Source organism: Mesoplodon bidens (assembly GCF_964165515.1).
Source record: "Mesoplodon bidens genome assembly, chromosome: 1".
Taxonomy (NCBI): domain Eukaryota; kingdom Metazoa; phylum Chordata; class Mammalia; order Artiodactyla; family Ziphiidae; genus Mesoplodon; species Mesoplodon bidens.
Window position 1 is genome coordinate 188,931,438 of NC_138176.1, and position 68,498 is coordinate 188,999,935.

At 39.0% G+C, this 68,498-nt stretch overlaps 1 protein-coding gene across 2 annotated transcripts; it reads left to right on the forward strand.

The window, feature by feature from the left end:
• Window positions 1-27,516: 27,516 nt before the first annotated feature.
• LOC308615610 (uncharacterized protein) lies at window positions 27,517-59,157 on the forward strand. Of its 2 annotated transcripts, none has more exons than XM_081231207.1 (6): window positions 27,517-27,618; window positions 32,898-32,968; window positions 36,384-36,480; window positions 38,306-38,407; window positions 45,358-45,516; window positions 58,891-59,157. In XM_081231207.1, exons 1-6 carry the CDS (start codon window positions 27,541-27,543, stop codon window positions 59,014-59,016), a joined length of 633 nt encoding a protein of 210 aa, XP_081087333.1. In that variant the 5' UTR covers window positions 27,517-27,540; the 3' UTR covers window positions 59,017-59,157. The 2 variants fall into 2 exon arrangements, with proteins under 2 accessions (XP_081087333.1, XP_081087334.1); XM_081231208.1 differs by lacking the exon at window positions 27,517-27,618 and adding an exon at window positions 29,205-29,248.
• Window positions 59,158-68,498: the final 9,341 nt, after the last annotated feature.

A 68,498-nucleotide genomic window follows, 5' to 3' on the forward strand; every position in this document is an offset into this window, starting at 1 on the left:
TATTATTAAGTTTCTGCTTGTGGGTTTATAGAAATTATCCTTTGGTCCTTATTGCAACTTATTGTTCCTAAAATTATTATTAGTCCTGTACCCACCTCCCCCCAAAAAAACCCTACTCCCTAAGGTTGGGACCTACAACCAAGGATGTTAATAATACTGAGTATTTGCTAGTCGGTTTTCCTACAGAATCTTTAAATCCCCACAACTACACTTGAAGGTAGGTACTATTATTAGCCCCACTCTGAAGAGGTTCAGTCACTTGCCCAGAGTTTCCAGGCTAGGAAGTGGCAAAGTCACTGCTGTCTGACACTATTTAAGAAATTCAGTGTACCGTGGTATAATGGATTTCAGTAAATTAAGGAACTATCCACAGACTAGCCAGGGAGAGTGATTATTGGGCTGAAGGCCATGTGACATTCCTATACTGTCTAGGGACTCCCAGGCCTAGGTGGATGGGACAGCACCTGCTCAAGAGAGACCTGAGTGTGTGCATGTGTTTGTGATGGTGACAGGTGGGGAAGGGAATCAGCCCAGTCAGGAAGGTATTACCCAAGTCTGTCCATAAATGGGCAGCTCAGAAACAAAAGCTGAGCTCAGGTTAATTTTTCCATCAGTAAATCAAAAAACACAAATGTAAATTTTATAACTTTTGGTGTTAGCCAAAAATTTAGGCAAGCTAATCCAAACACTGAGGGCCTGCACATACATAGGGAACCCTAGTTATGTGATGTCTGCACTGCTAGGTCTGGGTTGAGGGAAGAGGGTCAAAAGGCTCCTTAAAAAAGTTTCACCAGTTGCTGACCACCTTCTCAGTGCTGAACCGATCCAGCCTCTTTTCCACCCTCCACACTCTCCCTCAGGAGTCAGAGTTAACAATCCAATCTTTGGAATGTTCCTTATTGTTTTAAATCTACACTGTGTTATATTCAAAGTAAGGGGAAAAGACAAGCTTCCAGTTCTTTGTATAGATTTTTTTAAAAAAGTGAAACTGAACTATTTGGTCCAAGATAAACATACTCACACTCACACTCATTTATTTAAGCCATATGTGAACTTATAAGTGAAATTTTTAACATCAGGTTTCAAACCATTCATTGAATAAGAGCACCCTCATCAGGCCACACCTAATGTACTGAGTTATATTAATGGTGCTAAACTGCCGCTCAGATTCCAAGATGGGAAAGTTGTGCAAGAATAAGCAAAGTTTGCAGAAGCATATGCTAGCCATCCTATAATTGCCCCCCAAAGTCATCTTACCCAAATTATCATTTAACAAAGGCAATTTCTGGGCAATGTTTAATGTGTAGGTGGGGAAAAGAACACTAAAGTCAAAATGTTTTAGTTCAAGCTCTACAATTAACTACATGACCTTGAGAAAGTCAATGAACCTCTCTTGGCCCCCATCTCTAAGGTGGGTATAATCCTTACTAAGTCTGTGCCACTAGGCTCAAATAAGATACATCTCAAAGTACTTGTTAAATATAAAGCAATTATAAATGTCAAGTATTATCAGTATTATCTCTATTGAAATGATATAGCATGAGGCATCACTTCATTTTGGGAAGATCAAGAAGGTAATACTTGACTTAAATAACAAAAGACATGTTATTTCTGTGTGATAGTTATCCACTTTTTCAAAAAGTGAGTGTAATCTTTAATTACAAAAAAAAGAAGAAAAAAAGAAAGAGAAAACAAAGCACTAGCTTTGCACGGGATCTTTACTACACAGAAAGATGTGCACTTCAGACTCACATCTTAGATGATCTACTTTTTAGCTCCTTTTAGAGGTTTTGAATCATTTAAAATAGAGGTCAACATCAACAAATATTCATTAAGTACCAGAGGTAGGGCACTGTGCTAGGAGTTCAGAGCCCAGAGAAAGGCACCAAATTTGTATTTCAATCTCAGATGCTAGGAGGCAGCTCAAGAGGTCATCTAAATGAGCCCAGTAAGTTTCTCCTATAGCTCCTGCATCAGAGAAAGATCTCAGGATAAAAATCTGGCAAGTATAGTTACCTCTAAAAGTGTGGTTCTAGGTAGGACCATCACATCTGTATTGTTTTGAAAGTTTTAAATAATAAATACATTTTGCTTTGTCATGGAAGGAATCAAACAAAAATGATTTGTAGAAGTTAGTAAACTTTTTTAAAGACTGAAGCCAAAAAACATGGTCCTTAGTTTCAAAGGACATTCTAGAGATAATGATGCCAAACCTAAGGCAGGATGCCAGACTCCTTTGCTTGCATCTCACCTATAAGAGTTTTGAAGGCTATTTATCTTGCATAGTGTTTTAAGTGAAACATCTAAATTTTTTTCATCATAAATAGAAATACTATCAAAAGATATAGTTCTTGGTATGCTGTAAATATTGTATACAATTGAATCTAAATATCATAGCAATTTGACACCCACTATCACACATGAATAAACAAGCTCCTCTTTAAAGTTGAAAATGCCACATCATTCATCTTTCTCCTTTAACTCTGACTGAACCAAGGTTCAGTACAAGAAACAGAAACTGCTCAAGGCATTTTAAGCAGAAAGGAATTTAATACAGAGAATTAGGTTCATACAGAATCACCATAACGGGGACTTCCCTGGTGGTCCAGTGGTTAAGACTCCACGCTCCCAATGCAGGGGGCCCAGGTTGGATCCCTGGTCAGGGAACTAGATCCCGCAAGCCGCAACTAAGAGCCGGCACAGCCAAATAAATAAATAAATAAAACTGTAAAAAAAAAAAAAAAAAAAAAAAAAACACCATAACGAGCTCTTAAATAAGCTTCCAAAAGTCCAGCCTAGGCAAATCTACAGAGATAGAAAGTAAATATGTAGTTTCCTAGGAATGGGGTGGGGGGCTGGGAATAGGGAGTGACAACTAATAGGGTAAGTAATTTTATTGGAACACAGCCCTGTCCACTCCTGTACTGTGTATGGTTGCTCTTCCACTACAAGGGGGAGTTGAATACTTGTGACAGAGACCATATGACTATTTACTATCTGGCCCTTTAAGAAAAAGTGGGCCAATCCCTGCTTTTATTCAAAGATGCAATGTTGAACGGTCAGAAATAAACATGTAACTTTTCACCTTCTCTTTCTTGAAATGAAGCTTATAAATAAGCACCCAGGGCACTGAATGAGACCCTGGTGAAAGCAAATCCTCACCAGGCTGTTTATCACTAATAAGAATTGTAAAAATACAGAGTGGTCCACCTTGCAGATTGAAATTTCCCAGCACACATTTTACAAACTTTATTCTAAATCTAAGATAAACAATAGTTTTGTTTTTAATGGTAATATTTATAGTACACCAGAAATTGCAGCCTTTGAAACTATTTAAGTTTATGATGAAAAATTTTAGATGTCACCTTAAAAATGTATGTGGAGTATATGGCAGTTTTGGTTTGTTTTTTGTTTGTTTACTTGTTTTCAAAATTCCTAGGGAGGGCATAGTACAAGCAAAAATGTTTAAAGATCACTGGCTTAAAGATGAAAAGTCATCTTTGATTTTAGCAAGAGCCCTAGATGGATGTATAACATCCCCCTCCCTAATTAGAATTATCAGAATTACCTTAAAAGTTAGCTATCTTGGGACTTCCCTGGCAGTTCTGTAGTTAAGACTCTGAGCTTCCAATGCAGGCGATGCAGTTTCGATCCCTGGTCAGGGAACTAAGATCCCACATGCCACATGGTGCGACTAAGAAAAAAAGTTAGCTATCTTTTTTTTTAACTATTAAGACACATAGTGTCTCTGTTCATTGAGTATATCACATTATAGAGGTTTCCAGAAGAAAAGATCTATATATAAGTTACTCTGAGTATGGATACATAAGCAAAGGGAAAATAACATTGATAGAGCATCCACTGTTTGCCAGATTCTCTACGTAAATTATCTTATTAATTCTACATAATTACACTTCGAGCTATGTATTATTATGTTAATCCCCTTTTTCAGCTAAAAAGCAAAACTGATACCAAGTGAGTTTAGAAAATATACTTTAGACCCATACAGCTAGTATGCAGCAGAGCTAGGATACAAACCCAAGACTGTTTGACATGAAAGCCCATGTACTTTCTACTCCCTGCACCACTTGGTTCAGCTTTCTTACACCTCGGGTCTGTATTTGCATGTGTCTGAGTCTATGATATGCAAACATTCTGGAACCTACAGTGATAATACTAGTTCCTAACAGTCCCTGTCACTTAGTTCCCCTGAAATCATCAGCTGACAGTAGTCAAATTATGTAACAACCAATGGGGCATCAGCACCAGCCACTCTAAACCGATGCCCCCATGAAGATGGGTACAGGGTTACCTGGGTTTACCAACTGAATCTCAACCCTGACTGCACCTAAAACCAAACCATTTTTCAGATAAAGAAGCTAAAGACTAAGAGATTAATGTCCTGCCAAATGTCGTACCATCAGTTACCGGCTGGACCAGAATAGAACACCAGTCTCCAGAATCTCCTGTATTTTAGTGATTGATTGACAAGTGTGTGAATGATGGACATAACTCTGTTTTCTTTCTTTTACAATCTAAAAGAACTCAGGATGGCTTCATGTATACAATCTCCAGTGCCGGAGCATGGGTATTACAGGATGGTTTCAAATAAGCAACTAAAGGTTCAGGATAAATCTGTGAATATCTGTTAAATGATTCCAGTCCTGATACCTGCCCTACTTCTCGTCCTTTTGTAACTTATCATCCGCTGCTTGCATTTTACCAATGGAGAATGGTGCAACTCACAGTGCATGCAAAAAACCTAAGGATTTTGTTAAATTGCAGCCTAATTCAGTAGATCTGGGGTGAGGGCCAAGATTCTGCATTTTTAACAAGCTCCCAAGCGATGCCAGTGTTGCCAGTGTTGCTAAAAGCATGGAAACCATGCTTTAAGGAAGAAGGACTTAGACCACATTGTATGAGGACTGTTACTTTACACAAGGATTTTCTAAATAAAAATAATAATAATAATAAAGATTAAATGATGTTTAGGATTACCCAAATTGACAGTCTCTAAAATCTATATTTCTGAGCACTGAACTCTAACCAGTAAGCAAGTTGCTTCATCTGATGTGTTGGGAAGTGGAATTATCACACCTCCTTGGCAAAAAACAAAACAAAACAAAAAAACTATTATATAAATATACCTATCCTGGATTACATTATCTTTTATACTTTAATAAAAGTAATGATGCTGCCTAGAAGAATACCTACTAAAAGTGTATGCTCCATTCTTCTCATGGCTAGAAATTCATGAGATTCTATTTCTCTTTTACTTGGCTCATCACTCTTCGCACTGTTTTCTAAAAACAACTCTACCACCAAGTGGACAATACAAAAATCGGTTTATACGATACAATATTCAGGCTTTTTCCAAATCCATCCTCCAACTTCACAGGTTAGTGAAGGGTTATTAATTCTGGAATAATAAGTAGAACTCACTACTTTAAGATGGACAATCTCAAAATAAGCCATATTAATGAATCATTTTCCAGTACCATTTAAACGATGACATCTGAACAGAACCGACACTGCTGATCAGAGAATGTGTAACAACAGGTTAAATATTTTCCTCCATGGACACCAATGATTAGAATACATGATTAAAGCAGTTTTCTAACATCTGAACTCATACTAAGTAGTAATTCACAACCACAGATCTTGAACAATGAAAGCAGCATGGTTTTCACTGCTTTTATCTTGCATTTTTATAATTCTATGCCTACTTCAAAAGCAGGGAAACGGAAACAAGCAACATTACAGAGAAGTATAATACAGTGAAGAGCACCAGGGCCCTTCCACTGTGGGGAGTGTGTTGTGCCCCTCCCCTTCACTCTGGCTCAGGCATGTAATTAATTTTGGCCAACAGGATATTAGTAGATGTAACACAAGCAGAGTCTGTGTTACAGAGCTTGCTTGATTGAGTTTATTTGTTCTTGCTCCTCTGCTATCACCATGAGAACATGCCTTCTGTATTTTTTTGTTTATAGAATTTGTATTTAGGATTTTTATTTCTATAAATTTCCCTCTAACGACTGTTTTAGCTCCATCTATTTTGGCATGTTGTGTTTTCATTTTCATTCATGTCAAAGTATGAGGGAATATCTCTGGTGATTTCTTCTTTGACCCATTGGTTATTTTAGGAGTATGTTATTTAATTTTCACATATTTTGAGTTTTGCAAAATTTCTTCTGTAATTGGTTTCTAATTTTATTGCATTGTGATTAGAGAATATATTTTGTAATTATTTCAATACTTTTAAATTTATTGAGGCTTATTTTGCTCACACTACCTATACTGTTCGTTGTTGCTACCACTTGTTATAGTTGTTGCTATTTGTTTAGTGACTTTCCTGAACTAATTCTGTAAAGTCTACATTCTTTGTCATGTTAGTGTCTGTACTTGGTTAACTCATTAGTGAGCTAATGATTAGACAGAAATTTCCTTAAACCCCTGGAACCAATCAGTCTCCCAGATTTTGCTATGAGTGGCTTTGTGTGGATACTGGAGCATGCCTTTAAAACTCAGTTTATAACTCCACCTTAGCCTTCACTTCCTGCTTGCATAGAACCTCGTGGTCAATTAGGAACGAGAGCTTAGGGCCTTCTCGGGTCTTTTCTAAGCATGCTCACAGCTCTTCCATGTACATGGCCTTCTAAATTACCAAGAATATTTCAGAGCTTTTCAAAGCCCCTATGAACAGTGCATTCACCATAATGTTAGTCTACCATTTCCCCCAACTGTTATCCATCTTAGGCACCTGCAAAGTTAAAATCTTTGCCTTTAATTGTTCTTGACAATGGCCCCTGTGGGAGGAGAAGATTTTTAGCATTGAGTGAGCCCTGAGCTAGCCTCGTAAGTGAAGTCTCCCAGGGAACCACCAGACAAACCAGATAATAACAATTCTATAAGAATGAGGCTTTGAATAAATCCCATATACATTTTTCCCTCTCTGGTGGCTGTCAAGCTGCCCAGAAATGTGGGCTGTTAGTTTTTAAGGCTATTATGTAGCTGGAAAGTGGGTGAGGGGTGGACTATGGCAAGTTAAAATGCCACAGAGCTCACTGTTCATTCCAAGATTCAGCCATTTTTCTTGGATAAACAATTCCTGGGTTACTACAAGCCTTTGGTTAATTTCTAGAGTTCTAAAAAAGTTGATTCTGAATATTTTTGACCGTTTTTTCATTGCTCTTAAGGAGGGGAAAATCTTTGGAGGTCCTTTTTTCTGCCATTTTTGCTGACATTCTCCCATAACCATTTTTAAGCCAAAAATGATCCAAACCACAGACAAATACAAAAGCACTAGTAGCCAGACCCCAGCATCAAGGGAATGAAGAGTTAGGAGTTGTGAAGTAATGAAGAGTCTATGTCTTCTGTGAAATTGTCCCATAAGGCCCATGAAGAATACCTACTAATTTCCAACATCTCTTCATCCCCCTTTAATTAAACCTGCTCTTCTTTACACCAGCACTAAGATAAATGAGAGTAAGCTAATTCAATCTTATTAATTCCCTGTTTTGTTTAATCACTAAAGATTGTTTTCTACTCTTTCTATTTCAAATACACTTTGACTCAGTTACAATATTTCTGCAGAGGAATGTGCTCTACATTCCAAACAATCACTTTATAAACTTTTTTAAACCCAACAGATTTGTTAACAAAAAATTAGCTATCTGCAATTAATGGCTGAAACCAATATTGTAAAAACTAAGTGGTGTAGGCTGGTAGATAACTGGAGCCCTCTGAAGGAAGTAACACTTAAGCTGGATTTTGAAGGATGGAAAAGGAATTAGGAGAATGTGGGGAAAGATTATATGTCCAAGAGCTTCCAGCCCAGGATCAGCATAATATGATGTCAGATCAGTGAGCAGACTATAGTGGTAAATAATGTGGGAAGGAGAAGAAGGTTTAAACTTAGGGAGATACTGGGGTTTAAGAAGACAACAGAAAACCTTAAACAACAAGCAGAGAATTTTGGACTCCACTTGTAGGACAACAGTTCACAACCATTTTCTCTCTTCCAATGCACTTGAGAGAGGCAATTGCTCCCAGTGCCAGCAATGGCACACAAGTCAAGAGATCCTCAAATATGGGGATGAGGTAGTGAGGATGATATCAGAATATCTGAGGAGGAAGGGTGGTAAGGGACATGAGAAATTTCAAAAAACCCACTTAAAATTCTGATATTCCTTCCTTCAGCACTCCACTCATCCGTGCACACCTCCCTCGATAGGAATGGGGGGCTTCCCTGGTGGCGCAGTGGTTGAGAGTCCACCTGCCAATGCAGGAGACACGGGTTCGTGCCCCGGTCCGGGAAGATCCCACATGCCACGGAGCGGCTGGGCCCGTGAGCCATGGCCACTGAGCCTGCGCGTCCAGAGCCTGTGCTCTGAAACGAGAGAGGCCACAACAGTGAGAGGCCCTCGTACCACAAGAAAAAAAAAAAAAAAAAGGAATGGGAAGCCACAAGAGTCTTTTGAAGAAAACACTGTGCTTTTTAAAGTGCTTCATGGCTACTTGTTAAAGTATTTCATGGAATAACTGCCTAATTTCCTAAACACTAGACAAGTCTATCTCTGCACTTTCCAAGGGTAATTCATAGAATAATCATCCCATAGATATCGTTTGTTAAAAAGGTTCAGTCCACATAAGTTTGGGAAATCTCACATCACGTCCCTTTCTGTCAGAGATTCACAAACCATATTAATTAGCCTACCAAAGGATCTAAGGACTCCCACAGTAGAGGAACCGGTTCAGTTTTTTTAACCCAGAGTTTCCACACACTTATTTGATCACAGATTTTATTCCCACATAACACCTATGAATATCCTAGCATTCCACAGAAAAAGTTGAGAAACGCTGGCCTATGTTAGTTTGTATGTGGTTGGAGCATGTCACAGGTGGCTCTGTACCTGCCACAGACCTTCTTATGCGAGACAATAAAGCATTTTGTCCCCACTCCCCATAACCTTTCCTGTCTGCTCTCATTTGCCTCTTCAGTTCCTCATGCAGAGAAGAACCCAACTCCAGCCCTCATTTCTACCCTGTAAGTACCTCCAAATGGCTTTATTCAGTGGGGATGGTGAAGTGAGGCTTCTGAGTTCGTCAGTGTTTTTCTGGGACCCTCACCAATGTCCATCCCCCGAATCTGAGCTAAGTAACCGACCTGACTAAAAGAGAAACCAGCGTGGAGAACCTGACGGCACTTGTGGGTCTGCCTGTGTAATTAACTAGAAGAAACGGAAGGGTTGTGATAAGCTGCTGAGCAAGGGCCAAAGAAAAGAGGAGAACAGACCTGTCTGGCCCTGAATGAGTTACAAAAGCAGATGAGAATGAAAACGAGGAACGGCCTTCTTCCTAGCTCTCATTTCCTTCTGCAAATGCCCTGAGCGGCCTTTTTTAAATTCTTCCCCAGCACAGCTAGAGTCAGCTTTCTCCTTCAAAGCTGTGCTCTGTGCGCCCTCTGCTGGCCCTGACCATCAGTTAGATTTAAAACCAACTGGCCCATAAAAGTTATATTTGGGTGGCCTACAGAGATCTTTGCCATCTGCATATCCTCTCTTAAACTTGGATACACTTCCTAGCAAAGATGAGAGTTCAACTTCTTTTGTATCAGCAACAACAAAAAGTTGGGGGGGATGATAAAAAGGGAACTATAAAATAAATTATTATACTTCATCCTATGAAATGCAGCCCACCTATATTGTGTCCACAATTGTGCGAGGCACTGAAGATTTAAAAATTAATAATACTCGGCCTCTACCCTCAGGAAACTTACAAGTTAGAGTGAGGAGACCAACATACAGCACATTTCTCAAAAGGAAGAATTTTAGAAAATTTCTGTAACATGTGCCTTGAATGATGATTCCAGTATGTTCACTGAATCTATAAAGAATCAATTCGGGGGACTTCCGGGTAAGATGGCGGAAGAGTAAGACGCGGAGATTACCTTCCTCCCCACGGATACACCAGAAATACAGCTACACGTGGAACAACTCCTACAGAACACCTACTGAATGCTGGCAGAAGACCCCAGACCTCCCAAAAGGCAAGAAACTCCCCACATACCTGGGTAGGGCAAAGCGGAGAGATTCCCGCACAGAAGATCGGTGCCGAGCGGCACTCACCCGCCCGAGAGGCTTGTCTGCTCGCCCGCCAGGGCGGGCGGCGCTGGAAGCTGAGGCTCGGGCTTCGGTCAGAGCGCAGGGAAAGGACTGGGGCTGGCGGCGAGAACTCAGCCTGAAGGGGGCTAATGTGCCACAGCTAGCCGGCAGGGAGTTCGGGGAAACTCTGGAGCTGCCGAAGAGGCAAGAGACTTTTTCTTCCCTCTTGGTTTCCTGGTGCGCGACGAGAGGGGATTAAGAGCACTGCTTAAAGGGGCTCCACAGACGGGCGCGAGTCACGACTGGAAGCGCGGAGCTCAGTGACGGGCGTGGGACGCTGGGGCTGCTGCTGCCGCCGCCAAGAAGCCTGTGTGCGAGCGCAGGTCACTGTCCACACCGCCCTTCCGGGAGCCTGTGCAGCCGTCCCGGGATCCAGGGGCAGCTTCCCTGGGAGAACGCACGGCGCGCCTCGGGCTGGTGCAACGTCACGCCGAACTCTGCCGCTGCAGGCTCGCCCCGCACTCCGTGCCCCTCCCTCCCGCCCGGCCTGAGTGAGCCAGAGTCCCCGAAGAGGCTGCTCCTTTAACCCTGTCCTGTCTGAGCGAAGAACAGACGCCCTCCGGCGACCTACACGCAGAGGCGGGGCCAAATCCAAAGCTGAGACCCAGGAGCTGCGATAAAAAAGAAGAGAAAGGGAAACCTCTCCCAGCAGCCTCAGAAGCAGCGGATTAAAGCTCCACAGTCAACTTGATGTACCCTGCATCTGTGGAATACATGAATAGACAACAAATCATCCCAAATTGAGGAGCCAGGAGTCAGTGCTGTGCCTCTGAGGTGGGAGAGCCAACTTCAGGACACTGGTCCACAAGAGACCTCCCAGCTCCACATAATATCAAACGGCGAAAATCTTCCAGAGATCTCCATCTCAACACCAGCACCCAGCTTCACTCAACGACCAGCAAGCTACAGTGCTGGACACCCTATGCCAAACAACTAGCAAGACAGGAACACAATGCCACCCATTAGCAGAGAGGTGGCCTAAAATCATAAAAAGTCCGCAGACACCCCAAAACACACCACCAGACGTGGACCTGCCCACCAGAAAGACAAGATCCAGCCTCATTCACCAGAACACAGGCACTAGTACCTTCCACCAGGAAGCCTACACAACCCACTAAACCAACCTTAGCCACTGGGGACAGACACCAAAAACAACGGGAACTACGAACCTGCAGCCTGCAAAAAGGAGACCCCAAACACAGTAACATAAGCAAAATGAGAAGACAGAAAAACACACAGCAGGAGAAGGAACAAGATAAAAACCCACCAGACCTAACAAATGAAGACGTAATAGGCAGTCTACCTGAAAAAGAATTCAGAATAATGATGGTAAAGATGATCCAAGATTCTATTTCCCAGATCCAAAATCTTGGAAATAGAGTAGACAAAATGCAAGAAACAGTTAACAAGGACCTAGAAGAACTAAAGATGAATCAAGCATCGATTAAAAACACAATACATGAAATAAAAAATACTCTAGATGGGATCAATAGCAGAATAACTGAGGCAGAAGAACGGATAAGTGAGGTGGAAGATAAAATAGTGGAAATAACTGCTGCAGAGCAAAATAAAGAAAAAAGAATGAAAAGAACAGAGGACAGTCTCAGAGACCTCTGGGACAACATTAAACGCACCAACATTCGAATTATAGGGGTTCCAGAAGAAGAAGAGAAAAAGAAAGGGACTGAGAAAATATTTGAAGAGATTATAGTTGAAAACTTCCCTAATATGGGAAAGGAAATAGTTAATCAAGTCCAGGAAGCACAGAGAGTCCCATACAGAATAAATCCAAGGAGAAATACGCCAAGACACATATTAATCAAACTGTCAAAAATTAAACACAAAGAAATCATATTAAAAGCAGCAAGGCAAAAACAACAAATAACACACAAGGGAATCCCCATCAGGATAACAGCTGATCTCTCAGCAGAAACTCTACAAGCCAGAAGGGAGTGGCAGGACATAATTAAAGTGATGAAGGAGAAAAACCTGCAACCAAGATTACTCTACCCAGCAAGGATCTCATTCAGATTTGATGGAGAAATTAAAACGTTTACAGACAAGCAAAAGCTGAGAGAGTTCAGCACCACCAAACCAGCTTTACAACAAATGCTAAAGGAACTTCTCTAGGCAAGAAACACAACAGAAGTAAAAGACCTACAATAACGAACCCAAAACAATTAAGAAAATGGGAATAGGAACATACATATCGATAATTACCTTAAATGTAAATGGACTAAATGCTCCCACCAAAAGACACAGAGTGGCTGAATGGATACAAAAACAAGACCCATATATATGCTGTCTACAAGAGACCCACTTCAGACCTAGAGACACATACAGAGTGAAAGTAAGGGGATGGAAAAAGATATTCCATGCAAATGGAAACCAAAAGAAAGCTGGAGTAGCAATTCTCATATCAGACAAAATAGACTTTAAAATAAAGACTACTAGAAGAGACAAAGAAGGACACTACATAATGATCAAGGGATCAATCCAAGAAGAAGATATAACAATTGTAAATATTTATGCACCCAACATAGGAGCACCTCAATACATAAGGCAAATACTAACAGCCATAAAAGGAGAAATCGACTGTAACACAATCATAGTAGGGGACTTTAACACCCCACTTTCACCAATGGACAGATCTTCCAAAATGAAAATAAATAAGGAAACACAAGCTTTAAATGATACATTAAACAAGATGGACTTAATTGATATTTATAGGACATTCCATCCAAAAACAACAGAATACACGTTTTTCTCAAGTGCTCATGGAACATTCTCCAGGATAGATCATATCTTGGGTCACAAATCAAGCCTTGGTAAATTTAAGAAAATTGAAATTGTATCAAGTGTCTTTTCTGACCACAATGCTATGAGACTAGATATCAATTACAGGAAAAGAGCTGTAAAAAATACAAACACATGGAGGCTAAACAATACATTACTTAATAACGAAGTGATCACTGAAGAAATCAAAGAGGAAATTAAAAAATACCTAGAAACAAATGACAATGGAGACACGACGACCCAAAACCTATGGGATGCAGCAAAAGCAGTTCTAAGAGGGAAGTTTATAGCAATACAATCCCACCTTAAGAAACAGGAAACATCTCGAATAAACAACCTAACCTTGCACCTAAAGCAATTAGAGAAAGAAGAACAAAAACATCCCAAAGTTAGCAGAAGGAAAGAAATCATAAAAATCAGATCAGAAATAAATGAAAAAGAAATGAAGGAAACGATAGCAAAGATCAATAAAACTAAAAGCTGGTTCTTTGAGAAGATAAACAAAATTGATAAACCATTAGCCAGACTCATCAAGAAAAGAAGGGAGAGGACTCAAATCAATAGAATTAGAAATGAAAAAGGAGAAGTAACAACTGACACTGCAGAAATACAAAAGATCATGAGAGATTACTACAAGCAACTCTATGCCCATAAAATGGACAACCTGGAAGAGATGGACAAATTCTTAGAAATGCACAACCTGCCAAGACTGACTCAGGAAGAAATAGAAAATATGAATAGACCAATCACAAGCACTGAAATTGAAACTGTGATTAAAAATCTTCCATCAAACAAAAGCCCAGGACCAGATGGCTTCACAGGCGAATTCTATCAAACATTTAGAGAAGAGCTAACACCCATCCTTCTCAAACTCTTCCAAACAATATCAGAGGAAGGAACACTCCCAAACTCATTCTACGAGGCCACCATCACCTTGATACCAAAACCAGGCAAGGATGTCACAAAGAAAGAAAACTACAGGCCAATATCACTGATGAACATAGATGCAAAAATCCTCAACAAAATACTAGCAAACAGAATCCAACAGCACATTAAAAGGATCATACACCATGATCAAGTGGGGTTTATTCCAGGAATGCAAGGATTCTTCAATATACGCAAATCAATCAATGTGATACACCATATTAACAAGTTGAAGGAGAAAAACCATATGATCATCTCAATAGATGCAGAGAAAGCTTTCGACAAAATTCAACACCCATTTATGATAAAAACCCTGCAGAAAGTAGGCATAGAGGGAACTTTCCTCAACATCATAAAGGCCATATATGACAAACCCACAGCCAACATTGTCCTCAATGGTGAAAAACTGAAACCATTTCCACTAAGATCAGGAACAAGACAAGGCTGCCCACTCTCACCACTCTTATTCAACATAGTTTTGGAAGTTTTAGCCACAGCAATCAGAGAAGAAAAGGAAATAAAAGGAATCCAAATTGGAAAAGAAGAAGTAAAGCTGTCACTGTTTGCAGATGACATGATACTATACATAGAGAATCCTAAAGATGCTACCGAAAAACTACTAGAACTAATCAATGAATTTGGTAAAGTAGCAGGATACAAAATTAATGTACAGAAATCTCTGGCATTCCTGTACACTAATGATGAAAAATCTGAAAATGAAATCAAGAAAACACTCCCATTTACCATTGCAACAAAAAGAATAAAATATCTAGGAATAAACCTACCTAAGGAGACAAAAGACCTGTATGCAGAAAATTATAAGACACTGACGAAAGAAATTAAAGATGATACAAATAGATGGAGAGATATACCATGCTCCTGGATTGGAAGAATCAATATTGTGAAAATGACTCTACTACCCAAAGCAATCTACAGATTCAATGCAATCCCTATCAAACTACCACTGGCATTTTTCACAGAACTAGAACAAAAAATTTCAAAATTTGTTTGGAAAAACAAAAGACCCCGAATAGCCAAAGCAATCTTGAGAACGAAAAACGGAGCTGGAGGAATCAGGCTCCCTGACTTCAGACTATACTACAAAGCTACAGTAATTAAGACAGTCTGGTACTGGCATAAAAACAGAAAGATAGATCAGTGGATCAGGATAGAAAGCCCAGAGATAAACCCACGCACATATGGCCAACTTATCTTTGATAAAGGAGGCAGGAATGTACAGTGGAGAAAGGACAGCCTCTTCAATAAGTGGTGCTGGGAAAACTGGACAGGGACATGTAAAAGTTTGAGATTAGATCATTCCCTAACACCATACACAAAAATAAGCTCAAAATGGATTAAAGACTTAAATGTAAGGCCAGAAACTATCAAACTCTTAGAGGAAAACATAGGTAGAACACTGTATGACATAAATCACAGCAAGATCCTTTTGGACCCACCTCCTAGAGAAATGGAAATAAAAACAAAGATAAACAAATGGGACCTAATGAAACTTCACAGCTTTTGCACAGCAAAGGAAACCATAAACAAGACCAAAAGACAACCCTCAGAATGGGAGAAAATATTTTCAAATGAAGCAACTGACAAAGGATTAATCTCCAAAATTTATAAACAGCTCATGCAGCTCAATAGCAAAAAAACAAACAACCCAATCCAAAAATGGGCAGAAGACTTAAATAGGCATTTCTCCAAAGAAGATATACAGACTGCCAACAAACACATGAAAGAATGCTCAACATCATTAATCATTAGAGAAATGCAAATCAAAACTACAATGAGATATCATCTCACACCAGTCAGAATGGCCATCATCAAGAAATCTAGAAACAATAAATGCTGGAGAGGGTGTGGAAAAAAGGGAACACTCTTACACTGCTGGTGGGAATGTGAATTGGTACAGCCACTATGGAGAACAGTATGGAGGTTCCTTAAAAAACTACAAATAGAACTACCATATGACCCAGCAATCCCACTACTAGGCATATACCCTGAGAAAACCATAATTCCAAAAGAGACATGTACCAAAATGTTCATTGCAGCTCTATTCACAATAGCCCGGAGCTGGAAACAACCTAAGTGTCCATCATCGGACGAATGGATAAAGAAGATGTGGCACATATATACAATGGAATATTACTCAGCCATAAAAAGAAACGAAACTGAGCTATTTGTAATGAGGTGGATAGACCTAGAGTCTGTCATACAGAGTGAAGTAAGTCAGAAAGAGAAAGACAAATACCGTATGCTAACACATATATACGGAATTTAAAAAAAAAAAAAGTCATGAAGGACCTAGGGGCAAAACGGGAATAAAGACACAGACCTACTTGAGAATGGACTTGAGGATATGGGGAAGGGGAAGGGGAAGCTGTGACAAAGTGAAAGAGAGGCATGGACATATATACACTACCAAACGTAAGGTAGATAGATAGTGGGAAGCAGCCACAGAGCACAGGGAGATCAGCTCGGTGCTTTGTGACCGCCTGGAGGGGTGGGATGGGGAGGGTGGGAGGGAGGGAGATGCATGAGGGAAGGGATGTGGGAACAGATGTATATGTATGACTGATTCACTGTGTTATAAAGCAGAAACTAATTAAAAAAATTAAAAAAAAAAAAAAAAAAAAAAAAGAATCAGTTCGGGAGAGGAGGAACCAAGATGGCAGAGTAGAAGGACGTGCTCTCACTCCCTCTTGTGAGAGCACCAGAATCACAACTAACTGCTGGACAATCATCAACAGGAAGACACTGGAACTCACCAAAAAAGATACCCCACATCCAAAGACAAAGGAGAAGCCACAATGAGACGGTAGGAGGGGCACAATCACAGTAAAATCAAATCCCATAACTGGTGGGTGGGTGACTCACAGACTGGAGAACACTTATACCACAGAAGTCCACCCACTGGAGTGAAGGTTCTGAGAGCCACATCAGGCTTCCGAACCTGGGGGTCCGGCAATGGGAAGAGGAATTCCTAGAGAATCAGACTTTGAAGCCTAGTGGGAATTGATTGCAGGACTTCGACAGGACTGGGGAAGCAGAGACTCCACTCTTGGAGAGCACACACAAAGTAGTGTGTGCATCGGGACCCAGGGGAAGGAGCAGTGACCCCAGGGGAGACTGAACCAGACCAACCTGCTAGTGTTGGAAGGTCTCCTGCAGAGGTGGGGGGTGGCTCTGTTTCACTGTAGGGACAAGGACACTGGCAGCAGAAGTTCTGGGAAGTACTCCTTGGCATGAGCCCTCCCAAAGTCCATCATTAGCCCCACCAAAGAGCCCAGGTAGGCTCCAGTGTTGGGTCGCCTCAGGCCAAACAACCAACAGGGAGGGAACCCAGCCCCACCCATCAACAGTCAAGTGGATTAAAGTTCTACTGAGCTCTGCCCACCAGAGCAACACCCAACTCTACCCACCACCAGTCCCTCCCATCAAGACTCTTAAATAGCCTCATCCACCAGAGGGAAGACAGCAGAAGCAAGAAGAACTACAGTCCTGCAGCCTGTAGAATAAAAACCACATTCACAGAAAGATAGATAAGATGAAAAGGCAGAGGGCTATGTACCAGATGAAGGAACAAGATAAAACCCCAGAAAAACAACTAAATGAAGTGGAGATAGGCAACCTTCCAGAAAAGGAATTCAGAATAATGATAGTGAAGATGATCCAGGACCTCAGAAAAAGAATGGAGGCGGGCTTCCCTGGTGGCGCAGTGGTTGTGAGTCCGCCTGCCGATGCAGGGGACACAGGTTCGTGCCCCGGTCCGGGAAGATCCCACATGCCGCGGAGTGGATAGGCCTGTGACCCATGGCCGCTGAGCCTGCGCGTCCGGAGCCTGTGCTCCGCAACGGGAGAGGCCGCAACGGTGGGAGGCCCGCGTACCGCAAAAAAAAAAAAAAAAAAAAAAAAAAAAAGAATGGAGGCAAAGATCGAGAAGATGCAAGAAATGTTTAACAAAGACCTAGAAGAATTAAAGAACAAACAAACAGAGATGAACAATACAATAACTGAAATGAAAACTACACTAGAAGGAATCAATAGCAGCATAACTGAGGCAGAAGAATGGATATGTGACCTGGAAGACAGAATGGTGGAATTCACGGCTGAGGAGCAGACTAAAGAAAAAAAAATGAAAAGAAATGAAGACAGCCTAAGAGACCTCTGGGACAACATTAAATGCAACAACATTCGCATTATAGGGGTCCCAGAAGGAGAAGAGAGAGAGAAAGGACCAGAGAAAATACTTAAAGAGATTATAGTCGAAAACTTCCCTAACATGGGAAAGAAAATAGCCACCCAAGTCCAGGAAGCACAGCGAGTCCCATACAGGATAAACCCAAGGAGAAACACACCGAGACACATAATAATCATACTGGCAAAAATTAAAGACAAAGAAAAATTATTGAAAGCAGCAAGGGAAAAACGACAAATAACATACAAGGGAACTCCCATAAGGTTAACAGCTGATTTCTCAGCAGAAAATCTACAGGCCAGAAGGGAGTGGCATGATATACTTAAAGTGATGAAAGGGAAGACCCTGCAACCAAGATTACTCTACCTGGCAAGGATCTCATTCAGATTCGATGGAGAAATCAAAAGCTTTACAGACAAGCAAAAGCTAAGAGAATTCAGCACCACCAAACCAGTTCCACAACAAATGCTAAAGGAACTTCTCTAAGTGGGAAACATAAGAGAAGAAAAGGACCTACAAAGAGTTAGGTTGATCTGTTTAGGATTACACAGTTTGTGTTAGAACCAGAAGTGTAGTTTACTGATTTAAATTTAAATGCTTTTTCTATTCAGTCCTTCTGTTTTGCCAAAACTGGCACATTCTTCACTATGTCAATATAGCTTATCTTCCCATTTAAAAACCAGCATATATATCTATATATAAATATAGATATATGGATATAGATATCATTCCTTGTCCAAATATATATTTAAAACCTTTTCATCTTAAAAGAATGAAACACCTACAAAATTGTGGTTTCATTACAGATGCATGAAATGCAGGATATTAAAATTCTTTTAGGGCCTCCCTGGTGGCGCAGTGGTTGAGAGTCCATCTGCCGCTGCAAGGGACACAGGTTCGTGCCCCGGTCCAGGAGGATCCCACAAGCCGTGGAGCAGCTGGGCCCGTGAGCCATGGCCGCTGAGCCTGTGCATCTGGAGCCTGTGCTCCGCAGGGGGAGAGGCCACAGTAGTGAGAGGCCCGCGTACCGCAAAAAAAAAAAAAAAAAAATTCTTTTAATGTAGGATAATTTTTAACCACACTCATTTTTTCTCTTCTTTCTCTATAATTGTTTATTTCCCTTACTATGTATATTTAAGCATTGTTTTTGAATAACCCTAAGAGATTTTGGGAAACTAAGGCTGTAACTTTCAATTTTATCAGTTTGAGCCCTTCCAATCCCAAAGGTCATTTTAAGCCTATTTACTGTTTAATATAAAATTACTTGGCTTTCTCAATGCAAAGTGACTTTTGGGTTTAATTATAATATATAAGCAATTTAGGCCATTTCATCGTGGAAATATATCTTAAGAACAAAAAGCCACGATGAGGCTTCCCTGGTGGCGCAGTTGTTGAGAGTCTGCCTGCCGATGCAGGGGACACGGGTTCATGCCCTAGTCCGGGAAGATCCCACATGCCACGGAGCGGCTAGGCCCGTGAGCCATGGCCGCTGAGCCTGTGCATCTGGAGCCTGTGCTCCACAATGGGAGAGGCCACAACAGTGAGAGGCCTGTGTACCACGAAAAAAAAAAAGCCACGATGTATTCGTGGAGTAAGAGTCTAGAGTTACAGCCTTGTTGTTGCAGTCTGCAATCACTATGTTTAGAATAAACTCTGTGTGAAAAAAAAAAAATCTTTAAGTCACAGGTCCTGAGTTGGGGGGGTGTATAGTGGTGGTAGGATGAAATGGAAATAGTCCATATGGTTTCTGCTCTCATAGAACTCTCTAAGTGATTTCACAGTTGGTCTAGTGCTCTTTAGTATCTTTCCTTAATAAGTAAATGCCTATAAATAAAATGGATAATTGTATTAAAAAAAAAGATATACAATGGAGAAAAGACAGTCTCTTCAGTAAGTGGTGCTGGGGAAACTGGACAGCTACGTGTAAAAGACTGAAATTAGAACACTCCCTAACACCATACACAAAAATAAACTCAAAATGGATTCGAGACCTAAATTTAAGACCGGACACTATAAAACTCTTAGAGGAAAACATAGGAAGAACCCTCTTTGACATAAATCACAGAAAGACCTTTTTTGATCCATCTCCTAGAGTAATGGAAATAAAAACAGACATAACAATATGAGACCTAATGAAACTTCAAAGCTTTTGCACAGCAAAAGAACCCATAAACAAGACAAAAAGACAACTCTCAGAATGGGAGAAAATATTTGCAAATGAATCAATGGACAAAGGATTAATCTCCAAAATATATAAACAGCTCATGCAGCTCAATATTAAAGAAACAAAAAACCCAATCCAAAAATGGGCAGAAGACCTAAACAGACATTTCTCCAAAGAAGACATACAGATGGCCAAAAGGCACATGAATAGCTGCTCAACATCACTAATTATTAGAGAAATTGAAATCAAAACTACAATGAGGTATCACCTCACACCAGTTAGAATGGGCATCATCAGAAAATCTACAAACAACAAATGCTGAAGAGGGTGTGGAGAAAAGGGAACACTCTTGCACTGTTGGTGGGAATGTAAATTGATACAGCCACTATGGAGAACAATATGGAGGTTCCTTAAAAAACTAAAAATAGATTTACCATATGATCCAGCAATACCACTACTGGGCATATACCCAGAGAAAACCATAATTCAAAAAGACACATGCACCCCAATGTTCCTTGCAGCACTATTTACAATGGCCAGGTAATGGAAGCAACCTAAATGCCCATCAACAGATGAATGGATAAAGAAGATGTGGTACATATATACAATGGAATATTACTCAGCCATAAAAAGGAACGAAACTGAGTCATTTGTTGAGACATGGATGGATCTAGAGACTGTCATACAGAGTAAAGTAAGTCAGAAAGAGAAAAACAAACACCGTATATTAATGCATGTATGTGGAACCTAGAAAAATGGTACAGATGAGCCAGTTTGCAGGGCAGAAGTTGAGACACAGATGTAGAGAACAAACGTATGGACACCAAGGGGGGAAAACTGCGGTGGGGTGGGAATGGTGGTGTGATGAATTGGGCGATTGGGATTGACATGTATATACACTGATGTGTATAAAATTGATGACTAATAAGAACCTGCAGTATAGAAAAACAAACAAACAAACAAACAAAACAACAAATATTAAACTTTCTTTGGGTTATTTGTGTGGAAATATGTTAATATAAATGTTTCAGACATTACATGAAATTTATAAAAATCTTATACGTTCTGGTATACTGTTATAGGTCATAATTCTAGTTGTTATTTTAAAATGTATATCTCAGAAATAACTAAATTTCCTTGTCAATTGCATTATTATGACCTTTCATCAAATCTTTAACCGTGGTCATTTTTAAGTCTTTTGTCATTTATAGACAGTTCTGGGTGTACTCTGAAGCTTCTGCAAATATGTTCCTATAAAAGGGTTTCATCTTCAAGGAATTGATGGAAAAGACTCGACAAGTACAGGTTTCTGGTAACTGACTATACTGCTGAACTGAATGAATAAGCATGTTCAGAACTCTAATGGAAAACTGATGAACACATAAAAGTGCTAACAAAAGATCAAGACAAAAAAAATTAATTACATGGGACTGAGTGAACTGATGAGGATGATTATAATTTTTGTGACTTTCTGTTTGAACAACAACAACAAAAAAAATCCCCTCCAAAAAAATTTTTTTAATAAATAAATAAATAAGAATCAATTCAATATACCAGACCCTGCCTTCTTAAATGTAACTCTTATTGGATAGATTTGGTTACATGACAATATGGACTCATAATGATCATAACAACCATCCATCATGGAACACCTGCTGGCGGCCAGTCACGAAATGCTTTATATGTTAGCTCATTTTGTGAATTAGGTTCAGAGATGAGCCTAAGGAAGAAACTGAGGTTCAGAGATGCCAAGATTACACAACCAGAACGTGGCAAAGTCAGCATTCAAGTCCAGGTCTGCTTGACTCCAAGGTCCCTTCAATCTCTCCCCACTGTCTCGATCATGATCCAGTTTTCACAAATAACACTGCTACCTGAGGTTCCCCTCCACTTGGTCATTGAGTATAATGGAAAAGCCTAATATGACGGTCAACAATAGTATCCTGCATCATGTTCATATTGAGCAAAGCATTATGGAGGGCCCTGGCCTTAAGGAGTCTACAATATAATGGAGCAGGAGCTACATGCAAATAAATTAAATGCAGCCAACAGATTTTCCACACGGCAGAAACAGCTAGTTTGAAAATATAATGGAAAACAAGTTCCATCAACAAGAGCACCCAAAGTACCCCAGAATAAACATTTAAAAATTTGTCAAGCCTTTATGAAGAAACTTACAGAGCTTTTATAGGAAGATATAATATAGAACAAATAGAAAGTCAACCGATGTTCCTGGCTGAAAAGACTCAATATTGCAAATATATTAATTCTCTCCAATTTGTTAAATTTAAAAAATAAATTTGCTTTATTGAATCCATTATTGAATCACTGTGATATCAGCACAGAAATAGACCTATACATCAACTCTAAAATCTAATTAACAATGTACATGTGGGAGTTTAGTCTGTGGTAAAAGTGGCATTTCAACCTAATGGACCCTGGTGGTCCAGTGGTAAAGACTCCAAGTTCCCAAAGCAGGGGACCCAGGTTAGATCCCTCGTCAGCGAACTAGATCTTGCATGCATGCCACAACTAAAGATCTCACGTGCTGCAGCTAAGACCTGGTGCCTCCAAATAAATTTTAAAAAGACAAAACAAACAAACAAAAAAAACTAGTGGGGAAAGTAGTCAGTAAGTGGTACAAAACAGCTGGCTGTACATTTGGGAAAACAAATTCCTACCTTTCAAGAGACAAAAAAACGAATTCCAGGTGGATTAAAGATTTAAACAATAAAACAAGCAAAAGAAACAGAAAAAAAATAAGGCAATATTTTTATATGGAGATAGAAAAGGAAGCCTTGCACCACATGCCACTAAGGTCCAAGATCATAATAAAAAAATACTGACATGTTTGACGAGGTAAGAAACAAAAATGTCTGGAAAAGAATAGACACCAAAAAGAAAAAGAAAATGGTAAGCTTCAGAAGAAAATATTTGAGATATATATAATAGTCAAAGAACAATGTATTAGTTCTGTTGATACAGCTCACTATTATTTACTTGTCTTCTCCAATGTGCTCTGAGCTATGTAGATCAGGATCTTGCCTTACTCATCATTATATAGTCCCTGGCACATAATAGTTGCTCAAAAAATGTTTCATTAGAGCATTTGTGTAAAGATATTTATCATCAGGCTTCTTAAGGGAAAGAAGGGGGGTGTGTTTTGAAGGGGAGGAAGAAAAAAAAAAAAAAGAACAATGTATTATTAATTTGAAAAACAAAACAGGGCTTCCCTGCTGGCGCACTGGTTAAGAATCCACCTGCCAATGCAGGGGACATGGGTTCAAGCCCTGGTCCGAGAAGATCCCACATGCCACAGAGCAACTAAGCCCATGCGCCACAACTACGGAGCCTGCGCTCTAGAGCCTGCGAGCCACAACTACTGCGCCCACAAGCCACAACTACTGAAGCCCGTGCGCCTAGAGCCCGTGCTCTGCAACAAGAGAAGCCACCGCAATGAGAAGCCCACGCACTGCAGTGAAGAGTAGCCCCTACTCACCGCAACTAGAGAAAGCCCACGAGCAGCAACAAAGACCCAATGCAGCCAAAAATAAATAAATTAAATAAATAAATAAACCGAAACAAAACAGGGACTTCCCTGGCAGTCCAGTGGTTAAAGACTCCTTGCTTCCACTGCAGGGGGCACAGGTTTGATCCCTGGCCGGGAACTAAGATCCTGCATACAGTGACTCACGGTCAAAAAAATAAATAAACAGAGTTCAGAAAATATGTTATTCATTAATGTTAAATATAAAAGGCATAAAAAAGAAAAGACAAATATAAATTAGATTACTGCAGTGGTTATTTTCATGGGATGGTAAGGAGACTTTTACTGCTGTATTGTCTGAATTTCAACAGTGATCACTGTTCACTACAAGTGAACACTACAAGAAAAAAAACTATAAAAATATTTCCATTTTTGAAAAACAACAATAAGTAAAAGAATAGTCCTTTACAGGAGAACTTAATACTCTACAAGAAGCAACGTGAATTAGTGAGTGCTTAAAAGTCCCCAGCTTGTGGAATATTCAGAAACTCTCCAGTGACCTAAGAAATTGGATGATTCAAAATTAGTGACTTTTCCTTCTGAGATACTAGTCTCTAAAAAGCAATGACAGTAGATTTGCTGGCCCATGAAAGTAGTCATGAGGTCTAAAAGCTTGTTTTAAAAGAAATGGACAAAAGTGAAATGTCTCCCTTCTCCTTCCCAGGGGTCCATCTTCTCTTTCTGCTCCACCTTCAAGATTTTGCCAAACTATCAAGGGAAAGACAGAAATACCTGTGCTGTTTTGTATTACCTGCTGTGGGTTTTATTCTCAATTATTCCTTTTGCATAAAAATAGAAAACAGGGCTTCCCTGGTGACGCAGTGGTTGAGAGTCCGCCTGCCGATGCAGGGGACACGGGTTCGTGCCCTGGTCCGGGAAGATCCCACGTGCTGCGGAGCGACTGGGCCTGTGAGCCATGGCCACTAAGCCTGCGCATCCGGAGCCTGTGCTCCGCCGCAACAAGAGAGGCCACAGCAGTGAGAGGCCCGCGTACTACAAAAAAAAAAAAAAAAAGAAAACAAAGGAAATGGAGGAGGAGGTGGAGGAGGAACAGAGGATGTAGGGCAGGGAGAGAAGGGAAAGATTCTCAGCTCTAAACCTTTGAAAATAGATTTTGGAAACTCCCTGAAGAGAGAGTCCATGGAAAGAAAAGGTTTGCGACAGCAGAAGCCAACAGTAATGCTACAAATTGCGAAGAATGCCTGAAGGGTGGGCAGCTCCCCACCCGGGCCTGCTGGAGTCTCCCCAGGCTGGAGGAGGGCAGAGGGTCCATAGGAAGCCATGCAGCCACAGAGCCCCGGCTGGGAGATGAGGGGTGATGGAGTGTGGGATGAGAAGACTCTCAGCCAACTGGGGATCCAAGGGCTTGCTTCCCAGATGAGGTAAAGTCTGAGAGCTGCTCCCCCGTGACAACAGACTGACAGCATGACAGGAGGGGTGGCAGCATGCTGTGTTGGCCAGAGTCCTGAGACAGCCTCTTGAACCTCCCAAAGCCTCAGAATGCCATGAGGGAGCGTCAGAAAGTTTCCTTTGCCCCTAAGAGGGCCACAAAAGTGGTTGAGAGAGAGCCAGAGTGCATGAGGGAACCTGCAGGTTCCAAGGAGAGCATGTGAACTGATGACCACAGACAGAAAACAAACATTAACAGCAGATGCCACCTTAGAGAGACGAAGATCATGACTCAGGAGATCTCCCCTCCACCAAGTTCCTCACACACGTAGATGGCCCCCCCATGTAGAAAGAAGGGAAGGGGGAAATTCTGAGTTTACTGAGGACACCTCGCACTGACTAGATTAAGCTCAGGTATCGGGTAACATGAGGCTCACGAGAAAGGTCGAGTTGTGTTATAAATTATGTTTTACGTTGCTGTAGGCCGGAATTTGTGGGCTGTGCAAAGTTGACCCACCACACTAGCTTCACAGGATTGTTTTAATATGACAAGGTGAGCCCAAGAGGGGGACAGTCCCATATACACCTCTCCAATTATCTGATGCTTGCCGTTGTTACTACAGCTCATGACTTCATTGCCCAGTGGCTTTCAGCTCCACTATTTACTAAACAGAAGGAGCAACACAATGTGGCCAAGTTTATTAAGCTTATTTTTACAGCAAGCAAGAATATACCAGGGCATTACTCAGAATTAACATATTTCATTTTCCCACATATAAGTAATGTGACCAGTGCTTGTAATTCAGTCAACCCACCTGTAACACAAGATATTATCTCTAAGTTGATAAGACACATTGGTTCAAGATTTCCTTTATATAAAATGATTCAACAAGGCATTTTTCTCAGGTGCTACAGTCCAGACCAGTTTTGCTGCTTGCTTGTCAAATACAATTTGATTGTACTGGGTTAAAATAAACTCAGTCAACTATCTGTCTTCACCTCCTGTCAGGCACCCCAGAAGGACATCGACTGTTTTTCCTTTAAAGTTACACCACTGGAAGCAAGAAAGTAATTGTCATTAATGTATTTATCATACTAAAGATTGCAACTACATATCTATGGTATGCTAAGTATTTTGCATAATTACTTAATTTAAACTTGAGAACTATCCCTATTTTATAAATTAGCAAACCGAGTCTCAGAGAGTTAAGTTACGATAAAGGCACAGAGTAAATGGCAATTTTTGGATCCAAGTGTGTCTGACTTCTTCCAACTCTACCACAATGTCTTGCTAATGAAAATATCTAAGCTTATGCCCAGGGAGATCAGCTTGGTGCTTTGTGACCACCTAGAGGGGTGGGATAGGGAGGGTGGGAGGGAGAGGCAAGAAGGAGGAGATATGGGGATATATGTATATGTATAGCTGATTCACTTTGTTGTACAGCAGAAACTAACACACCATTGTAAAGCAATTATACTCCAATAAAGATGTTAAAAAAAAAAGAAAAGAAAATATCTAAGCTTATCTGAAGCACTTTTAAAAATTCTTGTCAAGAAACTCGAGGTCTAGGATAACAAGTCATTCTACCACTCCTACCCTTCTCATCTCCTACCCACTCCACGACACACCCTTCCTCTATCACACACTCACATCCATTCCCTGAACCCGCCTGCCTTCTTCCAAGCCTTCACAGAGCTGTTCCCTCTGCTTAGACTGTCCTACCTTTCCTCCCCAATTAAGAGAATTCCAACCCACCCTCTCCGTCAGACAGTGACTTTGAAAGCTTTGCTCCCTCTCCCAGGGAGAATTAGCAGCCTCCACTCCAGCTTGTGCGATTAGTTTATCTTTCAATCATAGTGCACACCTGTCACTTGAGATTGGCACTTGTCTACATGTGTCTCTGTGACCACTACTAGAACATGAACTCCTAAAAGTCATGGTCTGGAACCTATCTTTTTGCATACCTGAGTCCAAGCACTTAGGGAGCGCACAGTGGGAGTTCAGCAAGTACTTGCTGAATTCATGAATGAATCTCATTTTAAATCAAGGTCTATTATTTTACATGTCCTAGATTGAGAATGAATCCTACGTAGGTAAACACTGTGAAGTAACTGGCTCCTAAATGATTTTAAGGATGACGACGAAGAAAGGCTTCACTTAACCAAAGCCAGTTTTTCCAGAGACTTTGCCCGGTCTCATCACAGTTTCAGCCCAGGCAAGGAAGGGCCCCGCCTCCCTGCCTGCCAATCAATCGCTCCTCGCGCCTGCGCAGACACCGCCCCTCCCGGAGCCACGCCCCAGTCAGCAGTCCGAGACTGTTGCGGGCGGTTAGGCCCGGCGGAATCGCCCACTATGACGATTGCCTACAGCTGCATTGCAAATGGCCGAGCGGTCCTAGCGGAGCTGGCCCTAACTGGCGGCTCTTATCAGGTACTCCTGGGTCGTCATCTCGGCCTTCGCAGGTTCCACTTTTCGAGGGTGGCGCCCACTGGACCCGCCCCTCAGGACGGAGCGCCGAGGGGCTGCCCGGAGCGGGCTGTTGAGGCGTGAGGAGGCCCCGCTCCCGCGTACGGCCTAGCCTGCGAGATGGTGAATCCCTGGCGTGAGCCACTCGCGCTCCCGGCCGGCCGAGCCGCAAGTGCGTCGCCCAGGGGTTAGGGTTGGTGCTGCACGCGACATACTTGTGATTTGCAGTCACGTTTAATTCCGGAGACCCTTAAAGATTTTCTCTCCCCCGCGGAGAAATGGCCTGGAGTTCAACACACATTTATCGAACGTGTTTTAGTTGCAAAATCCCGGGGTAAAGGTGTAGGAGATGCAACAAGGAAGAAAAGACGGCGCCTGGAGTTGTCCCTTGATGAGCACATTGCCCTTTTATACCCAAGGGCTGCATTCGTTCTCCTCCAATGTAAAAAGTATTTCAATGGCGAGAGATGGAGATTGTTCCTGTAGCACTCAAGATGGGTGACTGCTTACCAACCACAGAGGAGGTGCTTGGCTTAAAAGTATTACAGGAGTGAGCACTAGCCTGCCACAGGAAAGGGGATGGGAACTCCATGCAGAGGGAACAGAATGGCGTGTTTGGGGGATCCGCAAGAACCTCAGTGTGGCTAGAGCACAGGATCGCAGTATATAGGAGCTAAAGCGGAGGTCAGAAAAGTGGACAGAGAATAGTTGATGGAAGGTCCTATATTCAGCTTGTTCTCTTATCCGAGGGAAACCAGGGAGCGGTTAAAGATTTATAAATGGAGGAATAGCAAGATCTGATCCATTTACTGGAAATTTTGGTCTGGTTACAATACAGAAGGGGGATTGGAGGGAAGAGAACCAGTTTGGATGGTGGTGTTATAGTTTATCTAGGAGATCTAAAGTCCTGAGCTAAGGCAATGACAGTGAAGAAGGAGAGGAGTGGGCAGATCCTAAAGAGACTTTGCAAACTAACCCTCAGGAGTTAATGACTGGCTGGATATGTAGGATAGGGGACAGGGCCATGCCTAGGATGATTCTCAGTTTTCTTTTTTTTTTATATATATAATCTTTTGTCCCCAGCTTTATTGAGATATAATTGGCATATAACATTTTGTAAGTTTAAGGTGTACAATGTGAAGATTTGTCAAATTTTTTTCTTAGGTGGCATTAAACAAGATAGAAACTACAGATGGAGGGGCAGGATTCTGGGGGAAGAAGTCAGAGGAAATGCAAGGGCGGAAAGTACAATTTGGGACAGGTTGAATTTTGTTGCCGGTTGGAAATAGCCAATCTATTTGTGTGTTTATTCCTCCATCTTATTCCCAAAATATTTAAGTCATTATAAGTTCCAATAGGTAGCAGTCAGAGGGTCAGGGCTAACAGTTAAAGATGGTATAAGTGGGTAAGATTGCCCAAGTGAGAAGAAAGGAGTACCAAAAGGCAGAACACTGTTAAGAATAGAGAGGCTGGTCACCAAATGAGAGCAGTGGTATTCTGAAAGCTGAGAGAAGAAAATTACAAGAATGTCTCATGACCCAAAGAAGTTGACCAAGATCCAAGAGGTGTTCATTGGACTGACAATTAGGAAATGGTAAGTGATCCTACTGATAGTGGTAGAGGTAGAGGCAGAAGAAGCCAGGTTGCTTTAGGCCAAGTGAATGGGAGACCAGGAAGTAGAGAGAGTGAAGTTAGACTGTTCTTTCAAGAATTTAGAAAGGGACTGAGAGAGGGTGAAAGCTAGAAGAAGTATGGTCCAGGAAAGGGCCTCATTTTTTAATACAGGGAAAACCTTCACCTGAATATAGGCTAATGGAGAGGAGAAGAGGTTGAAGATATAAAGGGCAGTGATTATTGGTTAGAGCAAGACCTGAAGGAGCACAAAGGGATGGATCCAATGTGGCAGTAGAGATGTGAGCCTTGGTTTAGAGGAATGCTGTCTTTCTCTTGGGGGAAGGAGGGGGTGTGGATATAGACATGGAATTTAGTCTCCTTCTGAGGCTCTTCTCTGTTCCAGTTCCTTGAATGCCATGTTCTTCAGGGTTCTAACTTTAGTCCTCTTTTAACTTGACACATTCGTTCACAGAAATGAACACCTTTATTTTGATCACTGCCAAATCTGCTTGCAAGGTAATCTCTTTCCATGAGTAGATTGCCTAATAGAAGAAGTTCAAGCATATCATGTCCAGCACTAAATTAATTCTTTCCTAGTGGATTCCTCCTCGTGTATTTCTAATCTTGCCACATAGCTCTACTAAGCCATTCAAGCTGGAAACTGGGAGTCATCTTTCATTTTTCCTTCTGCACCCTCAAATGTGTTCTTTGCCACCAAGTTTTATCAGTTCCATCTCCTGAGTATATCTTGAATCCATCTCCTTGTTTCTGAACCACATCTTCATCAAGGCCCTTATTACTTCTCACCAGCGTTATTGAAGATGCCTCCTAACTCATCTCCCAGACCTCAGCCTTGTCCCTCTCAAAACCAGCCTCCACACTGCTGCTCAGAGACTTGTTCCTAAAAGCAAATATGATCATCCTGTCACTCCCCTGCTTAAATTTTGCGATACGCAGGCCTCTCACTGTTGTGGCCTCTACCGTTGTGGAGCACAGGCTCGGGAAGCGTAGGCTCAGCAGCCATGGCTCACGGGCCCAGCCACTCCGCGGCATGTGGGATCTTCCCAGACCAGGGCTCGAACCTGTGTCCCCTGCATTGGCAGGCGGACTCTCAACCACTGCACCACCAGGGAAGCCCTGATTACTTGCACTGTAAAGTTCATAGTCCTTAGCCTGACATTCACAGCCGTCCCTGGTAGGGCTTTTCCATGATTACCTCCTTCTCTTTCCCAGCTGTCCCTGTGCTCCAGCCATCCTGAACTTCATGCTGCTCTCCAGTCTCACCAAGGTCTCCCTTCCAATCTCCTATTCCCTCTCCCCGGAACCCACTTGTCTCCATTTTTTAGCAGTGTCACCTCTTCTGTGCTCTGAGATGTTTCTCAATTCCTCCTTGAAGCCTTCTCTATGCCCAGGCTAATTTACATCCCTTTACCAAACTACTTGCCAGGTTGAACTGGAATCTTCTTTTACTTATCTGTCTCTGCCATCGGACTCCTTCAGGACAGGGACTGTTTTCATCTCTGTCCTTACAGTGGACAATGCCTGGACATAGTATGTTCTCAATAACTACATCATTAATTATGAAGGGAGAGAGTCAGAAAGTTGAAGGAGTTTATAAGCCCATTGGCCTCTCTTTATGAAGCATGCAGGGAGGTAAGAAAGTGGAAGATGGTGGAGCAGTATGCAGTTGGGTGACAGGATTAAAGGTCTGGAATGACTGCTGTGTGGAAGGCTGACCAGGGAGAAGGAGCTTTAAGGCACAGTTCTATCCTATCTTCCTTCAGTGCTAAATATTAATGTCACAAATATTTTATACTCATTAGAAAATATTAGTACCTACCAAAGCTTAATCATGAAATCAGATGGAACTGGACAGGACTGTAGAGATCATCTTACCCAATCCTTTCATTCTTCACACAAGGAAACAGACCCAGACAAGTCATTTTCTTAGGTTGTGCAGCACTTCAACTCCAGAAATGGCACTACAGTCCAGTGTGTCGATTATTTTACTGCCTCATGTTGCTATTTGCTTTGTTTCACATTTTTCTATGATTTCATAGTTTATATACTCTAAAAGAGACACTTTGGGAAGGCTAGGGGAATATGTTCCAGTGATGAGAATAGAGTAACTGAAAGATTATGTATTCTCTTAATTCCCTTAATGTTTCTTAGGAAATCCTTTCCTAGAGAATATTGCCTGGATTTTTCTGGTAATAGCAAGAATTTCAAGTTTTACTCTCTACCGTTAATAACAAGCTTTTCTCTCCCAAAAAATTTTTATTTCAAGTGTCATTTTTTGAAAATGAAAAGTTAATCAGGAGTGTGGCTATTTAAGTCTTCTTAGGTAACTTTCAGTTTCCTTTCACACTTCTAAAGTCAATTAATGGGATTCCATATAATTAACTGTATTTAAGGTATTCTGGATAATCATAATACCTTGCAAATTTTCTCCCAAAGAATGAGCCTTATAAGAAACAAGTAGGGGGGCTTCCCTGGTGGCGCAGTGGTTGAGAGTCCACCTGCCGATGCAGGGGACACGGGTTCGTGCCCAGGTCCGGGAAGATCCCACATGCTGCAGAGCGGCTGGGCCTGTGAGCCATGGCCACTGAGCCTGCGCGTCCGGAGCCTGTTCTCCGCAACAGGAGAGACCACAACAGTGAGAGGCCCGCTTACCGCAAAAAAAAAAAAAAAAAAAAACAAGTAGGGACTTCCCTGGTGGTGCAGTGGTTAAGACTCCTCCTGCCAATGCAGGGGACACGGGTTCAATCCCTGGTCCGGGAAGATCCCACATGCCACGGAGCAACTAAGCCCATGCACCACAACTGCTGAGGCTGTGCTCTAGAGCCTGCAAGCCACAACTACTGAGCCCGTGTGCCTGGAGCCCGCGCACTGCAACTACTGAAGCCTGTGCGCTGCAGGGCCCGCGTGCTGCAACTACTAAGCCTGCATGCTGCAACTACTGAAGCCTGCACGCCTAGAGCCCATGCTCTGCAACAAGAGAAGCCACCGCAACAAGAAGCCCATGCACCACAACGAAGAGTAACCTCCCACTCGCCTCAACTAGAGAAAGCCCATGCGCAGCAACGAAGACCCAACGCAGCCAAACAAACAAAAAAGAAAAGTAGAAGGGATCTTAGCAATTATTTGTTTAATAGAAAGATGTAAGTGAATAATAATGAGTAAAATTTTTATCTTAATCTAAAAAAAAGATAGAAGACTGCATAGGTTATTCAGAGACTAAAAGCTGAATACTTTTAATCCATTAACATTTTATGTATAGCTTCTTCAAAGTCACTGAAAAGATATTTGATTAGATAGTCAAATATCTTCCCAGTCATATTAATAATGTGCTGTGAAAAGGACTAATTAGTGCAACTTTTATTTGCACACTTATATGTATATACACAAAGTATATGTATATTTATGTAATTTTAATATTTTCCTTCATATTCATATGAACATTTCATGATAACTTGCCTCTTACCATGCATTATGAATAACCACCCATTAGTTCTCCTAGTAAACAGTTGTTCCTTAATAAACTAAACAAAACATTGGTAAATTAAGCAGATGAGTAATGAAAGACACTACAATCTTCTACAAAGTAAATGCTGACAATTTATTTTTAGGAAGCAGCGGCAACAGTGCTTAAACTAGTGCTTCTTAGAGCTGAACCAAAGACCATAATTCAAATGGGAAGGTAAGGAATATTCTAATAAAAGTCTATTTTTTAATCATTACCAGCTGATAATTACAGTGATAATGACATGGGGGAAAATGTTTCTTATACAGACTCTTGACTGAACCCTCAGAAAGGAGAACTTCTATATGTAAAATTATAAAATCATGAATGAGAATGATGAACATTAAATTCAAGATAGTGGTTACCTCTGCAAAAGAGAAAGGAGGAGAAATTGAGGAAGGGTATACAGGGGACATTAATTGTATCTGTAACATTTTGACTGAATGGTAGGTCTACAAGTGTTCTTGTTGTCTTATTCTCCATTCCTTTTTAGTTATCCCCAAAATATTTCATTAATAAAAAAGGAAACTTCCACTTGAAAATATCTTTAATAACATCACTCTACTTGGGACATCACATGGTATGGCTTAAACCATGTAATGTCCCAAGTAAACATTTGCTAGTAAAACAGGTGGGGAATAAGAGATCTATTATTTTTAGACTCATCATTGTTGTTTTAAGAGGAGGTTTGTTTTAACCTTTATATTGTAAAATAAAACAAAATACAAAAGCCACATCAAGCAAATGTATAGTTTCATGAAGTTTCTCAAAGGACCTCCCCCAACCAACTGCAACTACCATCTAAGCCAAAAAATAGAACGCTGCCATGTATCCCCAAAACTCCCTACCACGTATCCTGCCCCATTCACAGTTTCCTCCCTCCCCACCAAATCAACCACCATTCCAAATTCTGTAGCAGTCACTTATCCTGTTTCATCATTGCCTCAGCACCTAAATGAGCATCCTCAGGCACAAGAGCCCAATCCTGCCCATTTTTTAATTTGGTGCCTTTTAAGTCTCTTTAATCCATATATTCCCCCTCCACCATTTTTCTTTCCTTACAATTTATTGTTGAAGAACCTATAGAGTTTCCCTCAGTCTGGTTTTGCTGATAGCATATTCAAAATGCAGTTCACCATGGTCCAAGTGGCTGGATCCAGTGGCCTAATCCCTTTGGCAAGACTGCAGGTGTTTTTTCATCAGATGGTATATAATACCTGCTTATATCTCCTTTTGGCATGCTAGTAGCCATTGATATTCATTGCCTACACCCTAGAGCCATTAATTTATTGGGGGTTGCCTAATGGTGATATTCTAGTTTTGTTTTCATTTGTTGGCTGGAATGATTTCACAAACAGATTCTTTCCTCCTCTACTCTTGGCTTACCTATATTGAACATTCTAATTTGGATCTTTTGAAGACCTCTTCCCTGAACTTCAGACTTGTATATCCGACTGCTCATTCCACATATCTGTTGGATGTCTGATGGGCATCTCAGACTTCTGTCCAAAGCCACGCCTCCTCCTGCAGTCTTCCACATACTACCTTTCCAGTTCCTCAGGCCTAAAACCTTCAGGATCCTTGACTTTGGTCTCTTTTACTTCCAAACCCAGCCCATCAGCAAATCCTGTTGTCTTTACCTTCCAAACATATTCAGAATCTGACCACCTCCGCCACCATCCCTTGCTTGGGTGACTTGATATAAAGTTAAGTTCTTTTTTTTTATTATTTTGGTTTTGATTTTTAAGGATTGCACTCTTTAAAGTTTGATTTAATAACATTTTACAATTATGTAAAACATTTATATGGCTCCAAAGTCAAATCTACAAAATGAGTTTCCTTCACAAAGCCTAATTTTCATTGCTTTCTTCACACTACTCTCTCTCCCTCTATGTAGGTGACAATTTCAAATAAGTTCTTACCTTTTCTTTTTTTTCTATAAGAGACACATACGTATATTTGTACTTCCCTTATGTTAGGAAATGAGACTGATACATAAATTGCAGTACATCATACACACTTTTCTCCATCTTGCACTTGTCAGTTAACAATATATCCTAGTCGTCAGGTATTCAAGATTTTTAATATTTAAGGATGTTTTCTGAGTGTTACCAATAACACACTAAGCATAAATTTAAAATCACATCCAGTATCAATTTAGATCACATAACTTTTGGAGAGATGACAGAATTAGCAACTCTTTTCCTGTGAAGACTCCTCCCTATTTAAAAATAAAAATATTTTCCTAGTGGATATTATGCATGTCAATTAATATCATCATTAAAAATATTTGTAGAGGGCTTCCCTGGTGGCGCAGTGGTTGAGAGTCCGCCTGCCAATGCAGGGGGCAGGGGTTCATGCCCCGGTCCGGGAGGATCCCGCGTGCCGCGGAGCGGCTGGGCCCGTGGGCCATGGCCGCTGGGCCTGCGCCTCTGGAGCCTGTGCTCCTCAGCGGGAGAGGCCACAGCGGTGAGAGGCCCACGTACCTCAAAAAAAAAAAAAAAAATTGTAGCATATTGTATTCATAATATGATATATTCATGACATATCTTAAATTTTCTGCCCCTGGGATTATCTTTTCTACCTATTTTTGAGATTCCTCATTCTCATATCTATCCAGTTTAGCATTTGAACAGGTCTGTTGCCTGTTGACCATTTGGATATAGGGTGCTCAAAAATGACTAGATTAAAGCCTAGGCACCAAGCAACTATTTTGGTTGCCATATTCCTAAATTTTCTGGATTGTTGGGTAGTAAAGATGGAGGCACTTTCCAAGAGTCTTCTAGCCTCCTAATAAGTGAGTCTGAGAAGGCACAAAAGTTCTAGAAGTTGGAGTGGTCAGGAAAAGCTACACTTCAGATTACTATAGGGGAGTTTAATTCCCCCTCCCGGACTCATCCTGTTCTCTAGAATATTTGGTCTTGGGAATTCACAGATTTCAAATTCTAATCTATCATAATAGAAAGCCAAGAAGTGCCAAAATTAAATGTCTACCTAAAAATATAAGGATAGTAAAAATCAGTGAACATAGCATTTTCTCTTTGATCAGAATCTAGATTCAGTCTTGGAATGAGAGTAACTTCCATCAAAGGCATGTGAAATATATATGATTAGATTATTAGAATTTTCTCTATTGTAATTTATTTTTATTGATGCAATTTTAAATACATATTCACATTTTAGAGAGTTTTTATTTAACATAGTTTAATTTTTCAAAGGTATGAAAGATTTCTAATCTGATTATAAAAAGTTATCTACATAATTTTGTTTTTTGGGGTTGTTTTTTTTTTGCGGTACGCGGGCCTCTCACTGCTGTGGCCTCTCCTGTAGCAGAGCACAGGCTCCGGACGCGCCGGCTCAGCGGCTGTGGCTCATGGGCCTAGGTGCTCCACGGCATGTGGGATCTTCCCGGACCGGGGCACGAACCCGTGTCCCCTGCATCGGCAGGCGGACTCTCATCCACTGTGCCACCAGGGAAGCCCTCTACATAGTTTTTATACTATTAATGAGAGCTTGAAAACGAAATTAAATCCCCTTATCAGTACTTAATTTCTTTAATATTATCATGTAACTGAATGTATTCTTTTCAAAGCTTTGTCTACCATACTCTCTTTATTGACGGAATCACTTACCTATGTGCCTCAGACAATGCCTTAGATACTGTAACACCATCTGCATTTCTTAAAAATGTAAGTAATTTCTTTTACCGCTTTGACTTTTTCAGTTATTGAAATTATGAGGTCTGTTTTATAGTTTATTGGTAATAATGTCCCTAACCAAAAGCAGATCTGTCTATATAGCAGAGCCATTAGTGACCTTCAGAGATTTCTTACCTTCGTCCCTCATCTGTCTTCTGCTTCTACAGTTCCCCTAACTCTAAAGCAAGATCTACAAAGATGATTAACCCAGATCATCTTTGGAATCTCTCATATTTATTTTGTTCTTTAAAAATAAGAAAAATTAAGCTTTACTAATATTTAATATACCTTCTCAATAGCATATGTATTTAATTTTCAAGTAATTATAGATAAGACACTTCTGGCAGAAAATATGAATCAATTATGAGTTAAATGAAAAAAAAATTTTTAATCAAGATATACTACTTTTAGAGAACGTTTTACCTGAAAGTTGCCAACAAATATGAAATATGATAAATAGAGTACTTATGCGTATGTAGTTATATAGATACATGAGATTTTATAAATTTCTTAAAGGCTAATTAACCTTCTCAATAGATATCATCTACTGCTGACTATCACCCAGTGTCTAACTTCCAACTAGAATAAGACTGTGAAAGGCAGTCTCAGAGACAGACTGGGGCTAAACCATTTATTCTGGTAATTTTATGATCCAAATAGTATGTTTTTTCCTTATTTTAAAAAGTAAATGGGGCTTCCCTGGTGGAGCAGTGGTTGAGAGTCCGCCTGCCGATGCAGGGGACACGCGTTTGTGCCCTGGTCCGGGAAGATCCCACATGCCGGGGAGCGGCTGGGCCCGTGAGCCATGGCCGCTGAGCCTGCGCATCCGGAGCCTGTGCTCTGCAACGGGAGAGGCCACAATAGTGAGAGGCCCACGTATCGCAAAAAAAAAAAAAAAAAAAGTAAATAATACTAATCTTCAATTTTATTCACAAATATATAATTTAGGAAAAATATTTTAACAAAAAATATTAATGGAAAAATCGGTCAGCTGTACTATAGTTATTAATAGTTATTCTCCAGTCACATTATGCATATATTTCATTTGTTTAGTGTACCAACTTGTTTTAACACAACTCAAACTGTAACCACATATAGAATCAAGGATTATAAGGCCTAATATTGTAATTCACTCTACATTTATGCCTAGACAATTGTTAGCATCTACATGATAAACACAGTTAGCCATTTAACTGACTATACTCTAATTTTTTTTTCCCTCTCTGCCATTATGGAAAAACATGCAACTTTTCCAACTTTCCAAAACCAGATGACACAAAATTACTAACTGCATGATTTTTACCACTGCTTTTCGGGTGATACAACATTAAGTACAAACAGTTGTCAGAATTCCTTCTTAAAGCTTTGAAAAATCATATAACAACCCTATAGGGTTTGGAAGATAGTCTTATGACATTTAGTTGGGATTGTTTTGTTATCATTGAATGGATTTTGAGGGTAAGAGCAGGAGGGGAAAATGAAAAGCACTTACTTAGAGAATATCAGTGACTCCTATCCTTCCTTGTCTGCCAGAGGTGAACATCTGCGAGTCCCCTCAAGTCTTCAGAAATACCAATACCAAAGAATCAAGGTAGCACCTGCAATCTCACGATACGAGATATGAGATATGAGCACACTTTTCATTAAATACTGCGTCTTTAAAATAGAAAAGATACCCTGCCACCAAAAATCTAGAACCGTTCTGGTTTCTTTTATTGCAAGTTTCTGCCAGACTTTGCTTCAAATAAACACTTGCTATGTAATTCTCCAGTTGAAATTATCTATATAATTTAAATATTTCCATTAATTTCCCCAGGTTAGTGAGACTTTTCTGAGAGATCCTTTGATGTCACAAGAACATTTTTCTCCGTCAAATGCAGTTGCTACAGATTTTCAACAAGTATTAGGAAAGTATATGGTATGTAACCTCCAAGTGTGATCCTAAACATTGTCAGTATTACATCTGACAAATCAGTTAGGAATTATGAGTTAAGAGCTGTTAAGGTGAATGAGAACTAAGAACTTCTATCTCTATATAATGATAAGGAATGATATCCATGAAATATTGATAAGTGAATAAAGCAAGACAGAGAAAATATATATGGTATACTGTTATTTACTTACCATCCTTATATGCAACCATTTAAGAAATAGGGAATAAATACAAATATGTTTGCTTATACCAAAAACAAAGGGGGGATGGGGGGACAAAGGAAGGATAAACCAAAAACATTTCAGTGGTTGCCTGTGTATGGATGGGGACAGGAATAGAAACTAGACCTCTCTGAATGAAACTTGTCTTGCAAATTCGACTTGGAACCATGTAAATATTTTACACAATTTTAAAAATTATAATAATCATAATCATTGTGTAAATATTTTACACAAATATTAAATTAAATATTTTAAAAGTAGTCCCTCAGCAGAAATTAACATTGTAAATCAACTATACTTCAATAAATTTTTTTAAAAAGAGTAGTGCCTATTAAGTGAAATAAGACAGTCACAAGAGGACAAATACTGTGTGATTCCACTTATATGAGGTACATAGAGTGGTCAGATTTATAGAGACAGAAAGTAGAAAGGTGGTTGCCAGAGCCTGGGAGGAAGGGAGAAGGAGAAGTTATTGTTTAATGGGTACAGAGTTTCAGTTTGGGAAAATAAAAAGGTTCTGGAGATAGATGGTGGTGATATATTTAATGTGAACATATTTAATGCCACTGAACTATACAGCTAAAAATGGTTAAAATTGTACATTTTATGATATGTATGTTTTACCATAATAAAGTTTTTTTTCTTTTATTGAAGTACAGTTGCTGTACAATATAAGTTACAGGTGTACAATGTAGTGATTCACAATTTTTAAAGGTTATACTCCATTTATAGTTATTATAAAATATTGGCTATATTCCCTATGTTTTACAATATATCCTTGTAGCTTATTTTTTTCCTAATTGTTTGTACCTCTTAATCCCCTACACCTACCTCAACCCCCTCCCCTTTCCTGACCCCACTGGTAACCACTAGTTTGTTCTCTATATCTGTCAGTCTGCTTCTTTTTTGTTATATGCCTTAGTTTGTTGTATTTATTAAATTCCACATATAAGTGGTATCATACAGGATTTGTCTTTCTCTGTCTGACTTATTTCACTTAGCATAATGCCCTCCAAGTTCATCCATGCTGCTGCAAATGGCAATATTTCATTGTTTTTTACAGCTGGGTAGTATTCCATTGTATATATGTATACCACATCTTTTTGTTTTGTTTTTTTGTTTTTACCACATCTTTTTTTTTTTTTTTTTTTTTGCAGTACTCGGGCCTCTCACTGTTGTGGCCTCTCCCGTTGCGGAGCACAGGCTCCAGATGCACAGGCTCAGCGGCCATGGCTCATGGGCCCAGCCACTCCGCGGCATGTGGGATCTTCCCGGACCGGGGCACGAACCCGTGTCCCCTGCATCGGCAGGCGGACTCTCAACCACTGTGCCACCAGGGAAGCCCTACCACATCTTCTTAATCCATTCATCTGTTGATGGACACTTAGGTGGCTTCCATATCTTGGCTATAGTAAATAATGCTGCTATGAACATTGGGGTGCATGTATCTTTTCAAATTAGTGTTTTGGGGTTTTTTTCGGATATATATACCGGGGAGTAGAATTGCTGGGTCATATGGTAGTTCTGTTTTTAGTTTTTTGAGAAAGCTCTGTACTGTTTTCCACAGTGGTTTTACCAATTTACATTCCCATCATCAGTGTATAAGGGACAAACCAAATATTTGATGATACTAAGGAATTCTTTTAGATGTGATCATGATGTGGTTTTGTTTTTTAAGAAAAACAAGGCCATATCTTTTAGAGATACAGACTGAAGCATTTATAGATTAAAATAATAGACTGTCTAGGATTTGCTTTAAAATAATACATTTGGGGAAGGAGTAATCAGTAGTAGTACAGATGAAATAAGATTGGCCATGTGCTGATAACTGCTGAAAGTAGGTGATGGGTACACTAAACAATTCACTCTGCTTCTGTATATGTTTGAACCTTTCCATAATAAAATATTTTAAGTACACCTGCATTAGTTTTCTATTTATGATAACGAATTTGTACGGTGGGCTTCCCTGGTGGTGCAGTGTTTGAGAATCTTCCTGCCAATGCAGGGGACACGGGTTCAAGCCCTGGTCTGGGAAGATCCCACATGCCGCGGAGCAACTAGGCCCGTGAGCCACAACTACTGAGCCTGCGCAACTAGAGAAAGCCCTTGCACAGAAACGAAGACCTAACACAGCCATAGATAAATAAATAAATAAATAAATAAATAAATTGTATGGTATCAAATTACCACAAATCATCAGCCTAAAACAACACACATTTATTATCTCACAGTTTTTATGAGTTAGGAATCAAGGCATGGTTTAACTGGGTTTTCTGCTTAGGGTCTCACAAGGCTGCAGTGAGTGTCAGCCAGACTATGTTCTTATCTGGAAGCTCTGAGGAAGAATCTGCTTCCAGACTCATTCAGATTGTTGCAGAATTTATTTCCTAAGAGCTGTGCAAGGGATGCAGCTTTTTGCTGGCTGTTGGCTGGAGGACACCCTCGGTCCTAAAGACTGATAGCAGTTCTTTGCCATGAGGGCGTCCTCAGCACAGTTGCTTGCTTCTTCAAGGCCAGCAGAGGAATCTCTCACTCCAGTCTGCTAAATGTTATATAATATGATGTAATCACAGGAGTGACATCCATCACCTTTGCTTCCATTCGTTAGGGGCAGATCACACTGAAGGGGAGGGAATTTTATAAAGATGTGACTCAGTGGGGGTCCCCACAGGGTGAGTCCACCACAATGCCTGAAGAAATAACTAAGGATAGATATATTAAATTTGTATATTCTCTTATGGAGAATTCTGCAATATTCAACACAGCTAAAATATATAATTAACATAGCTCCCTGAAAACCCTGAGAAAATATGCACATTTTAAGCAGTTAACACATCTGACATCAAAGAAATTTGTTTAACATGTATAAACTAACCTGGTGAGCTTCAAATCTGTAGAAAATTTTATAACAGGTGTTGACTTTTTTATACTATAATTAGCAAAATGCACACAGCAAAAAAAAAGTAGTTTTGAGAGAGTTTTAAGTATATTTATATATATAAATGTACCAAATGCCATTGAATGGACTATGAATACATTATCTTAACAAAACTTACATGAGTCTCTTAATCTTAAAAGATGAAGCATTTTTTAAAAGGAGAGAAAAAGAAAAGGAATAAAAAAAACCAAAGATTCACCATTTATCTTAACTTGATTATGTATTTTTTAATTAATTTTTATTGGGGTGTAGTTGCTTTACAGTGTTGTGCTAGTTTCTGCTGTACAGCAAAGTGAATCAGTTATACATATACATATATCCACTTTTTTTTTGGATTTCCTTCCCATTTAGGTCACCACGGAGCACTGACTAGAGTTCCCTGTGCTATATCTTAACTTGATTATGTCTTAATAAAACAATTTTAACCCATGAGCCATAGAGGCATCCACTAAACATTTCTTAACACAAGCCACCAAAACCTTATTTCCAAATAAGGTCACATTCACAAGTATCCAGAATTAGGACTTAAAAGAATGTTTTTGGGGGGACACAGTTCAACTAGGAATTCCCTCTTTTCTGCATTCCAACTAGTGAGCTCCTCACAGAACATCAATTGTAAGTTGCATGGTCCAGTGACCAAGATCAGAGTCTGTTTAAGGTGGATTTGATCACTTGCCAAAGAGCAGGGGATTTTAATATCATTTTTATATTTAAAAATAATGCTCATTAATAAAGTGAAATAATACAAAAGTATATAAAGTGAAATATAAATATCTCCTACAATCTCAATCAAACCCCCCTGAGGTGAAGGTGAACACTCTTAACAGTTTGGTGTGTAAGCTTCCAGAATTTATATATATATATATATATATATATATATATATATATATATATATATATATATAAATTCACAAAACTGGGATCATTAGTACAATAGGTAAAGGCTTAATCTCTAGAGCTTCTTTGTCTGAATCCTTGTTTTGCCTCTAGCTGTGTAACATTGGGCAATATATTAACTTTCTCAATCTGAGTTTTCTTATTTAGAAAATAAAAGATGAAAAGAGTAGTACTTTATATAATGGTTTCGGAATTAAATGAACTAATACGTGTGAAGTGCTTAAAACAGTGGCTGCCACATACTAAGTGCTTGATAAGTTATTATTTAATACTCTTCTGCAGCTGCAGCTTAATTTTTAAATATAACACTATATCTTAGAGATCATTTTTTATTGAAGTAGTTGATTTACAATGCCATGTTAGTTTCAGGTGTACAGCACAGTGATTCAGTTATATATATAATTCTCTTTCAGATTCTTTTCCCTTACAGGTTATTACAAAGTATTGAGTACTTTGAGTATCATTGAATATAGTTGACTGTAGTTCCCTGTGCTATACAGTAGGTCTTTGTTGATTATCTATTTTATAAGTAGTAGTGTATATATGTTAATCCCAAACTCTTAATTTATCCCTCCCCACACTGTCCCCCCCTTGGTAACCATAAGTTTGTTTTCTATGTCTGTGAGTCTCTTTCTGTTTTGCAAATGAGTTTATTTGTGTCTTTTTTTTTCAGATTGCACATATAAGCAATATCATATGATATTTGTCTTTGTCTGGCTTCACTTAGTATGATAATCTCTAGATCTATCCATGTTGCTGCAAATGGCATTATTTCATTCTTTTTATGGCTGAGTAATATTCCTTTGTATATATATACCACATCTTCTTTATCCATTCCTCTGTTGATGGACTTTTAGGTTGCTTCCATGTCTTGGCTATTGTAAATAGTGCTGCAGTAAACATTGGGGTGCATGTATCTTTTCAAATTACAGTTTTCTCCAGATGTAGAGGTCATTTTTAATATGGATAGAGTGGAAGACAAAAATAGCAACAAAGAACAAGAGCAATGAATAGAAAATGGTGACAAATATGGTAGATATTAATCCAGCTATATCAATAATCACTTTAAAAGTTAATGGCCTAGGACTTCCCTGGTGGTGCACTGGTTAAGAATCTGCCTGCCAATGCAGGGGACATGGGTTCAAGCCCTGGTCCAGGAGGATCCCACATGCCATGGAGCAATTAAGGCCATGTGCCACAACTACTGAGCCTGTGCTCTAGAGCCCACGAGCCACAACTACTGAGCCCACACACTGCAGCTACTGAAGTCCGCGCACCTAGAGCCCCTGCTCCACAACAAAGAGAAGCCACCACAATGAGAAGCCCATGCACCGCAACAAAGAGTAGCCCCTGCTTGCCGCAACTAGAGGAAGCCCGCACGCAGCAATGAAGACCCAACTCAGCCAAAAATAAATAAATTAATTAATTAATTAAAATTAAATTAAAAAGTTAATGGTCTAAATACACCAATTAAAAGAGACTGTCAAACTGGATCAAGAAGCTGTCATGAGAATGAGAAGACAAGCTGCAGACTGGGAGAAAATACTTGCAAAAGGAAAATCTGATAAAGGACTGTAACCCAAAATATACAAAGTACTCTTAAAACTGAACGATCAGAAAACAACCCAATTTTTAAAATGGGCCAAATATTTGAATAGATACGTCACCAAAGAAGATATACAGATGGCAAATTAGCATATGAAAAGGCTCAACATCATATGTCATTAGGGAATTGAAAATTATAGCAACAATGAAATACCCCTAACACACCTATTAGAATGGCCAAAGTTCAAAACACTGACAACACCAAATGCTGGCAAGGATGTGGAGCAATAGGAACTCTGATTCACTGCTGATGGGAATGCAAAATTGTATACTCACTTTGGAAGACAATTTGGCAGTTACTTACAAAACTAACATACTCTTACCATATGATCCAGCAATAGTGCTCCTCGGTATTTACCCAAAGGAGTTGAAAATTATATCCACACAAAAACCTGTATATGGATATTATAGCAGCTTTATCCATAATTGCAAAGACATGGCAGCAATCAAGATGTCTTTCCATAGGTGAATGGATAAATAAACTACAGTACATCCAAACAATGGACTATTATTCAGCACTAAGAAGAAATGAGCTATTAAACCATGAACAGACATGGAGGAAACTTAAATGCATATTGCTAAGTGAAAGAAGCCAATCTGAAAACACTGCATACTGTATGACTAACTATACGGTATTCTGGAAAAGACAAAACTATGGAGACAGTAAAAAGACCAGTTTTTGCGAGGGCTTAGGGAAAAAGGAAGTATGAATAGGTGGAGCACAGAGGATTATAAGGGCAGTGAAACTGTTCTGTATGATACTGTAAAGACGAAAACATGTCATTAGACATTTGTCAAAATCCACTGAATGTACAATATTAACAGTGAACCCTAATGGAAACTATGGACTTTGGATGATGATGCATCAACATAGGGTCATCCATTGTGACAAATGGACCACTCAAGCACAGGATGTTGATAGTGAGGGTGGCCGTGCATGTATGGGGGGTAAGGAGCATGCAGGAACTCTGTAATTTCCACTCAATTTTACCATGAACCTAAAACTGCTCTTTTAAAAAGTCTATTCAAATAAATACACAATTTAAATTCTTTAAAAATCCACTGCTGATTGAATACATTGATATATTCCCTCTCCTGCCACCCCCCATTTTTTCTTCACGATTAAGGTAGGACAATTTGAGGCTTAGTTGATTCCTTATGCTGAAATACAAGTGAGATGTGCCTTTGACACCTTTGTTCTAATTTGTACAATATATTACAATAGATTTCATTTACAGAAAATAAAATGTATATTATATTTCACTTCTATATAGATGAAATACAATAAAAATCAAGAGGACAGCTCGATATCCACACTGAAGAGTCAAGTAACTGATGTAAAAAATGTGATGACCCAAAATATTGATAAAATTTTGGAAAGAGAAGAAAGATTGAATATCTTCACTGATAGGACAGATGATCTGCAAACAACTGTGAGTGTTACACGGCTGTCTTAATACTCAAACAGTGCTCTAAGTCATAGGATCATTGCCCTTGAGACAAACTGCCAAAAGCAAAAACATACTGGGACACTTGGTGAGATAATCTTATGTCACCAAACTATGGCTTTATCAAAAATTATTGAAGTGCAACTAAAATATTAAAAGAATAATTATAAAACAATCCAGAGCTTCCCTGGTGCCGCAGTGGTTGAGAGTCCACCTGCCGATGCAGGGGATACGGGTTCGTGCCCCGGTCCGGGAGGATCCCACATGCCGCGGAGCGGCTGGGCCCGTGAGCCATGGCCGCTGAGCCTGCGCGTCCAGAGCCTGTGCTCCGCAACGGGAGAGGCCACAACAGTGAGAAGCCCGCGTACCGCATGCATGCATGCATGCATGCATAAATAAATAAATAAAATAAAACAATCCAAACTTTAAAGCCCATTAAAGTAGAAAGTGGTTATTTGTGTAACAGAAGGGTTTCTTACATTAAGAAACACACAGGTTAGTCAACAAATAAATTGCAAGGGAAAAAGGAGAGGGAAACTTACCAATAAAAGGACTTAGAAGGTATATCAATTGCAATGTGTGGTCCTTATTTGGATTTTGATTCAAACAAACTATAAAAATGAAAATTTACAACTTCATGAGACAAATAGATATTTGAACTCTAGCTGGATATTAGATGAGGTTAAGGAATATAATTAATTTTCAGCTGTGATAATGGCATTGTGGTTATGTTTTTAAAAGAGTCATTACTTATTAGAGATACATACTAAAATATTTACGAATGAAATTTTGTAACATCTGAGATTTGCTTCAAAATAGTTTGAGTGGGGGAGTAGAATGGTGTATAAATTAAACAAAATTGGCCATAAATGGACAATGGTTAAATCTGGATGCTGAGTATACAGGGGTTCATTATACCATCCTGTCAACTTTTGTATGTGTCTGAAATTCTCTATTAGAAAATAGTTTTAAAACAATCACCAAGTGTTCAATAGTTCCTTTTGAGCATTTTTTTTTTTTTTTTGGCCACATCTCACGACTTGTGGGATCTTAGTTCCCCAACCAGGGATCGAACCTGTGCCTCCTGCAGTGGAAGCTCGGAGTCCTAACCACTGGACTGCCAGGGAATTCCCCTGCTTTGAGCATTTTAAATTTTATTTTTACAGATCTTTTCTAGAAACACAGCCACCATATAAAGCAAAGAATACACACTACTTTTTACTCATCAAGTTCTATTGATTCAACCTCCTAAATCTTTTTTGTTCTAAGCTTCATTTTTTTCACCTTTCAAAACAATTTACCAAGGTATTATTCACATATATTCACCCAGTTTAATTGTGGAGTTTGACAAATTGTGGTAGCTATGTACAATTGTGTGACCACAATCAAGTTGTGGACTAGCTCTTCCATCCTAAAATCTGCCCTCCTTTGTAGTTGACTCTTCCCCAACCCTGACCCCAACCAACCACTAATCTGCTTTCTGTCACTATAGTGTTGTCTTTTCTACAACGTCATATGAATAGAATCATACAATACAGTCTTTTGTGTTTGACTTCTTTTACTTAATATAATGTATTTTATATTCATGTTGTTGTGTTAATATGTTATTCCTTATCATTGCTAAATAGTATTCTACAGATAGCTAAATCTCTTTTTTTTTTTTTAATTTTTTTTTATTTAATTAATTAATTAATTAATTAATTTTTTTGCGGTACGTGGGCCTCTCACTGTTGGCCTCTCCCGTTGCGGAGCACAGGCTCCGGACGCGCAGGCTCAGTGGCCATGGCTCACGGGCCCAGCCGCTCCGCGGCACGTGGGATCCTCCCGGACCGGGGCACGAACCCGTGTCTCCTGCATCGGCAGGCAGACTCTCAACCACTGCGCCACCAGGGAAGCCCTAAATCTCTTTTAAACACACCTTCTGCCCACCCCAATGCCACTCACTGTCTCACTCCAAGATCAATTATCTCTTGTCTGACTATGGTAATTCCCAGATTTAATTGTTCTCCTTATTTTTGGTTCTACTCTGCTCCAGTCATCCTCCACACCGATACTAGAGTATTCTTTTAAAATACAAGTATGAACGTTATCTATAGCCCTTTTAAAACCCTCTAGTGGTGCCCCTTTGTCCAAGCAGGGTAGAGTCCAACCTCCCTAACTTAATGAGCTTTCTTCTGACTATATTGCCAGTCATATCACCCAGAGGTCATGTCTTGTAGTTTATAAATCTCAAAAAATATCAGACTATTTGTAGTTCTCCAAAATACCTGTTGCATTATTTCACACCTTTATGCATACTGTTCCCTCTTTTTCCTTCCCCTGGAAAACTTCTACTCATCCATCAAAACCCAACTCAAGAATCATCTCCTCATCCATTGTCCAGGCTGAGTTTATGCCTCTCTCATCTATGCCATCCCTGCACCTTGTATTTATTGATCAATTAAACAAATATCTTTTGAAGATCTACTGTCTACCAGGCTCTATAATAGGCACTAAGAATAATAAGGATGAATATGATAGCCACAACCCCAGCAAACAAGCACTGAATGTTAGTTAAATTAAACACTACTTACTTAAACAAAGCAATCCTCTACATTGTTTCTATAGCAGGAAAAAGATGTCACATCAGTTTATATAATCTACAAAGAAGAACTAATAAAGTAAATCATTGTATAGCACTGCAGTTGTTGTCTTTATGAGAGTTATAACACAAGAGTTCAGATAAAACTGTCCAAGCCATTTAGATTCATTCATTGTTCATTAATAAACATGCTTTTGTTGATCTTTTGTTGCGATCTTTTGTTGCAGCGTGCAGGCTCTTTGTTGTGGTGCACAGGCCTTTCTCTAGTTGTGGCGTGCGGGCTCCAGAGCGAGCAGGCTCGGTAACTGTGGCGCGGGCTTAGTTGCCCTGCAGCATGTGGGATCTTAGTTCCCAGACCAGGGATTGAACCAGCGTCCTGTGCATTACAAGACGGATTCTTAACCACTGGACCACCAGGGAAGTCCCTATGAAAAAAGTTTTGAGAATAATATATCTAATACCCTTGTAATCATCAGCCAGCTTTATCTGGACTTAATATTTTGCCACATTTGGTTTGGGCCTTTGTTTCTTAAAGAAATAAAATTATACATATAATTAAAGTCCCCTGTGTACCTTTCCCAAACCCATTCCACTCCCTCACCAGAACCGCTATCGTGAATTTGATTTGAATCATTTGTATGCATGTTTTGATTCCTCTGCTATATATGTATCTGTAGTATTGGTTTGCATTTTTAAACTTTGTATTTATGACATTATAATGAACCTATCCTTCTGCAACCTGAGTTTTTAGTTCAACATTATGTTTTTGAAATGTATTCATTTTGATACACTTAGCTCTAATTTATCAATTTAGCTTCTGACAGCATATCATTACTATTTTAAGAAATACAGAAATACTTATCCTTTCCCCTTTTAATAAATATTAATGTAGATTCCAACTTCTTTATTGTGAACAACACTGCACTGAACACCCTTGTACATGTCTTTTAGTACACATTTACAAAATGTTTCTAAGACAATGGTCTATAGAGTTTTTTGATCATGCATACTTATTCAAAAAATATTCTTGAGAATGCATTTAAATATATATAAATTATATATATTCCTCTATAGTAATGTTATATATTAAAACATACTAATAGAAATTAAAAGAATGAGACAAAAATGAAATCAAATATTAAATATTTTTTCTTAAGAAAATTAAAACTATGTCTCTCTAAGAAAAATTTTAATAATGTATTTTAATGATAGTGTGATTAAAAGTCAGATTTGATTACAAATGACTATTTTTTAAGTCTCTAAATATGGCAGGTAGAGTGTTCAAACTAGAAGCAGAGATATATCCTTTGTCATTTTCTTGTTGTTTATCTTTGCCTTGTTAGTATAATTAAGCCACATGTCTACTTTAGCTTAGTTAAAACTAAATAATATTACCCATGTATTACCCATAATTCACTTACCCATATAAATTGTAGGTATTGCAATACACTACAAGAGAGTGGACAAAGGGGTCTGCAGTGGCCAACTCTGCATCACTGTGGAATTTCCCCTCTACCCTCAAAATATCTTAACTTTCATGATTTACCATTTTACATCATACCTAGGGAAGATGTCAGTGCCTATCCATGTTAAATTTTAAATATTTTCATTTTTTTACACAACAGTGTAAATCAACTACACTTCATGTAGGCAAATGTATCAGTCTTGCCCTTTATGCTTTCTGTGTCTTAAGAACGCCTTCCTTTCCCCAGGTTATAAAGATACTCTTATATTGTCTCCTAAAAGTTTTTATTTCTGCTTCTTCAACATGAATCTTTAAAACATCTGGAATTTTATTTTTGCATAAAATATGAGGTAGGAATCAAATTTTATTAGTTTCTGTATAAATAACCAGTTGCCCAAGCGACCATTTATTAAATAGCTCAGGCTTTCCCATTTGGTTTGTAATGCCAACCTTGCCACATATAATGTTTTCATATGTAAACAATTTTCGTTCTTTTAATTTGTATGTATTATATTCTTCTGATCTATTTCTATTCCCTTGGGCCAGTACTACACCATTTTAGTTACTGTGGTTTTATGAGAAGTCTTAATATCTTATAGGGCAAGTTCGTCTACTTTCTCTTTTTTGGAAATTATGTTGGCAAGGCTTACTTCTCTTTTGGGGAATTTTAGATTCTACATCTCAAGTTACACTCTCACACACACAAAAATTGTTGGGATATTAGTTGGAATTACATTAATATGGGGAGAACTGACACCTTTAAAATACTGTTTTCCCTTCTCTGAACATGCTATGTCTCTTCATTTTTCTAAGTCTCTTTCAAAATCTTTCAGTAGAGTTTTATAATTTTTCCCCTAAGGGTCTTGTACAACTTTTCTGAGATTTATTTCTTGGTATCTGTTTTTGTTTCTATTGTATATGATATTTTTTAAACTACATTTTCAAAAAATTTTTGGTTAATAAGAACGCAGTCAATTTTTGCATAATGATTTTGTATCCCAACTCTTGCTGAACTCTTTTATGGTAATATTGTTTGTCTGTGGATTTATTTGCATTTTCTACATAGAAATTCCATCATATATGAAAAATGACTGGATTTTTTTTATCCTTTCCAATATGTATTTTCTTTGCTTTCTTGCTCATGCCTCCCTCTCAAGTTAAAGGCAACTACCTTGAGGCCATTAGGCTTGGTTGGATAGGAAGCTTATACACTTAATCTGATCTCTAATGCAGGGCACAATCTTTTTGTAATTAAGGTAAAATTCACATAACAAAAAAATAACATTTTAAAGTATACAATTCAGTGGCAATTGGTACATTCACGATGTTGTGTACCCACCACCTCCATCTAGTTCCAAAACATTTTATCACCCCCAAAATAAACTTCATGCCCATTAAGCAATTACTCCCCAGCCCCTAACAACCAATAATCTACTTTCTGTCTCTATGGATTTACCAATTCTGAGTATTTCATATAAATGGAATTATACAATCTGTTGTCTTTTGTGTCTAGCTTCTTTCACTTAGCATGATGTTTTCGAGGGTCATCTATGTTGTAGCATGTATCAGTACTTCATTCCTTTTTGGCTGAATAATATTCCATTGTATGGATTGACCACAACTTGTTTATCCATTCTTCAACTGATGGACATTTGTGTTGTTTCTGCCTTTTGGCTACTGTGAATAATGCTGCTATGAACATTTGTGTACAAGTTTTTGTTTGAATAGTTGTTTTCAATTCTCTTATGTATGTACATAGGAATGGAATTGCTGGATTATATGGTAATTCTATTTTAACTTTTTGAGGAATTTCCAAACTATTTTCCACAGCGGTTGAACCATTTTACCTTCCCACCAGTAATGTAAGAGGGTTCCAATTTCTCCACATCCTCTTCAACACTTGTTATTTTTCCTTTTTTTTTTTTTATTATAGCCATCCTACCGGGTGTGAAGTGGTATCTTACTTTGATTTGAATTTCAAGTCATTTGCCCATTTTTAATAGGTTTCAGGGGGGTTTGTAATTGAGGAAAGGTAGAATCTTAATGGGCATCTGTCATTAAAAGGTCTTTTCAATCTAATGTCTTATTATTTGGGCCCAAGAACCATCAGCTTATCCAATCTTCCAATGTTCCACATTTCTGCAGTCTCTCTATTCCTTTTCATTTCTTCTTGCAAACCAGCCAGTTGTTGCCTTGCTAAATGTAGCCAGTAAAAAGAACTCACGCTACTACCTTTCTATTTTCCAACCTTTTCTTCTAAAAGGACAGACTCAGTAGTATTTTGTCTGCCTTCCAAATTATCACAGGCAATAGTTTTAGCAAATATTTTACCCTGCAGAGCATTGGTCTTTATCTTTCCAGACTCTAATATCAGTTTCTTCTGTGCCTACCACCTGATGGCTAAGCCAGTGCTAGAGTTTTAGAGTTCTGTATTGATAGTAACAACATCTCATCCTACTACAATTTCACTATTAGAGAAACATTAGCTATACCAACATACCTCAAGTTTTCAGTGTTTTAACTCAACAGAGGTTAATTTCTCGGTTGTATAACAGTATAAGTCAGGCTTTCAGTGAGCAGACTTCCACAGGGTAATCCAGAAACCCAAGTTTTTTACATTTTGTGACTGTCATTGCCTTTGGCCCCTCAGAATCTTTCAATTTCAGGTGGTAGCTAGTTAAACAGGGAGTGGAAGAAGCACATTTGCTTTGAGCCAGTTCAACCCAAAATTGACACCCATCATTTCTACTCACAATCTATTGGTAGGAATTAGTCTTATAATTATAGCTTTGCATAGGTACATGGGGTAGAGAGAGGACACAGCAAGGGGTGGGGTGAAGGGCCTGAGAAATGTGGTCTGTAATTGGACAGTCTCTTGCCAGCAACAACTCTACATTATGGAAGGGGAACTCAAAGTCTTCAGTGGATAGCTGGCTGTCTTTATCACATCTGGAAGTTTATCACTAAAGGAAATTCTAAAGGAACTATATAGATAGTGGTAAAGGTGTAGGTAACACTAAATGAATATTGACTGCAATATAGGTGATGAGAAGTGATTGGATTCTGGATATATTTTGAAGGTGGTGCGAATTAGAGTTGCTGACAGATTGGCCATGAGGTGAGAGAGAGTCAAGGAAGACTCCAAAGCTTTGAGCCTAGTTAACAGGAAGGATGGAAATTGAGTAGTTTCATTGCTTTCCTCACGTGAGCCCAAGGGTTAGCCCGCTGTGAGCACTAAACCCTAAGCCCTGCCTGCATGGCAGAGGCCAACATCATCACCTTCCCAAATCCAGAGGAGCTGCACCATCAGTGCAACTTCTCACTGCTTTCCTAGGTTCCTGCACTTGGCCTTACTCTTACTTTCTTCCAATATCAGTAATGCATTTAAGTTTGCTTCTTGGGCTTCCCTGGTGGCACAGTGGTTGAGAGTCCGCCTGCCGATGCAGGGGACACGGGTTCGTGCCCCGGTCCGGGAAGATCCCACATGCTGCGGAGCGGCTGGGCCCGTGAGCCATGGCCGCTGAGCCTGCGCGTCCGGAGCCTGTGCTCTGCAACGGGAGAGGCCGCAACAGAGAGGCCCGCATACCGCAAAAAAAAAAAAAAAAAGTTTGCTTCTTATATTTTATCTAGCGTTTCTGAGTAGTAATAGTGGCAGGGTTATAGGGTTACATAATCCACTATATCACTGGATCTATTACTTTTTTTATTAGATTATGTTTCTTTCTTATCAGAAAAGAGGCAACACCTAAATCCCACAAAGTTATAGCAAAAAAATTAAGAGACTTTTTTTTCACTTTATTGCCTTTCCTTCCAAACAAATCCCACTTTTATGTATACATCGTATTTTCATGATTACATGGGAAAAAATGACTTCCTCTTTGAAGCCAGTTGAGTAGAAGCAGCTCAATAAAAGATTAAATTTGGGACTTTCCTGGCGGTTCAGTGGTTAAGACTCTCCACTTCCACTGCAGGGGCTGCCGGTTTGATTCCTGGTCAGGAAACTAAGATCCCACATGCCATGCGCAGTGCAGCCAATATATATATATATATATATATATATATATATATATATATATATATATATAGGAAAAAAAAATAAAGATGAAATTTGACTGAAATATTTTACAATTGTTCTCAGATTATTTTCACACAGATATCACATAATCATTCTCACTAAACCCTCTATTTTTGCCTAGCTAAATTAATTTTCTCTCTCTTGATCTTTTTGTAAAAGACCTAGCTATTCTTAAAAAGCAGATTTGGCTTTTTAACAAAAAGTAGGCCAATAAGCTTTCTGTCAGTCTGCCTACAGATAAATATGGGTCATGGATTTTAACTTGCAGATTAAACATATACATTTATTTTGGTATCCTCTCAAAATGCCAATAAAATGATAGGTAAAACAACAATTAGAGATTTTAATGTATAAACCACTAGGATTTTTTAGAAAAAGAACAAGAGAAAAGAAATTTCAAAATTTTGGAAGCTAGGAAAATGGGTTCTGAGTACTTAATAGCCTCATTAGAGCAGTAAAAGCTCGAAAAACAAGCTTATAGCAGAAGATATTAAGATGCCAAATGATCCAGGCCACAGAACCTTGGGAAGGATCAGAAATTGGACACACATCGTACTTCTAAAAGGAGATACACGGTACTTCTAAAAGCTGTATCGGTGTAGAAAGAAGAGATTGGGTATAAAGTCTTTAAAAGGAACATTTTACCTGTAGAGCCCCTTCCCGACTTTTTACAGCCACAGTTTCCTCTCCTTACCCCTGACAAAGGATAATAAATTGTATTATCTAAAGACAACAGACCGAAGAGATTCTAAACTCATTTACCAGGTGCAGTTAAGGACAGAGTGATCATCATATTAAAATTAGGTGGACTAAGTAAAAATCTGCATCCTGAATACGGTGACCATTCCCCAACCTCTCTCCCAGTCAGCTTCACCCAGGCAGGAGATTAGAGGATTCCTCTCTAAGAAAACTCACGAGGCCGAAGAAAAAAGACCTACAGATACTGACCTACAGATATTGAGGCATTCCCCCAGTGAAGCAGTCAGGTTCATACCAGGTTATCCTATAGTGAAGCCCACCAAATGATAGCCCTCACTCACTCATATGGAGTTTCCAATCATCATTTTAGATCCTGAGATATTTGAGAAAAATCTCTATAATAAAAAAAATCAAAGTAAACAGAAAAAAGGAACTCAGACAAAACAGATAATGCAGAAGCAAAAGCTACATTTAAAAAAAAAATCTCTCTGGGAGGAAGGATAATTTAAAAGTCTGGGATTAACATAAACACACTACTATGTATAAAATAGATAACCAATAAGGACCTACTGTATAGCACAGGGAATTTTGTAATAACCTATAAGGGAAAAGAATCTGAAAAGGAATATATATATATATATATATACACACACACACACACACACACACACACACACACACACACATATACATATGTATGTATATCTGAATCACTGTGTTGTACACCTGAAACCAACACAATACTGTAAATTATACTTCACTTAAAAAAAGCAAACAGGGCTTCCCTGGTGATGCAGTGGTTAAGAACCTGCCTGCCAATGCAGGGGACACGGGTTTGAGCCTCATTAGAGCAGTAAAAGCTGCTGGTCCGGGAAGATCCCACATGCCGTGGAGCAACTAAGCCCATGCACAACTACTGAGCCTGAGCTCTAGAGCCTGCAAGCCACAACTACTGAGCCAGTGTGCCTAGAGCCGTGCTCCACAACAAGGGAAGCCACCACAACAAAGAGTAGCCCCCACCCACCACAACTAGAAAAAGCCCGCGGACAGCAACAAAGACCCAACACAGCCAAAAATAAATAAATAAATTTATTTTTAAAAAAGACCTCTCTAATGTCTTGGGAGAAATAATAGAAGATAATATTGTACAACCCTGAGACAAGAATGGAAAGCTATATAAAAGCTTATTCATAGAACAAAAAGATCTTTTGGAAGTTGAAACAACAGTAAAATTTTTAAATTAAATAGAATGATTGTAATATAAAGTTGAGATATTCTCTCAGAGAGCAAAGCAAAAAGAGAGAGAAAAGACAGAGAATCAGTCTAAGAGATCCAACATATGAATAACAGGATTTTCAGAAAAAGAAAATGAAGGAATCAGAGGGGAGAAAATCAGATTAATACAAGAAAAAAATCCTAGAACTAAATAACATGAATTTACAGATTCAATGAACAACAAAAGAGGATCATAGCAGGGCATGTAATCTTGAAATTATAGAACGTTAAAAAGGAAGAGAAGATTCTCAAGGTTTTTAGAGAGAAAAAAAAACAAAGACTTGGCAATTAGAATAACAGATTTTGCAAAAGCAATATATGGATGCTAAACAAAAATGAAGGAATGCTTTTAAAATTCTGAAGGAAAATGATTTCCACACTAGACTTCTATACCCAAATTACCAAGGGTAGAATAAAGACATTTCTAGGCGTGTAAATTCTCAGAAACGTATCTCCCACTCACCCTTTCTAAGAAGTTTTCAGCAGAAATTTTTCACCAACAGAAGGAAATCAAGAAAGGGAACGAAATGAGACTGAAAAACCAAAAGGCCCAGCACAAGAGATTGGCATTCCCAGGATACTGGTGCAGAAAGATCTGAAGATTAAAGCTATAGGTATAGCAAACCTAGACCCCAATCAAACCACATTGGAGTAGATCAAAAGGCTCTGTGAGGAACTTCAAGATAAAGCAGAAGGATCCAACAGAGGAGCCATCAAAGGAAGGATATTTTCCAGCTCCTCTGGAGAGTTTGGGAATGAATTACTGGTTGGTAGATTAAAAACTAATAAATGAAAACATTTTAACTACCTACCTATTATTAGCTCTAGAGAAACCAAAAAGCTATACATTAAAGTCAATGTAGTCAAATATGCTCCATGTCTCAGGGAATAGTTACAAAGCTTTAATTAAAAAGAATAGGAAAGAAAGGAAAGGTGTGTGTTTGGGGAAGGGGCGTTTGGAGGTATGGTAGGAGTTATATCCCCTTTTCTATAGTTGGAAACAGGAAAAATCAAGAAAAAATATATATATATGGTTTCTAGCAATACAGAGGAAAACAAACAGCAGGAAAAAATAAACAGCTAAATGAGGTGCATTCAACAAGTATTTACTGAGCACCCACTATATGTCAGACACTGTTCTAGGTCAGGGTTTCTCAACTGTGGCACACTCTGGACTGTCTTATGCATTGTAGGATATTCAATAGCATTCCTGGCTTCTATCCATTAGATGCCCAGTAGCACCCCTGCAGTCATGACAGTCAAAAATGTCTCCTGGGCTTCCCTGGTGACACAGTGGTTGGGAGTCCGCCTGCCGATGCAGGGGACGCGGGTTCGTGCCCCGGTCCGGGAAGATCCCACATGCCGCGGAGTGGCTGGGCCCGTGAGCCATGGCCGCTGAGCCTGCGCGTCCGGAGCCTGTGCTCCGCAACGGGAGAGGCCACGGCAGTGAGAGGCCCGAGTACCGCAAAAAAGAAAAAACAAAAGTCTCCTGATAGAGCCAAAAGTTCTCTGCAGGGCAAAATTATCCCCAGGAGAGAACCACTGTTCCGGGAAATAGAGATACAGCAATTAACAAAACACACAAAAAAGAGCTGAAAGTGATTACCTCTGAAAAACAGGATCAGGTTGAGGAGGAGCAGAGCAGGAAAATGCAGTTTTTACTCATAAGCCTTACAGAATTCTGACTTTTCAAACTATATATACACACTACATTAATAAAAGAGAATAAATAATCTAAGAGAAAGATACAAGGTCCATTTATACCTTAATTCACTGTTTCTACACGAGGCAGTATAGTCATGCAATTCTAGATTTGAATTCCAGCTCCACCACTTACTCTAAATCTGAGGCAAGCAACTTAAACCATTCTCAGCCTCATTTTCTTCAACACTATAAAACAGGAATATTTACCTAAGGTTATTGTAAGTATTGCATATTATTATGCAAAAATACATATAATGCATGTCCTATAGTACCTGCACTTTAAGCATTCAATAAATTATAACATCTTGGAAAGTATATGTAGTCACTAGCTTCCATATGCCAGATCCTTGAGACTAACCACCAGCATCTTAGATATATAAACCTGGGGCTCCCATAACTTGTCATACACTAGAGTCATGAGGCCATCTGAGTGGCATACCAGGACTCATGCCATTTATAGCATGCACTGTAATCATGTACATACCTTGATTTTGTTCTTGGAAAATCACCATATATACTGAGAGTAAAAAAGCAGATCTGATGCACGAAGAAAGTTAACTGAAATATGTTAGTTTTACTCATCCAGGTGGCAGATAGCAGAAATCCATGTAAGCATCAAGCAATTTATTTGTATCACGCTATATGAAAAGCAGTTACATATATTTTAAAAATAAAAAGGAGTAGACCAAATGAAAACAATAAAGCTTACTTCAGGGGGTGGGGGGGAAGGATTTTACAATTTCGTGTGACAGTGTTTCATTTCTCTCCACTGCTCCTTGGATTCTTTCAATAATCTTAATAAAATTTAATAAAAGTGAGCTATTTTGTTTATTAGGTTAAGATATGAAACTTTTTGTATCGTACTTAACGAAGTCCATCTCATTATTCATCAAAATATTAATAATGGCATAATTTATTCTTATATCCAGTCTCGATATACTATATTCACTACCTCAATTAATCCTCACAATCTGGGCTACTATGTGGCAGATACTATTATCCTCATTTAATAGATTTAGTCATTCATTTTTTCAACAAATACTATTATAATTGAACACCTGCTCTATGTTGTTCGCTGTTGGGAATATAGCAGTAAATGAAACAGACAAAAAATCCCTGCCTTCATAGAACTTACGTTCTCAACAAACAACAAATAAGTAAAACGTACATATTGTTAGAGAAGTACTTTGGAGAAAAATAATGTATTGAAGAGGAATAGGGCTTCTGGAATGGAGATGGGATAGCAATTTTAAATAGGGTTGTAGGGGATAGTGGAATTTAAGTAGAATCATGATGTAAAGATGAGGAAACTGAAGGTCAGAGAGTAACTTATTCAAGGTCACAAAATTAATAAAGCCAATAAAAGTATAGCTGAACACAATAAAGAATCTTGGTGCATCATTTTATAACAGCTGCTCAGACTTATTGAGACTTTTTGTGATTGGTCAAACCCAAATTAAATCTGTCCTTCTAAATTGTTCTAATAAGTATTGTAGTGTGTGTGCACATTAATCCAGAAATGGAAAGAAAACATTAAGTTTGTGTTTATTTTCATTTCAGGCCAAAGAATCCCAAAAAACAAGAAAGATTCTTGGGAGGATATGGTGGAAACACTTCAAAAAGATTATAGTCATCACCGTGGCCATTCTCCTTTCAATCATCATCGTTCTTTTAAGTAAAATGTAATACCAACTTGACCCTTCTCCCTATCCCCAGCAGGTACCAATAAATTGTTATATGTAATTATAGAGTTCTACAACCAATAAATTACAAAAGCCTTCTCTAGTGGTAGGAATGGAGGAAAAGGGGGTTGGAAGTATTTCCTTGTCCCTTTAGTGTTCCTTTACTCTTGTCTTTGTACCTCTCCCATTTCTGTAATCCCATTTGTTTTTTTACCACTGCTCCACTACTCTTCTCTTTGTTAATATTACAAGCACATACCCTGAAATCAGACTGCCAAGCTTCAACTCTCCACTCTGCCACATACCATATAGATGACTTTGGACAAGTTGGTTAACCTTTGACCCTGTTTCCTCATCTTTAAAATGGAGCTAATAATAATAATATCACATCGAGTTGTTGTCTACCACATAGAAAATGCTATTTAAGTGTTAACTATCACTTAATAGGAAAGATGACTGCATTTATGGCATTGATTAAATCCCCATCATCTTACTCCTTACTCAGAAATGACCTTAAAATTCCCTTAGAAATAAGAATCCTTACATGAGTACAGTCCAGATACATATTCACCTCTTCTACATATTCTTTCATTTGAAATGAAAATTCAAACCATTGTGTTTTATACTAGGCATTTCTTTGGGTAAAGATTAAAAAATTAGGAAGCTTTATCATTTCTCTAATAAATAACAGGTCATGTCTTCTATTTTACCACGCTAACAGCTTTTTTCTTTCTTTTTAACTGATACACTTCATCCAATAACCTTGAATCACTAAGATTTCTAAAACCCAAAACGTTCAACTTCACTTCACGGTTGGTTACAGGTTTCATGAATTCTATTTCCTAATGGGGATGTTGAGGTCTAAAGTAGGTTTTAAAAATCATAAAAATCATAGTGATCCATGGGGAAGAATAAAAAGATTAGAACAGGGGTTCCTGACTACTAGAGAACTCATTTTAATTCTGATAATGATCAAATATCGGCATTTTAAATAGGTCCCAATTCCTCCAGCACAGTATCACCTTTCCATTCACAAAATATTTTTTAAAGCATTTTAAATGTTAGAAACTTTTGGAGTTTCTGTAATTTATACCCAGGAAAAGAAATATAGTCTGACATATGTACTAAGTGCTTTGGGGGAGAGGTGTCTCATTAAATTTTACAATGACATGAAGAGGTAAAAACTATTGTTAGTATAATGTAAAGCACATAAAACTGGCTGGCACGTAAGTGCTATGTTAATGTTAGTTCATATTATCTTTATTTTGCATATGAGAAAACAGCAAAGTTAAATGGCATGTTCAAGATCACACAGCTAGAAAGCTGAGATTTTACTGATTCAAGTACTGACTGAGGTATATAGCCACGAAACCCACATGTTTAACTCAGAGTATATTATCTGACCCCTTAAATTAATTGTGGGCCAGACAACACACATCAGTACCATTTTGCTTTGGACCAGGTTAGTAGGTTGTTTGGCGGGGGGGGGGGGGGGTAGAGATAGGAATCTTAAGGAATATTGTGAGGAGATATTGTCATGCATTTTGCTGCCATTATTTTTGTAGCCCTATAAAATTTGCCTCCAATTATTTCTGTAATTTATAATTATGTACAAAACAATGTGTTTGTATCCTGATTGCCAGTGAATACTAGCATATTTATTGCTAGAAGACATCAAATTTAACACCTAATCTAGCCACCACACCACCCCCAATTTTACATTTTAGGATGCCAAGACCGAGAAGCCTGAAAAATAAATAAAATGCATTTGCAACCTCCCTCCACTTGCAGCGTGTTTAAAGCACAGGCTATCACCCTGGTTCCAGGCAGCACGTCCCATGTAATACCTGTTTTCCTAGGCAGTCTTAAATAGAGTTTAAGAGTTTTCCAGATGACTTCTATTTTTATGAACTGTTGAAAGCTGCTAGGAAGAAGCAAGCAAAGCACTCATTTAGTAAAGTGTTTCCCTATTTGTGCAACATGTAGCAGAATGTACCTGAGTAGAAAGAAACAATTAAGACAATCTTAGATTTTTCATTTATGCATTCAAATATTGAGTTCCTCCTCTGCACCAAAACAGTTCTAAATCATCAGGATTTATTCTAAGTTACCACACTGATAGAGATAACAGATGTTTGAGAAATTAACATCTGTATATAGAAGTATAAGAAATGGTTCTGATCCTAAGGGAAGCTTACATTCCAGTTGAGGCAAGACCAACAAAGATCATAAACATGTTAAAATAACATCTAAGCGATGCATTGTGTGGCAGGGAAAAAATACAAGATAGATAATGATCAACACTGGCTCGTCACTGAGGAAGATTTGCACGCTTGTAAGTGGGATGGGAATTGGACCTTATTAGAAATCAAATTCATCTCAATAGGTAAAGGCAGTCCAGTTAATATTAAGTTACTGAGCACTGATATGCCAGTAGCTGTTGAAGTACTTTATTTAATCCTCACAACAACCCTGAGGTGGGTACTATTATTTCCATTTTACAGATAAGAAAACTGAAGCACAAGTTAGGTCACTTGCCAGAGTCCACTGGGCTAACATAGTAAGAGGAAAAAAGATGAACAAATGAAGACACTGCTTGCTGTGTGGGTCGAGAAAGTGGACTAGACCTTGCGAGTTCAGTCGTGCATTCATTCATTCACTCAGATGGACTGCAGCAGAGCTCAGCCTTCGGTTCTCTTCATTTTCCACTCTCTCCAGGGTGCTTTTATTCACTCCCATGGCATTGCCTTCTCCAGCAATAACCTTCCTTCTGAATTCCATTTTCTCTACTGGAGACATCCACTTGGAAAACGTGCAAACACCTCAAATATTAAATCCTATAACTCGTATATATTCTTCTTCCTTTCCCCACAAAACTGCTTACTGGACCTTATCTCCTGTGTCTATAAAGGGGATCACAGCTATTCTGTGATCTAGACCTTAGTCTACTGTGACTCCTCCCTTCTGCTTATCTCCTTTTCCCAAATTACTCACCAAAATCACGGAGCTTCCACATGAAATCTCCTTAAGGCTCACAGCAGGGAAGCCCAGAAGAGTGACAGAAGCAAGCAAAAGTAGGGAGTCCCTGCAGGTGCCCAGGCAAGCTTCAAAAAGGGCAGTCATCCCCATCATGGTGGACAGCTATGTGTCTACTCCCCTCAAGCTTTTTGTATTCGGACTGCCTAGCACATACAGGCAGACATTAATATTTGGTACTTTTTCATATGCATGATTTCCATAGCTCTTAAACATGATCACAGCAATAAATATGAAGCTTTGGTTTTCAACGCTCAGCATCAGAATCACCTGGGGATCCTAATAAGGTGGTGTAGGCTGTCTGGGCTCCAAATCTGAAGATTCTGCTTAAGGTTGGGATGGCGCCTCAAAGTGTATGTGTTTAACCCCATTCAGTGTATGAAGCTGAGAACGACTAACATCAAAGTACTTTTCACATACCTATCATTTAATGTCCATCCCTAAAGAACATCTAATTTTACAGTTGGAAAAACTGATGCTTGTTGGAGAAGTTCAGTTTTATTTGCCCAACATCACAGGGCAAATGACAGAGTGGGACCTCTGAACCATTCACTTGAAGTATCTATTCCATTCAACATATTAAACAAGAATTTTTAAAATATCTACAAAATAGAATGTCCCATACATTCTAATAAGTCTGAAAGAATTATTTTAACTTGTTTTGAAAATTCGGTATCTCATTAGTCTTCGCAGAAGCTAGAACAAAACGCGTTATTTAATTCCGGTCTTTTAGACAAATTACAAGCTGGCTACAGGAAAACAGGTCATTTGAGGGGAAGCCCCTGGTCAGCACCACACCATGACCCACCATGATGGGACCCTCTCTCTTGGCAAGCCAGCACTGAGTGACCCACATTCCTGAGTTCTCAAAGGAACGTAGGAAATGTAATAATGAAATGATTTTTCTGTATTTACGTTGAGTATGGGTACCTTGGTTAACATTATTGCTATTGTACACATCTAATTCTATTTGCCTTTTGAAAAATTTGTCTGCATAGAAAGTAAATGCATTCCCAGCCCTTTTAGTGGTTTCATTACAATTTGACAGCAAGCCCAGTAGAGGCTAAAGACTGAACATCTCCATATAAAATATTCCTACTCTTGGTATCCTTTCTCATGAACATTCTGGAGAAACCTGGAAATTGCTTTTTTCTTCCATCAAAATCTCAACCTGTAATACTGTTTAACCAATTATACATCACTAACTTTAAAAAGAATCCCGTCATTTAACATTGTCATTTTAAACACGACAGTAGTTGCCTTACCTTCCCAAATAAGAAAACAAGACCTACGTATTTCAAGAAATTCATCCAAGAGGGGAAACCTTAAAAAAAAAAAAAGACAGTGCAAAAAATGCATGACTGCTGTTAAGAGTTTAATTTTAAGACAAAAGCACTACATTATAATTTAAACATAATCTTTCAGAAAAGAAAGTTTAGTGCAAATCAAAACCCCATTAAAGCCCACTATAAACTTTACATGAAGATTCTAGAAGTAGGCTTCTAGAACTGGAAACACTTGGTTCCAACAAAATCTGCTTAGGGAGAATATGTCTTGAAAATGTCAAATGGTACAGAGAACATTGTTGGTTTAGAATCAAGTCAACCAGGTTCTAAAAAAAGACATGCTGATAGGTCTTAATACATATAATTAGTTGTAGCATGCTTTATCAATTATTGTAGAAGCAATTTACAACAAATTTGAGTATTTCGTTATTGCCTTAGCCAATCTCTTAACTACACTGCAATAATTATATAGCCATCTTCCAATTTCTTTTAAAAGGGTTCCACTTCATCAATCTGAGATTGGCAGATGTTCTCTAAAAATGTGATAAAGCCCTGTGTAAACCCAAGGCCATCCATACAACAAAGGGGCAATTATATAATTCCTTTTCTCAAGTATTTATTCAAAGCATAGCTTTCCATGACATGTTAAATGTCACATTTAGGTACTGGCATAATACAACTGTTAAGTGTCTTCTAATATTTTAAAGAAAAATTTCAAAAAGCCAGGAAAGTAACCTTGCTTTCAATTTCTAAAATACAAACAGAATATAGCCTACACAAATAAAATGTGTATCAACTAACCTTGAAATAAACTCTCTCTCCCAACACCGAGCAACTTAGGTAAGTTTCTCAAAATAGAATCCGATAACCCTAATATCAATGTTTAATAAATGAGGACCTATCTGTACTTTCTCTGAAGACTTTAAAGAATTCTTCCCATGACAACTAAAATAACTGATTTGGACTGCTGAAACAAGGAACACCTTGCTCTTACTTAGGATTTCATTCCTACAAAGTATTTCACCCTTCTTAAGTAGTAAAATAATTTTGTGGAGTCCTTTTTTCATGCCCTTTAAGCACCTTTCTGTCCCCCCAAATTATCTACCTCTACAGAGCTTACTGGAGAAAATGAACATTTAGCATTCTGCTCTGTCTTCCTAAATTACATATTCCCTTAGATCCTGCAGTCTTTACCCAAAGCTACTATACTATAGCCACTTATAAAGGGAAGCTATTGGAATTATCTCCTTCATGAGAATCTAAAAGATGCTTATGGACAACAGGGCAATATATAACTAGCCCAACTCAAGACAACAGAAAATGTCAGTTTCAAACAGAGTTGCTGATTACCAATAATGGAATGAATGAATGAAGTCAGTGACAAACCAAAGGGGGCAATATGCAGGCGACAGGGGAAGGTACTGCCTCTGAAGAGTTTAATACCAACCACCTACCCCCACCACCTCCCTTCCCCAGCATGGCACACTACTGCTCCTAGTCCTCTCGTACACTCATTAGAATGCTAAGTATTTTTTTTTCAAGCTACACTTAGGGTCCATGATTAAAATGCTTGAGTGGTATAAGTTTTATGAAACATGCACCTTTATTTGTCTTTACACGAGATAAAAGTAAAAACAGAAAAACAAAAAATCCTTAAGAAACAGCAAGCTTAACTCTAACCACCTTAAAACAACAGTCCTTACAACTTCAGTGTAGGTAAAATCACTTGGTGTGTGTGAAATACAGAATCCCAGGGAACACCTCCAAACAATACTGATTCTGATATAAATAGCCTGCAGGTCTCTTTGAAATACCAACCAGATTATAGTCAACCCTCCCCCAACTTTCCAAATTATAGGCAATTGACAGCAATATACAGCCCAACCCACCAATTTACACAACTGCATCTTGCTAGAATCATGTTACACATGCAAAATTTCAAACTAGACTCCTAATTATAGCCAGTAGTGAAGAAAGGAAAAAGTATGCATTCTTCTCAACTTTTCAAAAGTAGGTAGTAACAGTCAGTCTTCATGAAGTCTGGGGTCATCCTTAAGTATTAGTACACTGATAAATTGCACTATTAAGTAAACTGCATCCAAAGAAATTTACTTTATTGAGATGTGCATCCATTATGCATGGATCTAGATTTTTACATTTCAGGTTAATCTGACTCCAAACCAAATAAACTCATTATACATTTCAGGACCAACACAAATACTGTGATGGACAGTGGGATCAGTCCTTGTTTTAAAATTCCCAATACCTCAAGGCCATAAAGTACTTTTGAAGTACAAGACAACCTCAAAGAACTTTCCCAAGCAGTAAAACAAAGCACATAAAGTATAGAATACAAAGACCTAATAATCAGATCCTAATGTTATTGAGACTACCTTTCAAAACTATCTCGGCATGAATGGCACCAGGATAGGTGTCCACAAACTATATTCTAACTTGTATACAACAAATAACAGTGAAGCAATTGCCATCCCAATGTGGAAAGAGTAATGTGGTAATAAGACCTGCAACCTTACAATACATATTCGAAGGTTAGAAAAGGAGTAAGAGGAAACCCAGAACCCCAGGAAGAGAGATTAACTAACTCACCTGGTAGTAAACCAAAAGGTATCAGAATTTGACTTAGGACAACAGACCTAGAAAGGGGGGTTGGCAGCTCTAACAGGGTCTACAAAACTGATGGGAGAACTGAAATCAAAAGCTTCCTAACACTGTCCAATAGGTAAATGAGATTTGTTCTGTAAGAAACTAGCAAACTACTTGTAAACTTCTACTTTGCTGTCCAAATTTTAGAAGGGTACTGAACTACTTACATTTTGTCTCCCCAAATCTGTCATTACCACACACAAAAAGGGTGCTAAAAGTAAACAATACCACTTTTGGTCTCTCCTGAAATCCTACTAAAACCCATTACTTAAAAAAGGGGGGGGAGGCAACATAAAAAATATATAAGGTCAAAGAAAATGGGAGAGGGAACTCCCTGGCGGTCCAGTGGTTTCAGACTCTGCGCTTTCATTGCCATGGGCGCAGGTTCAATCCCTGGACTGGGAACTAAGATCCCACAAGCCATTCAGCCAAAAAACAGAACAAAACAAAAAGAAGAAAATGGGAGAGGAAACTACAAAATTTTGGAAGCTGCAAACCTTTGAATAAATGGCAATTGACTAAGGAGACAAGAAAACTGAATATTCTGTCAGCAGTGAGGATATTTCAGATTGTACCACAGAACCCCCAAAGGCTTATATTAGCAATCGGCAGCCCAGGTATCTCTGTAAACAGAGGTAAAAGGGACTAAAAGAGGATTGGTTGAAAGTCTGTTTCACAAACAGTTAAACCTCCAGATCCCCTCTGTACTGCTGGACAGCTGAACTCTTCCATCCTGGCAGAAACTTGTCTGAAGCAGGTAAGAGAGTGGTCTTCGGACTCAATAGGCATACAATGATGAAAATAAAGGAGTTCAAGTAGTTTACTTGTTCAGATCCCTCAGGTTTCTCCCCTCACTGGGATCTCAGAACACTGGCAGCCAGGTTTTTTACCCTCCAGGCAGCAGAGTAGAAAAAGACTTCTCTGATGAACCTGATCAGCTCAAGGAAGGAAAAAAAAAATGTATCAAGAGGTTCCTCAATAAATGACACAGCCCGATCACCCAGTAGTGAACCCCATGGTTGACAAGTACCCATCCCTCAGCCCCACAAATTCACAACATCCAAGCTGCTTTAAAAATGCTGCACTCCTAAATATGAGACAAGGATCACCAAACATTTGAGGAAGATTATAGGCAGAGGCCAAAGCAACAGGAAAGAAAAGCATCTTGGAGGAAACAAACTCTGAAAGTTATTAACTTTAGACTTGAATAAAAGATAATACACACCCATGTAAGAACAGGTTACTACTTATAACACAGGTTGGAGAAAGAGGTCTCAGATATTAGATGAATGAAATTAAAAACCTTAAAAAAAGTTGAAAAATTAAGTTGTAAAAATCGCTGGAAGGATAACAGCCTGCAATGGAAAACAGGAAAACCAGATGCGCAGGGCTCACAACCAAAAAACAATTCTGGAGGAAAGACTGGGGTGGTGAAGGACATGAGGAAAGATCAGCTCCAGTAACATTTCCCAGGACTGAAGAGCATGTTTACACAATGACAGGACCCACTGAGTGCTCAGCACAATGGATGAAACAAACCCAAGATAGTCATGAAATTGGAAAACACTGACAGTGGTAAAACCCTAAGCATTTCACATGAATGATGAAAAATCAGAACAGCATCAAATCTCTTCACTAAACCTTGAATTCTCTATTGAGCCAAACTAGTTATTCAGTTACGAGGATGGAATAGACCTTTATAGATGGGAAGGCCTCAGAAGCAGGAAGATGGGCTATACAAAAGCAAGCCCTGGAATTCAAGAAACAAAGGACCTAAGTTGACAGGAACAAGGCAACGCCCCAGAATGACGGCAAAGCCCCAACTCAAGTTATTCAACAATTCTGAAGGGCAAGGAGTTCAGATTGAAATATAGAAGACCTAAGAAAAACATGAAGCTGATAAATGGATTTGTATAAAGGGAGAGTTTTTCGATTCTGTGCAAGTCTGAAAGTAAATTACAGCCCAGTACACAGAAAAATATTCATCTAGGTCAAGAAATAACACCTGAAATGGATCTAGGAATAGCACTTTAAATGTGACATCGAATATATGGAAACAAACAGTATAAAAATCAAAAAATCAAGGTTAAGAACTGCTTTTCCCTAATTCTGTGTGCAAGTGTAACTTTTATAGAAAGTCCTAAGTAGGAATAAATCACCCCCTAAAATTAAAACATTAAACTGCTGGGGGCAAAGAATTAAACCTGAGTACATCTTTAGTTGCACCTTTGTAATTAAATCTAAAAATCACTGGGCACAACATTTTGACATAACAAAGAATCAAAATTAATTTGATAGCTTTACGTTTATCCAATGCAAACAAACCTCATTTTTTAAAACCAACCAGTTTTAACTTTTAAAAAAAGGTTTTCATGTGGAACATTTACAAACAAACCTCACTTTCTTAAATCTAGCTTTTAATTCAGTTTTAACCCCTCTTTTTAAAAAGGTTTTGAAGTGGAACGTTTACATAAAATAAACATAGTACTGCTTAACAATC

Excerpts from the sequence above, each read along its gene's own strand:
- LOC308615610 (XM_081231207.1), top strand. The coding sequence starts at position 27,541 with ATGACGATTGCCTACAGCTGCATTGCAAATGGCCGAGCGGTCCTAGCG. Across the intron at positions 32,969-36,383 it reads ACCATAATTCAAATGGGAAG|CTTTGTCTACCATACTCTCT; the intron begins GTAAGGAATATT and ends TTCTTTTCAAAG. Across the intron at positions 38,408-45,357 it reads AAGTATTAGGAAAGTATATG|ATGAAATACAATAAAAATCA; the intron begins GTATGTAACCTC and ends ACTTCTATATAG.